Source organism: Primulina eburnea, chromosome 12 (assembly GCF_022965805.1).
Source record: "Primulina eburnea isolate SZY01 chromosome 12, ASM2296580v1, whole genome shotgun sequence".
NCBI classification, from domain to species: Eukaryota; Viridiplantae; Streptophyta; class Magnoliopsida; order Lamiales; family Gesneriaceae; genus Primulina; species Primulina eburnea.
The window spans coordinates 15421328-15493416 of record NC_133112.1 but is presented as its reverse complement, the minus strand read 5'-3'; the positions used below and the strand labels follow the sequence as shown (position 1 = coordinate 15493416).

The 72089-nt window shown below is 39.0% G+C and overlaps 2 protein-coding genes and 1 non-coding gene across 3 annotated transcripts; 1 reads left to right on the top strand and 2 right to left on the bottom strand.

The window, feature by feature from the left end:
- Positions 1-30482: 30482 nt before the first annotated feature.
- Positions 30483-43677, bottom strand: LOC140806687 (uncharacterized). The gene is made up of 10 exons (XM_073163234.1): positions 43575-43677; positions 42849-43100; positions 42121-42755; positions 41837-42081; positions 41218-41663; positions 40512-40797; positions 39888-39941; positions 38736-39509; positions 30840-31224; positions 30483-30569 (listed from the first exon to the last, which is right to left on the bottom strand). Exons 1-10 carry the CDS (start codon positions 43675-43677, stop codon positions 30483-30485), a joined length of 3267 nt encoding a protein of 1088 aa, XP_073019335.1.
- A 2062-nt stretch (positions 43678-45739) lies between these two features.
- Positions 45740-45846, bottom strand: LOC140808528 (small nucleolar RNA R71). The gene has a single exon (XR_012112948.1). It is a non-coding gene; the product is annotated as a small nucleolar RNA R71 (small nucleolar RNA).
- A 21420-nt stretch (positions 45847-67266) lies between these two features.
- LOC140807177 (glyceraldehyde-3-phosphate dehydrogenase A, chloroplastic) lies at positions 67267-69475 on the top strand. Its single transcript, XM_073163913.1, has 5 exons — positions 67267-67470; positions 67607-67726; positions 67806-68107; positions 68199-68443; positions 68881-69475. The coding sequence occupies exons 1-5, from the start codon at positions 67441-67443 to the stop codon at positions 69381-69383; spliced, it is 1200 nt and encodes a 399-aa protein (XP_073020014.1). The 5' UTR covers positions 67267-67440; the 3' UTR covers positions 69384-69475.
- The last annotated feature ends 2614 nt before the right edge of the window (positions 69476-72089 follow it).

Genomic DNA, 72089 nt, shown 5'->3' with positions numbered 1-72089 from the left:
TCTAGATCCCGTTGAGAAGTAAAATAGTTCAATGTGTTGAACGACTTACAAAGGAGTTTATAAGCATAAATAAAAATAGAAGTATGACTTCTGTAAGGAGAATGTAACTTTTAATTCGAAGAAGTGTTCCTAAATTAAAAGTTGGCCAAACGAGTAATGTATTTGAAAATTGTGATTTTCATATACATTATTATGGACTAAATTAAATTAATTCAAGTGTTGAATAAATTAAACACTAGTGGACCTAGTAGAATCCAAATAAATAAATTAATTCAAGTGTTGGATTAAATAAATAACATTTGGGCCTTGTAAAGCCCAATTAGAAATAATTATTAAACTAGTGGGCTTGAGTAAAATCAAGTAAAGGTTAAATGGTCTCAAATGTGTTTGAGGCATTTAAATAAAAGTCCATGGGCTTTATAATTGTTATAAACCCAAATAGAAATACATGCATGGGAGATGAAGAGTTGGGAGGCTACTTTTTCAACATCCAAGGCATGGAATGCACATGCTCACTTTTACTTTTTCATACACCAAGAAAAACACTCCACTCTCTCTCCTCCAAGGCACTTGGATGAAAATTCAAGTAGAATTCTCCTGAACTTTTGTGTTTCAATTGTTGAGGAATTCTTACACTTTTCAAAGAAAAATGCTCTAATTTTTCTAATGCAAAATTTGAGTGGATTTAGCTTGTTGGTGGTGGACCTAATTTTGAAGGAATGATTCAAGAACAAGGGAAGCTTGTAGAGGGTCTTGCCTTAGAAGAGCTTAGATGTTTGACAAACATTTTGTGTTTTTCGTATTTGCTACACATTATAGGATTAGGGTTCTTGGTTTTCTTGTTGAAAAACCATTTCTTAAAAACTTCCGTTGCGCATTAGAGCACCTTAATCGATCCCCTTTCATAGACATGTGGCTAAGGGGCTGGAGTCGAGGTTAGCTTAGGATCGAACCAAGTAGGGGCTAGGGTTTGTGTAGAAATTTTCATTAGCGTGCTAGGCTTTATCGAGGATCTTAATTGGCTTGATTTGGGTTTCATATTGTTTATTTAGGTGTTATTAAGCTTTTATTCAAGTTTGGTTAATTTTGGTTAAGTTTCGAGTTAATACGAATCAAAACCGTGATATACGTATAAGCTTTAAAAACGATTTGGGAAGTTAGTCGAGGAGAATAGGTTTACGTCTAAGAAATATTTATGAGAGTGTTTTAAGATTATATGTTAAGTTTGGAATGATTTGGGGGGTCGTTTCGAGGTATAAGGAAAAATAGAAAAGTTATGTTGTTAGAGGTAAAACGGTCATTTTACACCTGAAAAATGTTAGACGTCTTGGTAGTACTCTGAATGCTTTAAATAATGTTAAAATGTTTATACTAAATGTTTTTGAAATTTTATGATGAAATGTTAACGTTAAAAGACTTGTTGCATGCTTGGTTTAAAAGAAAAATTATATATATATACATATATATAAATATATATATATATGTGTATGAATTTTATGAGTGATGAAAATATGAAACGTTGGAGGAGGTGAAATGATTGAAAGGTGATCGGTTACGGTGCCCGGATGTGGAACAAAAGTTTCAAAACAAAATATTTTACAAAAAAAACCGAGCACCCCAACATATTGTGTGTAGCAAATACCATAAAACACAAAAATGACATTCGTAGTGTCTTTAGAAATGTACCTATAAATCACAAAGATTGATTATTGTCTCCAAATAAGTTTTAGACAATTTAGCTCTTGAAGGTAGACAATCTACAAGCTTCCCTTAAGCACTCTTTGCTCAAAGTCATCTTTCCTTCAAATTAGGTCCACTGCTAAAAAGGTTGATCCACTCTAATTTTGTACTAGAAAAAGTAGAGCATTTTTCTATATGAAGTGTATGCTTTCCTCAACAATTGAAGAAACAAAATTTTAAGAAAATGAATAGAGTGGGAAGAAAGAGGGAGCCTTTTCTTGGTTGTGTAAAAAGTGTTTTTTATTCCAAAGCCGTGCTAGTATATAGGGATAAGTGTAAAAAGTAATAATGGAAATGGAGCAATTGAGGTATGCTCATATAGGGACATGTTTAGTCCCGAATCACATGGAGATGTGAACCCACAGCTAGTTGTATCAATGAACTATTTAGAGCCATACGAGTTCTAACTTTCTAGATCCCGTTTAGAATTTAAAATAGTGCAATGTGTTGAACGGCTTATAAAGGAGTTTATAAGCGTAAAGAAAAATAGAAGTATGACTTCTATAAGGAGAATGTAACTTTTAATTTATAGAAGTGTTCCTAAATTAAAAGTTGGCCAAATAAATAATGTATTTGAAAATTGTGATTTTCATAAACATTTTTATGGACTAAATTAAATTAATTCAAGTGTTGAATTAATTAAACACTAGTGGAACAAGTAGAGTCCAAATAATTAAATTAATTCAAGTTGAATTAATCAAACAACATTGGGCCTTGTAGAGCCCAACTAGAAATAATTATTAAACTAGTGGGCTTGAGTAAAATAAAGTAAAGTTTAAATGGTTTCAAATGGGTTTGAGACATTTAAATAAAAGTTCATGGGCCTTGTAATTGTTAAAAGCCCAAGTAGAAAGCATGCAAGGGAGGTGAAGGGTTGGAAGCTACTTTTTCAATACACAAGGCATGGCGTGAACATGCTCACTAAAACTTTTTCACAACCAAGAAAAACACTCTTCCCTCTCTCCTACACATACTTTGGCCGAAATTTTGGTTGAAAATTCTCGTCCATTTTGATTCTTCAATTGTTGAAGATTGCACTCTCTTCTCAAAGAAAAATCCTCTAATTTTTCTAGTGCAAAATTAGAGGAGATCTTCCTTGTTGGTGGTGGGCTTAATTTTTGAGCAAGGTGTGCTTTTGGAAGATTGAATATTAGTTTGCCATTGAAGAGCTTAGTTGTTTGACAACTAAGTTGGAGCAATCATCAATCTTTTAATATTGATAGGTATATCTCTTAAACACACTATGAATGTCATTTTGTGTTTTATTGTATTTGCTACACACTATAGTGTTTAGGATGCTCGGTTCTTGTATGAAAATATTTTTTAAACTTCCGTTGCGCATTCGGGCACCTTAAACGATCCCCTTTCAGAATCGACTAGGAACTGTTTAGAATATACAGTATTCCATGTATGAGTTTTATGATACTCATCATATGAGCATCTCATATTCTTTCTGTATATTCAAGGACTTTATCTATGCAACAAGCATGGGTATACAGATAAAGATGTGTCAAAACAATAATTTCAAATATTATTAAAATAAATATTTCTTATACATAAAGTTTCAATGTGAACCCTCGGCCAACACTTGGCTCGATGGACACCTACTCGAACAGTGATTGTGAATAATACGATGATATGATTGGAGATAATGTGATGGAAAAGGCCCCAGAGGAAGCCCGCCAATCATATTTCCATCGACATGATATGATGATATGTTGATATCTAAGGTCAAAGCTCAGTTGATGGTTGAGAGTGTCGTTGATGTCCCCGTCGTCTAGTACTGTGATTATACGTAGAGGGATCCATCGACATTTAACCGGTACGTAAGTCACAATTAACGATATGAATTCAATAAAAAGGATATGAATTCAATAAAAAGGAAACTTATACGTATATAATGAAATGGAAAATGTTTATGTTTATGCTACAACCCGAGGACCAATGCTAGGTTTTCCGCACTTACGACTTACGTTTATGACTTATGTTTAAGACTTATGCTAAATGATTTGAGTTATTTTTTAGTTTTTATGACTTATGATGATTTTGAGAGGTTTTGGATAGAATATTAGAGTTAAGTTATTGTGAAAATGTTAAAGATAGGTTTGGTCGACGAATTACGATTTTATTTTTTGAAATAACTTTCTTTGGATTTTTAAATAATAGTCGGTTTATTTATTTTTAAATTGTGAAAAAGTATTTTAAAATATAATTAAATATATGTGTATGGATTTGGCCGAATAGATGCAAAAAATATATTTTTATTACTTTTTAAGAAAAATGAGTAGTGGACGTTTCAAATTAAGTCTCTCGATCGGACCTTATTCTGTCAATCCTAACTGATTTTTAATTTAAGTCTTTTTACAAGTTTAATAAGTTGTGCTGTAGTTTGGTCTTTTGATTTGAGAAAAATAACCCAAGTAAATCTTGAAAAACTATCGACAATCACTATGGTGTATTTCATTCCCCCTAAACTCATGACTGGTATAGGACCAAACAGATCCATATGAATCGGTTCTAAACATCTGGAGGAAAATTTACTTCCCTTGGTTTTAAAAGAAGATCATACTTGTTTACCAAACTGACATGCTGAACATATTTTATCTTTTGAAAATGCAATCTTAGGCAGACCAGTTACAAGATCATGACTACTCAGATGAGCGATGGATTTGAAATTCAAGTGGTTAAAACTTTTATATCATAACTAGTTCTTGGATGAATTAGAAGCTACAAAACAAACTGGTTCATTAGGTTGATCAGTCCAGCTTACTTTGTATGTATTACCACACTGATTTCCTATCATGATGATATTATCTATTGAGTTCTTAACTGGAAAGTGTGCTTGTTGAACTGAACTGAAAAATTATTATCACAAAATTGACTGATTCTAATCAGATTATATTTTAAATTTTCAACAAGTAGAACATCATTAATACTACCATGGATGATCTTACCCTTACCCATGGTTCTACCTTTTGAGTCATCTCCAAAACCTATTTTTGGACCATAATATTTGACTAGTTGAGATAACAAATTAGCATCCTCTGTCATGTGTCTTGCGCATCCGCTGTCCAGGTACTAGATTGGATCGTTAGTTGATGTACCTATCACATGCAGTCACACACTATAAATAATTTCGGTACCCACATCTATATGGGTCCTAAACTGATTAGTCTTTTAGGAACTCAGACTTGGACCAGTATAACTGACTTTCCAGTTGTTGTGTTCCAGATAGTTTTTCTCAGTTTGTGTGTGCTTGATGTGTTGTGTGTAAGGCTGCAAACGAACCGAACATGTTCGCGAGTTTTTCGAGCCGGCTCGATAAATATTCGATTCGTATTCGAACTTATCGAATTTGAGCCGAACTCGAACACGTTCGAACTTTTTTTCGAGCCGAACTCGAGCCCAAATTATTTTGTTCGATAGTTCGCGAGCCTTAATATTTTATTAATATAATATAATTATATATATATATACATTTCGAATATTTCGAGCATTTCGAGCTTTCAAACCTTAATATCCGAGCAATAATTCGAATAGTTCACGAATATATTCGAATATTTCGAGCCGAACTCGAACTTCATTTAGAGCCGAGCTCGAGCCCAAATATTTGAAATTATCGAACTTCAAATCGAGCTCGAACTCGAATATACCTATTTCGAGCCGAATTCGAGCCTGACTTTTTTACTATTATTCGGCTCGATTCGGTTCGTTTGCACCCCTAGTTGTGTGCATATGAGATAATATGCGTTTTAGCTGTGTTCACCTGGTTGTTCATCCGATATCTTTTTTGAACAGGCTTACTATTATAATGAACATTCCTAGTGTTCTTATTTTCATAGCTGAATCGTTTAGGTGACCAGCTTCCTGAATCATTTGAACTCGAATGACTATATCTGATTCCATACCTCTTAGCCTTGTTTTTATTGTCAATCTTTTGTTCAACTGGTTTACTTGGCTCTGATTGTTCATGTACCATAACTAATTTTATAAAGTGAATATACTTCACTTTGCACATGTTTGGTTCTGGCTTGGTACCACTGATTGAAGATTCATCTTGGCTATTAAAGCCTAAACCAGTTTTGTCAGTAATTGATTTTTTAAATCTTGTAGTTCAGTCAATCTGGCTGATGACTTATTTCAAGCTTGAAATCTTGCAGTTCAGTCATTGTGACTGATTACTTATTCCAAGCTTGAATCAAATCAGTTTGTCTTGAATTTTGAAGTTTCAGCTGCTGAATCGCAGATTGGCTCTCACCCATTTCAACTTTCAACTCTGCAATCTCCTTTTTTAGACTCAAGAGTTCAACTGATTCATTAGTTTCAGTTTTGTTGTTTTGAGGACCGGTTTGCTTTGCTTTGGCCTTCTCAAATGAGATAGCAATATTGTGATACTCATTAACCATGTCATGTAATGTGAAAATGAGTTCTTCTCATGTAAAGTCGGTTGAACTACAATAAAATACCTTCTTACTACTTGATATCAGTTCTGTATCATCAGCCATTAGGCACTTTACTTCTTCTTCATCGCTAGAGCTGCTCGATCTCTCAGATTCTGATTCATCACTATCAGTTTATGCATATTTGGACTTTCTTTCTTCAGCTAATAGGACTTCATGCTTCTTTTTGAATAATCTCTTATCATCCTTAGCGCTACTTCTTTTCTCAAATGACTTCTTTCCTTTCTCTGCTGAACGTCGACTATTCTTCTTTGGCTTAGGACAGTCAACAATGAAATTTCCAGTCTTGCCGCAATTGTAACAAGAATTTGGTTCCTCCATGGAGATATTCTTATGGGTGTGTCTTTGGAAGGATCACTGGTTCTTTCTCATAAATATTCCAAATTTCTTTATGAACAATGACATGGCATCATTGCTCAAGTGCTCTACATATTTTTCAGCTGAACCAGTTGGTTCAAGTTTTAAGGCGCTGAGAGAAGTTGTAACTGGTGGAGTTGATGGTTCTCCCTCTTTCGTCTATAGTTCGAACTCGTAAGCTTTGAGATCAGTAAATAAATCATGTAGTTCCACTTTTTCTAGGTCTTTGGATTCTCGTATTGCCATTGTCTTAACGGACCATTCTTTGGGAAGACCACGAACAACCTTCAAAGTAATTTCCTTATTTGAATACAATTTTCCCAGTACATTCAGTTCTTTGATAATGATTCCAACTCGTTCATCAAACTCATTCATTGATTCTCAAGTATTTATCTTGTTATTATCAAACTTTTGTACTATAACTGAGAGTTTGTTTTCCTTTGTTTCCTTTGATAATTTTGCACATCTTGATTTTGCTGAATGTAATTTTGTCCAGTGTTTTATATAGAATATCATTTGCCACATTGTCCAAGTTTTCTTTCCTCTTGTCTTCAGTTGTCCATTCTTCTCGTGGTTTTTCAATGTGGTGAGGTGCTCCATCAGTTATAGCAATATTTGTGTTATCTTTCATGATCTTCATAGGTCCGTCAGTTATAACATAACACATATTATCATCTTGTGCAACTAAGTGATTCTGAATTCTGAATTTTCAGTCAGCAAATTCTTCTCTTGAGAACATAGAGATTTTGTTGAATGAAGACATGATGATCAGTGTGTAGACAGAATATATCAGAAAGTATTCAGAGACAAGATTGAAACCTCTCTGATACCACTTGTTAGGATCGGTTTGATGGGTCTAACGGTTTAGAAGGAGTTTGAATAAACATTTTAAGATTTTTGGCTCTTTTTTGAGATAGTGAATCAGTTTAGTGATAAACTGAATTCAAGAATCTTGTTGTCAATATCAGTCAGTTAACTAGTTTAAGTACAAAAATAAACTCACTGATAGATTGAATACTTAGAGAATAATTGAAATGGTGAACACAAAGATTTATGGATGTTCGGAGACTTCAAATGCTCCTACGTCACCCCTTCTATCACAAGGATATGTTTTCACTAAAAGACACAGAAACTGTAATAACCCACTTCAATTTGAACTTGAACATTGCCAAATAGAAACTATTAGTGTCTTACAACTTATCATTACACGACTGATTTTCTTTTATAGCACAACTGATCTAAGAAGATCGAATATACCAATGTAATGCCCTAGTAATTTTTTCTCAAATGATAGCCTGAATGCTATGAATATATCAATGAAGTGTTACCTTTTATATATGAATATCGCAAATAATCGTGTATAAATAGTCTTTCAAATGTTCTCAAATCAGTAAATGTACAACATCTTCTTACTGAACTTCTGAACTATTTAAAAGCTTTGATTCCAACGGTAACATTAAATGCATTAATATATACTTATCCTTGATTTTTCCTTTCTGAATGTGTCAACATTCTTATGATAATAGTACGATGTTGCAGTCTGCTAATGCGGCGCTCCTTGTATTAGTTGCAGTCTGCTGCATACTCTCTGTCGGTTGATAGCTGAACTAAATGATGATGTGTCAAACTGATTACCAGTTCGACTATTTGACTGATCAGTGGAACTGACTCTATGAATGATCAGTTAAGCTGACTTAAGGCGTCCTGTTCAGTTCTAACTTATAGTTCAGTTGACTTTATATATACATTAAACTTTGTTTACTGAGTTTGGATCCGATCTTTTAACTCATTAATCTTCAGTTATGATGACCTCAGTTTAAACAACTCCATATTGAATAGCTTCAGTTTAGCTAATCAGTTATGAAAAATTCGATACTCTATTTGTCAAACTTCGAAACCTTTAATTCTAACATCGTGAAACTTAAAAGTTACTTTGTAATGTTTGAAAAATATTATTGTATATTGATATCATAAATATTTCATTGTGCAATATTAATTTTTTGAAATTGAATTGCTAAATAATTTTTTATTTTGTGGAGTAATTACTAGTTAAGACATTTAGAATCTTAAATTTAAATATTTTAGACCATGAAACATAATCATGTATTTAGACGGTGTTTTGTTATTATATGTTTCTATTAACATATTATTATTATTATTATTTTGTGTTTTGAAATAACTATTTTGTTAAAGAATAAAAAAATAATGTTGCATAGTAAAAAATAAAGTGGGTTGGTTTATATTAAAGGTTTATAATTTTAAGGTTAGTTCGGTTACGGGGTTGAGAAATATTTTTAATGTCTTGCCTCAATACAACCCAAACTTACTCAAATTGACAACTCTTACGTTTTGAATTATCTTCACGGGCAACACTCCTCCCTGGATCATTGGAATGCTAAATAGGCCGGAATACGACTCAACCTCAAGTCTTTTTCAAGCGCCAATGAGATTTTGTTAACAGATCCGCCCATCAAATCAATACACAAACCGTACGTAATTTATATGCCCTCACATATATCGTGCATCATAAAAGATTTCCACGTGGAAATTCCAATGAGGCGTTGATACCCTTGTAAGAGCAGGGTCATGGATGACCCGGAATATCAAATGGATTCCCAAATCCGAGTAAGTCTGCAGGTGGATTCTTCTGGAGCCGGGCAGGTGCAAGCCCATGCTCGACTCTCCGGGCAGTCATAGGCCCGGGCTCTTGTATAAATCTCCAGGGAGGCATTTTACCCGGCCACCTCGATATGAGCACCGCACTCGAGTATACTAGCAGAATAGGATGTGGGCGACTGTCCCATCTCTGACACCGTGCCGATGAGTTGACATGTCAGAATATAGGGTGTGCTCAGCCGTCCTACTATAATTAGTAGCTAGGTAGCACGGAGAACGAGGTCATCATTACTTTTTCTACTATAAATATCAGGTTCTCTCTTTACATTCATTCATTCATTCACACCAATATCACAGCCATCACTTGGCTACATTGGTTTTCTTGCTTGAGTACCCTGCTGACTTAAGCATCGGAGTGGTCACGCCGGACACCCCTCCGGCGCCCATTCACGAGTTCCTTTCATTGTGTGCAGGTTACAGCTGAAGCCATATTACGGAGATATATCTCATTGCTCTTATTCCCATCATTATATTGATAGCAGATCCGGTGGAGCTCCCGACCCGGCTCGTCCATTTCACCCGGATCGCATCATTGGCGCCGTCTGTGGGAACTTGAGCTCAAGACGTAGATATGGTTTCCATTCGAAGCAAGTCCGACCTTGCTCAGCACCACAGTAAGCCCAACTCTGCTTGGCAAACATAGAAGTCCGACCAGCTCGGCATTCAGATCTTATATGTGAATTTTATATGAGCTCGAAGCTCAGCAGCTATTCTGGATTGGCGTGGAAGAGCATTTGCAATGCACTCAGTAGCATACAGCTATGAGAAGCAGATTATCTTAAGTCCGGGAGATACGAGGCCCCGGCACATTCTCTTAAGTCCGGGAGATACGAGGCCCCGGCATATTCTCTTAAGTCTCGGAGGTACGAAGGCCAGGGCTCCGCACCCTGGTTATCTATTAAGTCCAGGGATCCGTACCCTGGCTCGGGGCTCCGTACCCCGACCATCCATGAAGGCCCAGGCTCCGCGCCTTGGTTATTTATAAGCCCAGGGTTCTCAAACCTGGCTCGGGGCTTCGTACCTCGACCATTGATGAAGGCCAGGGCTCCGCACCCTGGTTATCTATTAAGTCCAGGGCACTACACCCTGGCTCGGGGCTCCGTACCCCGACCATTCATGAAGGCCCAGGCTCCGCGCCTTGGTATTTATAAGCCCAGGGTTCTCAAACCTGGCTCGGGGCTTCGTACATCGACCATTGATGAAGGCCAGGGCTCCGCACCCTGGTTATCTATTAAGTCCAGGGCACTACACCCTGGCTCGGGGCTCCGCACCTCGACCATTCCAAGTCCCGGGACCTGCTCCCCGGCCCAAGGCTCCGCACCTTGGTTATTGATAAGCCCAGGGCACTACACCCTGGCTCGGGGCTCCGCACCTCGACTATTCCAAGTCCCGGGACCTGCTCCCCGGCCCAAGGCTCCGCACCTTGGTTATTGATAAGCCCAGGGCACTACACCCTGGCTCGGGGCTCCGCACCTCGACCATTCCAAGTCCCGGGACCTGCTCCCCGGCTCAAGGCTCCGCACCTTGGTTATTGATAAGCCCAGGGCACTACACCCTGGCTCGGGGCTCCGCACCTCGACCATTCCAAGTCCCGGGACCTGCTCCCCGGCCCAAGGCTCCGCACCTTGGTTATTGATAAGCCCAGGGCACTACACCCTGGCTCGGGGCTCCGCACCTCGACCATTCCAAGTCCCGGGACCTGCTCCCCGGCCCAAGGCTCCGCACCTTGGTTATTGATAAGCCCAGGGCACTACACCCTGGCTCGGGGCTCCGTACCCCGACCATTGATGAAGGCCAGGGCTCCGCACCCTGGTTATCTATTAAGTCCAGGGATCCGTACCCTGGCTCGGGGCTCCGTACCTCGACCATTTATGAAGGCCAGGGCACCACACCTTGGTTATCTATTAAGTCCAGGGATCCGTACCCTGGCTCGGGGCTCCGTACCTCGACCATTGATGAAGGCCAGGGCTCCGCACCCTGGTTATCTATTAAGTCCAGGGATCCGTACCCTGGCTCGAGGCTCCGTACCTCGACCATTTATGAAGGCCAGGGCTCCGCACCCTGGTTATCTATTAAGTCCAGGGATCCGTACCCTGGCTCGGGGCTCCGTACCTCGACCATTGATGAAGGCCAGGGCTCCGCACCCTGGTTATCTATTAAGTCCAGGGATCCGTACCCTGGCTCGAGGCTCCGTACCTCGACCATTTATGAAGGCCAGGGCTCCGCACCCTGGTTATCTATTAAGTCCAGGGATCCGTACCCTGGCTCGGGGCTCCGTACCTCGACCATTTATGAAGGCCAGGGCACCACACCCTGGTTATCTATTAAGTCCAGGGATCCGTACCCTGGCTCGAGGCTCCGTACCTCGACCATTTATGAAGGCCAGGGCTCCGCACCCTGGTTATCTATTAAGTCCAGGGATCCGTACCCTGGCTCGGGGCTCCGTACCCCGACCATTTATGAAGGCCAGGGCTCCGCACCCTGGTTATCTATTAAGTCCAGGGATCCGTACCCTGGCTCGGGGCTCCGTACCTCGACCATTGATGAAGGCCAGGGCTCCGCACCCTGGTTATCTATTAAGTCCAGGGATCCGTACCCTGGCTCGAGGCTCCGTACCTCGACCATTTATGAAGGCCAGGGCTCCGCACCCTGGTTATCTATTAAGTCCAGGGATCCGTACCCTGGCTCGGGGCTCCGTACCTCGACCATTTATGAAGGCCAGGGCACCACACCCTGGTTATCTATTAAGTCCAGGGATCCGTACCCTGGCTCGAGGCTCCGTACCTCGACCATTTATGAAGGCCAGGGTTCCGCACCCTGGTTATCTATTAAGTCCAGGGATCCGTACCCTGGCTCGGGGCTCCGCACCTCGACCATTCCAAGTCCCGGGACCTGCTCCCCGGCCCAAGGCTCCGCACCTTGGTTATTGATAAGCCCAGGGCACTACACCCTGGCTCGGGGCTCCGCACCTCGACCATTCCAAGTCCCGGGACCTGCTCCCCGGCCCAAGGCTCCGCACCTTGGTTATTGATAAGCCCAGGGCACTACACCCTGGCTCGGGGCTCCGCACCTCGACCATTCCAAGTCCCGGGACCTGCTCCCCGGCCCAAGGCTCCGTACCTCGACCATTTATGAAGGCCAGGGCACCACACCCTGGTTATCTATTAAGTCCAGGGATCCGTACCCTGGCTCGAGGCTCCGTACCTCGACCATTTATGAAGGCCAGGGCTCCGCACCCTGGTTATCTATTAAGTCCAGGGATCCGTACCCTGGCTCGGGGCTCCGCACCTCGACCATTCCAAGTCCCGGGACCTGCTCCCCGGCCCAAGGCTCCGCACCTTGGTTATTGATAAGCCCAGGGCACTACACCCTGGCTCGGGGCTCCGCACCTCGACCATTCCAAGTCCCGGGACCTGCTCCCCGGCCCAAGGCTCCGCACCTTGGTTATTGATAAGCCCAGGGCACTACACCCTGGCTCGGGGCTCCGTACCCCGACCATTGATGAAGGCCAGGGCTCCGCACCCTGGTTATCTATTAAGTCCAGGGATCCGTACCCTGGCTCGGGGCTCCGTACCTCGACCATTTATGAAGGCCAGGGCACCACACCTTGGTTATCTATTAAGTCCAGGGATCCGTACCCTGGCTCGGGGCTCCGTACCTCGACCATTGATGAAGGCCAGGGCTCCGCACCCTGGTTATCTATTAAGTCCAGGGATCCGTACCCTGGCTCGAGGCTCCGTACCTCGACCATTTATGAAGGCCAGGGCTCCGCACCCTGGTTATCTATTAAGTCCAGGGATCCGTACCCTGGCTCGGGGCTCCGTACCTCGACCATTGATGAAGGCCAGGGCTCCGCACCCTGGTTATCTATTAAGTCAAGGGATCCGTACCCTGGCTCGAGGCTCCGTACCTCGACCATTTATGAAGGCCAGGGCTCCGCACCCTGGTTATCTATTAAGTCCAGGGATCCGTACCCTGGCTCGGGGCTCCGTACCTCGACCATTTATGAAGGCCAGGGCACCACACCCTGGTTATCTATTAAGTCCAGGGATCCGTACCCTGGCTCGAGGCTCCGTACCTCGACCATTTATGAAGGCCAGGGCTCCGCAGCCTGGTTATCTATTAAGTCCAGGGATCCGTACCCTGGCTCGGGGCTCCGCACCTTGACCATTCCAAGTCCCGGGACCTGCTCCCCGGCCCAAGGCTCCGCACCTTGGTTATTGATAAGCCCAGGGCACTACACCCTGGCTCGGGGCTCCGCACCTCGACCATTCCAAGTCCCGGGACCTGCTCCCTGGCCCAAGGCTCCGCACCTTGGTTATTGATAAGCCCAGGGCACTACACCCTGGCTCGGGGCTCCGCACCTCGACCATTCCAAGTCCCGGGACCTGCTCCCCGGCCCAAGGCTCCGTACCTCGACCATTTATGAAGGCCAGGGCACCACACCCTGGTTATCTATTAAGTCCAGGGATCCGTACCCTGGCTCGAGGCTCCGTACCTCGACCATTTATGAAGGCCAGGGCTCCGCACCCTGGTTATCTATTAAGTCCAGGGATCCGTACCCTGGCTCGGGGCTCCGCACCTCGACCATTCCAAGTCCCGGGACCTGCTCCCCGGCCCAAGGCTCCGCACCTTGGTTATTGATAAGCCCAGGGCACTACACCCTGGCTCGGGGCTCCGCACCTCGACCATTCCAAGTCCCGGGACCTGCTCCCCGGCCCAAGGCTCCGCACCTTGGTTATTGATAAGCCCAGGGCACTACACCCTGGCTCGGGGCTCCGCACCTCGACCATTCCAAGTCCCGGGACCTGCTCCCCGGCCCAAGGCTCCGCACCTTGGTTATTGATAAGCCCAGGGCACTACACCCTGGCTCGGGGCTCCGCACCTCGACCATTCCAAGTCCCGGGACCTGCTCCCCGGCCCAAGGCTCCGCACCTTGGTTATTGATAAGCCCAGGGCACTACACCCTGGCTCGGGGCTCCGCACCTCGACCATTCCAAGTCCCGGGACCTGCTCCCCGGCCCAAGGCTCCGCACCTTGGTTATTGATAAGCCCAGGGCACTACACCCTGGCTCGGGGCTCTGCACCTCGACCATTCCAAGTCCCGGGACCTGCTCCCCGGCCCAAGGCTCCGCACCTTGGTTATTCAGTAAGTCCGAGAGACAAAAGGCCCCGGCATCTTATCTCAAGTCCATGAGACACGAGACTCCGGCATTTCATCTCATTTCTGGGAGACATGAAGCCCCCGATGCTTTTATAGAACAAAATCGATTGTCTCTTTGGGAATCCAAGCATGACTGATCGGGACAGCGAGTATGACTCTAGCCCGACTATTTAAGGGATGTGTGATGATACCCTTGTAAGAGCCGGGTCATGGATGACCCGGAATATCAAATGGATTCCCAAATCCGAGTAAGTCTGCAGGTGGATTCTTCTGGAGCCGGGCAGGTGCAAGCCCATGCTCGACTCTCCGGGCAGTCATAGGCCCGGGCTCTTGTATAAATCTCCAGGGAGGCATTTTACCCGGCCACCTCGATATGAGCACCGCACTCGAGTATACTAGCAGAATAGGATGTGGGCGACTGTCCCATCTCTGACACCGTGCCGATGAGTTGACATGTCAGAATATAGGGTGTGCTCAGCCGTCCTACTATAATTAGTAGCTAGGTAGCACGGAGAACGAGGTCATCATTACTTTTTCTACTATAAATATCAGGTTCTCTCTTTACATTCATTCATTCATTCACACCAATATCACAGCCATCACTTGGCTACATTGGTTTTCTTGCTTGAGTACCCTGCTGACTTAAGCATCGGAGTGGTCACGCCGGACACCCCTCCGGCGCCCATTCACGAGTTCCTTTCATTGTGTGCAGGTTACAGCTGAAGCCATATTACGGAGATATATCTCATTGCTCTTATTCCCATCATTATATTGATAGCAGATCCGGTGGAGCTCCCGACCCGGCTCGTCCATTTCACCCGGATCGCATCAGGCGTCCTTTTTTTTTTGAGGCTACAATATATGTGTATGTATATATACATACATACACATACCGAATAGACGATTTCGGTTCCAACAGAAAGTATATACCGATTACAAATTGTAAAGCCCGAGATTTTATTACCGTAATCTGAGATTAATCCGAAATGATTTGACGATAATTTTTATAATCTATTGGTGATAATCGATATGATTATAGACGGAACAGATTGGGTCGGGAAAGACGAAAGAAAATTAAAAGAGGTGCAAAAAGGAAGTCCCCGCGCACATGCGCGATAGGTTTGGGCGCACATGCGCGAGGAGGACAGAAGCCATGGCGCACATGCGTGGCTGGGGGCGCGCACATGCGCAGAGAAGACACGCGCATATGCTCGAGAAGACACGCGCATATGCGCGACATGGCCAGAAGCTTCGGCGCATATGCGCGAGTAAATGCGCGCATATGCGCGAGATGCAGAAAATGCCGGACAGAACTACCGGCGCATATGCGCGGCTTTGTGCGCGCATATGCGCGCGGCATGCAGATTCTCAAATCGCCACTTGGTCTATTGAAGGCAACGTGTGTGTATATATATATACACATATGTATCTCAATTATTCAGAAATGGAAAAGAAGAAGGAAACGAGGGAGCGCAAGTTTGATTTCTGATTTGGGTTGCGAGTGCTATGGTTATCAGAATCTAAATCCAAGTACGACACCGAGTTCCTATCAACACAGGCTACAACTGGACACCGGGTATGGACAGATCAGAATATGAGACTTCGTCTTCGTCAGACCGGGAAGACAAAGGTATAAATTAATGTTGTGTTTGGATTGCACAACTCGAGTGAGGTTTGACTCGAGTTTCCCTAAATCACATACTTAGTTTATTACATTGATATTTGTAATTGATGAGATTGATGTTTGTAGGCTATTGATTCATAGCCACTGCATGTATTGATTACTGAGTCGTTGAGTCATGGGCTGATTCGCCTAGTCACTGACTGATTCGTCTAAACTTAAGCTGATTCGATTAAGTACCGACTGATTCGTCTGGTCATTGACTGATTCGTCTAAACCTAAGCTGATTCGCTTAATTACAGGCTGATTCGTCTGGTTATTGGCTGATTCGCCTAATTCTTGACTGATTCGTCAATTCTGCGGCTGATTCGCCCAGACACTGGATATATGAATTATATCGATGCCGTTTAGGGATTGATTCATTCCTATCGACTGAGATTTGGTATATTTATCATTATCCAGACATCGGGATCCCTAGGTTAGAGTTGAGTCGAGTCTGAGACGACGCGTCAGTGGAGTCGAGTCTGAGACGACGCGTCGGTTGAGTTGAGTCTGATATGACATGTTGATTTACAGTTTTATATCATTCATGTTTATTGAATGCTTGATATTGATTTATGTTTCTGAATTGAGACATGTTATGAATAATTCTTATATGCTTTCGTATATGCTTTTATATAATTGCATGTATACATTGTTTATACTGGGATATTTATATCTCACCGGAGTTATCCGGCTGTTGTCTTGTTTTGTATGTGTGCATGACAACAGGTGGGACTGGATCAGGGTCAAGAAGAGGATGAGAGAAGATTAGATAGCGTGGAGATCCGGGCTTCGAAGCAACATAGGATTCAGCACTGATATGTAGTTGAACCTAGTTGAATTCTTGTAGATAACACAAGATTGTATGTTCATGTTTAATATGTAATTTGAGTAAATTACATTACGTTTCCGCTTTGTATTTTAAAAAAAAAAATTAGACCCTGTTTTATAATTGATTAATTAGTCCCAATGATGATTAAGAACATGATTAGCGTCCGGGTCCCCACACAAATCGAAATGGAAAGTGAACTTAAAACTAAATTATTTCACACAATTTAAATTTCATTGTGATTAAAGTTTGAACTAAGTCGAAAATAATAATGTGCTCCTAAGATAATTAAACTATCTAAATTTAATATTTAAATTACAAAATATCATATGTATAGAATTTTTAAATTAAGATAAAAAATTGGATCAAAATTTACTATATATAAATCATTTGGTTTAAATTAGATAAAGTAAATTATTTACGTCACGCATAACCTGTAAGGTCTAGGAAATTTGAACTACGTAACCTGACTACATACAATCCATGGTTTTATTTAAAATATGTGTTTAAGGATTTTTATTCATTGAATGCATGATCATTGCATGGATAGGTGTTTATTTTATTATTTGTTAAAGTTTTATGCATTAGAGCTTTAAGTTGTATTTCACGCTCGAACGAGCAACAAAGACCGGGGATAATAAGGAAAATGTTTTTATTTACTAATTAATTTTAATTATTTAATATATGGTGTATTTAAGTGTAATTTTTGAAAATGGGCCTTGGTGGGATATTTTTACCCGCCGAGTCATATTTTAAACGGGTACGCAAGTTTTAACGATTCAGAGGACTTTTTGAGGGTGCGGACAATATTTACAAAAACGTACTTAAACGAAATATTTTTCGACAGTGTTATTGAGATTAATGGGTTTGTTTTTTTGCTTAATCAGCCTAAAACCTTTTTTAACTCATTTATTTGTTATTAAGAGCTCATTCCTGTATTATATTATTTATTTAAACTCTTTTGTCACACCTAACCCTACACACTAAGCACAACCGCCCCTCCCCTTCAGTAGCTGTGGGGACCCGGACGCTAATCAAGTTCTTAATCATCATTGGGACTAATTAATCAATTATAAAACAGGGCCTAATTTTTTTTTTAAGTGCGGAACGTAGTGAAATTAAAACATATATACATATCAGTATATAAAATACAAGTCCTGTATTACAACACATTTATTCAAACTAGGGTTTGACAACTACTATCAAGTGTTCAACCCTATCTCTAGTCCAAGTCCGGTGCCACCACTCTAATCACGATCTCTCTTTTCATCTCCTGGACCCTGATCCTGTCCCACCTGTTGTCAAGTACACATACAGACAAGACAACAGCCGGATAAACCGGTGATAATATACTCCCAGTATAAATCAACGAAACATGCAATCATATAAACAATATAAAGCATGTAATCAGGTAACAGATATATGTAACAAAGTCTGAAACATAATCAATATCCAACTGTCGACAATGCTCGTGATTCCAAGACTCAGACTAGAATCAATCCTAGCCTAGGGATCCCGATTCCAGAAGTTGGCATGCATGTATCGACTAACAGTAATAGAAAAGACTCCAGTTCTATCCACGCCGATACGATATCGATCAACAGTAATACAAAAGACTCCAGTTCTATTCACATCGATATGGTATCGATTACCAGTAATAGAGGAAGCTATTATTCTATCCACATCAATATAGTACCGATTAACAGTAATAGAAGCAACTCTAATTCTATCCACATCGATATGACATCGATTAACAGTAATAGAAGAGCTACTAATCTATCCACATCGATACAATACTGATTAACAGTAATAGAAAAGCCACCATCCTATCCACATCGATAGCCAACATCCAGTGACAGTCTTTGGCACATCCGCCAATACACAATCTTATGACATCGTGCAATGTGCCCGTGGTGATCCAACCACTAACGGCACTTCTGTCATAAGACTACTCGTCTAATACCTGCTGTCTAAAATCAATAGAACAAGTATATCAATCAACTCAATGCAAATAAAGTAAAGTTTGTGATTTAGGGAAACCCAAGTCTAAACCGACTCAAGTCCATCTCCCAATACCACATTGACTTATACCTTTCTTTCGTCGGTTTCTGGCTCAGTCGAAGTCCTGAACTCACAATCTGTATGGTACTGACAATATCAATAATCTCATATCAATATACCAGTCAATTCCATAACACTCTGATCAATCTTGATTTAATTCAAAATCAACGGCATAACGGTACAATTTTAATATCCCCGTCAATACCAATTCACCAGATAACAGTTACAATCTATAACTCATATTCCATACAATCCGTAATCCCGCCACAATTCAAATCTGTCCGGTATCAACCGATTATAATCAGGAATTCATAACAATTCCATAATCAGTCTGTTTCTTAATCTGACTTCGATTCTACGATGTCTAACATATCAAAAACATCATATATGAATCCTATTCAATTCTGACAATAGCATAATTTCAAAGCATGTCAAAACGTAGCAAAACTTACGTCAAGTTGTAGCCTACGTTGCTAGGAACTCGGTACCGAAGTCGGATTCAAAATCAGACGGACGGATTTTACACAATCACGAGTCTAAGATTCAAAACCAATTTTGACCAAAGTTTCTCTCGGTTTCTATTTCTGAATGTTTAAACGTATATGTATATATATATATATACACACACTTGACATGCATCAAGCCACCCGGCACAATTTTTATTTGCATGTCTCGCGCTCGGGCGGTGATAATTTACCGCTCGAGCGCGACATCTTCTGTCCAACGCTCGGCGTATCACCTTTTGGCGCTCGGGCGGTTAAAAACTACCGCCCGGGCGCCACACATTCTGCCCGAACATTTCCTTGTTAAACATTGGCGCTCGGGCGGTCATTTCCTACCGCTCGGGCGCCAACGTTTCTGCCCAAAACGTACACAATCCATATGAAATCTCATTTTGTGTCCCGGTTAATCCTCTCGTAATCATATCAAATTATAAATCAATAACTACAGATTATTAGGATTAACTTTCCGGGCATTACATTTCTCCCCCCCCCTAAGATACGATTTCGTCCTCGAAATCACAGGCAATCAATCATATCATTAAGGAGTATATATACCTATCTGTATAAGAAATGTAATAGGAATCTACATCAGTAAAATAATGCTGGGAATTCTTGTCTCATATCAGATTCAGTCTCCCACGTAGCTTCTTCAGTGCCATGACGAGTCCATTGAACTTTCACCAAAGGAATCGTCTTTGTTCTGAGTTGTTTCTCTTTACGATCGATAATCCGGATCGGTTTCTCGACATAACTCAATGTCTCATCCAGCTCAGTCTCGTCTGGCTGAATAACGTGAGAATCATCAGGGAGATACTTCCGCAGCATCGATACATGAAAGACATCATGTATCTCAGACAATGAAGGCGGCAATGCTAATCGATAGGCACGATCTCCTATCTTTTCAAGAATTTCATAGGGTCCGACATATCGTGGAGACAATTTTCCTTTCTTGCCAAATCTGACAACTCCTCTGAAAGGTGAAATTTTCAAAAATACTCGGTTTCCAGCCTCAAATACCAACGGTCGTCGTCTGAGGTTGGCATATTTGGCTTGTCTGTCCTGAGCTGCCTTCATTTTCTTCTGAATCAACTTTACTTTCTCAGTCATATCTCTGATCATATCGGGTCCAATCTCAGGAACTTCAGAGATATCATCCCAATACAGAGGGGATCGACATTTCTTTCCGTACAACGCTTCAATTGGTGCCATCTCAATACTCGTTTGATAGCTATTGTTGTACGAAAATTCACAAAGAGGCAATGCATCTTGCCATCCAGTGCTACAATCAAGTACTACAGCTCTCAGCATATCTTCCAATGTCTGTATCGTACGCTCTGACTGTCCGTCAGTCTGTGGATGATATGCGGTACTAAGATGTAACTTCGTACCAAGAGGTTGTTGCAGGCTCTGCCAGAAGTGCGATGTAAATCGAGGATCACGATCTGAAACAATCGACTTCGGCACTCCATGCAATCTAACCACTTCCTTAACATAAATATCGGCCATCTGATCATATCGGTATGTCATCTTGTATGGAATAAAACATGCAGATTTGGTCAATCGATCAATCACGACCCAAATTGCATCAGAGCCTCGGGAGGATCTCGGTAATTGTGTCACAAAATCCATGGAAATGTGATCCCATTTCCATTCAGGAATGGACAAACTCCGTAACAATCCTCCTGGTTTCTTCCTTTCAACTTTCACCTGTTGGCAATTCAGACACTTGGCTATAAATTTAGTCACATCAGACTTCATTTGTTTCCACCAATACTGTGTCTTTAAATTATTGTACATTTTTCTGCCACCAGGATGAATGCTAAAACGACTGTTGTGCGCTTCTGTCAGTATTCGCTGTCTCAATTCTGAAACATTCGGCACAACCAGACGATTATTCACATACAAAATGCCATTTCTCACCTGATATTCCGATTGATGACCAGTTCTGACTATTGCAATCGACTTCTGTATATTCTGATCACTTTTCTGTGCCGCTTTAATTTTCACAATCAGCTATGGTTCTGCTTGAATGGTATACAATCTCATTGGTCTTTTATCTGTCTCAAATACTAGTCCAGACAAACAGCAGTCCTCAATCAAATTAGAGACTCCCATAGTCGATAAGGATATAGAACATACATTTCGACTTAATGCATCTGCTGCTGCATTAGATTTCCCCGGATAGTATTTGATTTCACAATCAAAATCTTTCAATAAATCCAGCCATCTCCGCTGTCTCATATTCAATTCTGACTGTGAAAAGAGATATTTCAAGCTTTTATGATCAGAATAGATTTCGAATTTCTCACCGTAGAGGTAATGTCGCCATATTTTCAACGCAAAGACTATGGCTGCCAATTCAAGATCATGAATTGGATAACGAGATTCGTGGGATTTCAGCTGTCTCGAGGCATAAGCAATCACATGCCCCCGCTGCATCAAAACACAACCTAATTCGCGGTGAGATGCATCACAGTAGACGACAAATCCACCAGTGCCTGAAGTAATCGTCAACACAGGCGCACTGGTCAATCTCTTTTTCAATTCGAGGAAACTGATCTCACATTCCTCAGACCAAACAAATGGAGCATTTTTCTGAGTCAATTGTGTAATCGGTTTGGCAATGCTCGAGAAATCTTTAATAAATCGGCGATAATATCCTGCCAAACCCATAAAGCTGCGTATTTCTAGTACAGATGTCAGTCTCGGCCAAGAAATCACTGCCTCAACCTTACTGGGATCAACTGATATCCCGTCTCCGGATATGATATGCCCCAGAAACACCACCTGTTTCAACCAGAACTCGCATTTCGACAGTTTAGCATACAGTTTCTCCGTCCTCAAAGTTTGCAACACAATCCTCAGATGATTAGCATGTTCAATCATATTCTTTGAATAAATCAATATATCATCAATGAATATGATAACAAAATCATCCAAATATTTCTGGAATACGCGGTTCATCAATCCCATAAATACCGCTGGTGCATTCGTCAAACCAAATGGCATGACAATAAATTCATAGTGTCCATACCTGGTTCTGAATGCAGTCTTGGAGATATCAGAGTCCCTGACTCTCAGTTGATGGTATCCAGATCTCAGATCAATCTTGGAATACACTGAAGAACCCTGCAACTGATCAAATAAATCATCAATACGAGGCAATGGGTATTTATTCTTTACCGTTGCCTTGTTCAGTTGCCTGTAGTCGATACAAAGTCTCATCGACCCGTCCTTCTTTCTCACGAACAGTACTGGAGCACCCCAAGGAGATACACTCGGTCTAATATATCCCTTGGCCAGTAAATCCTCCAACTGTTCTTTCAACTCTTTCAGTTCGATCGGTGCCATCCGGTATGGAGCTCTCGAAATCGGAATTGTTCCTGGCATTAATTCAATGCTGAAGTCTATCCCTCGAATCGGAGGCAATCCAGGAATCTCATCTGGAAAGACATCAGCAAACTCACACACCACTGGCAAGTCCGCCAATGATGGGCTCGATTTCAGTAAATCAACTGAATATACCAGGAATCCATCCGCTCCTTTCTGCAATAATCGAGTCATATTCATTGCAGATATCAAAGGAATTCTGGCTCAAGAACCCTTACCGTAAAATTTCCACTCCTCAGCCATCTCAGGTCTGAATCGTACAATCTTGTGGAAACAATCAACTGTAGCTCTGTACTTGGTTAATGTATCAATACCAATAATATAATCAAAGTCAGATATCCCAAGTACAATACAGTCTAATTCGATCTTACATCCATCGTACTTCAGTATACACGATTTAACAGATTTCACTGACATCAGCCCTGTCCCTAACGGAGAAGAGACAGACACTACCGCAGGCAATGACTCAATAGGTAACGCATAACTCAATGCAAACCTCTCAGAAATAAAAGTATGTGATGCACCAGTATCTATTAACACATATGCAGGATAACCAGAAATAAAACAGTTACCTGCCACGACATCATCAGGTGCATCCTGTGCTTGCTCCTCAGTCAAAGCAAACAATCGGGCCTGCCGTCTAGGAGGCTGGCTCGTTGTCTGGCCCCCTCCTGGCCTCTGCTGTGACAGAGTAGACGGTGCTGGCTGAAAGGAATGAACGGCAGAAGATCGTCTTCCTGTCTGAGCCGCTGATCCAGATGACTCAGCCGCTTGAGATCCCTGGGCACCTCGCTGTGGACACACTCGAGCGAAGTGTCCATGCTGCTTACAGATGCGGCAGTTTCCGAACACTCCTCTGCACTGTTCAGTGGAATGCTTCCCTCCGCAAGTGCTACAGTATGGTCCTGTATAACTCTGGCCCTGACTAGTCTGTCTAGAGACACTCGAACTAGAGGAGCTACTCCCAGCTTTCTTGAATTTCTTCCCCTTAGCCTTCAGGAAGTCTTTCTTCCCACTTCCACCGCCGCTCTCAAATCGAGGAAATTGTGGAGGCATCTGTGAACTCGGTGCTGAAGGCACAAACAAAGCTTCTCTCTGTCTCATCAGACCGGCTTCGGCTCCCTTAGCTCGGTTCAAGGCATCGGTAAAATTGTTTGTCCTTCCGGTATTCACCAGGGTAAAGATTTCAGGATTTAGACCATTTATGAACTGGTCTGCAACAGCCTCATCACTCCCAGCCACATGAGGGGAAAATTGGAGCAGAGTAGAGAACTTAGCCACATAATCCTCAATGTTTAACTGGCCCTGTCTCAAGTTTGCAAACTCGGCTCCCTTGTCCTTCCTATATGAAACTGGAAAGAACCGTAGATAAAATCCAGTCTTAAACACATTCCAGGTAATGGTCGTACCTCGTAATTCCAAAGCCCGTTTTGTCGTGTTCCACCAGTGTTTAGCAACGTCATACAACTGGTGTCCGATCAGTTTCACCCTCTTTTCCTCAGTATATTCCAAAGATTCGAACAACGATTCAATATCGTCCAACCAACTCTCACATTCTACGGAATTCTCCGTTCCTTTCAAAGTCGGTGGATGGAATGACTGAAATCTTTTCAACAATTGCTCCATTGGAGTAGGGGTCACATCCATAGGAGGATTCGATGTACTTCCCTGTTCTGGTATCCTTCTCGGAGGCATATCTGATAATCGAAGAGGTTAGTAATTCCAAATACCACTTACCAGTTTCAATCCTCCTCGGATCATCTTACAGCTGATCCATTTCAATAATATACAATACCATATCAATATCAGATAATTCAGGTAGCATATATTAAAACAGAAATCATGCTAGCAATCAAAACCAGGAAAGAAAATCAATCTACCCCGCTCACTAGCTTCTATCTCAGTCTAAGGGATCTATCGCTCTGATACCACCTGTTGTGGCGACCCGGACGCTAATCAAGTTCTTAATCATCATTGGGACTAATTAATCAATTATAAAACAGGGTCTAATTTTTTTTTTAAGTGCGGAACGTAGTGAAATTAAAACATATATACATATCAGTATACAAAATACAAGTCCTGTATTACAACACATTTATTCAAACTAGGGTTTGACAACTACTATCAAGTGTTCAACCCTATCTCTAGTCCAAGTCCGGGACCCTGATCCTGTCCCACATGTTGTCAAGTACACATACAGACAAGACAACAGCCGGATAAACCGGTGAGAATATAATCTCAGTATAAATCAACGAAACATGCAATCATATAAACAATATAAAGCATGTAATCAGGTAACAGATATATGTAACAAAGTCTGAAACATAATCAATATCCAACTGTCGACAATGCTCGTGATTCCACGACTCAGACTAGACTCAATCCTAGCCTAGGGATCCCGATTCCAGAAGTTGGCATGCATGTATCGACTAACAGTAATAGAAAAGACTCCAGTTCTATCCACGCCGATACGCTATCGATCAACAGTAATAGAAAAGACTCCAGTTCTATTCACATCGATATGATATCGATTACCAGTAATAGAGGAAGCTATTATTCTATCCACATCAATATAGTACCGATTAACAGTAATAGAAGCAACTCTAATTCTATCCACATCGATATGACATCGATTAACGGTAATAGAAGAGCTACTAATCTATCCACATCGATACAATACTGATTAACAGTAATAGAAAAGCCACCATCCTATCCACATCGATAGCCAACATCCAGTGACAGTCTTTGGCACATCCGCCAATACACAATCTTATGACATCGTGCAATGTGCCCGTGGTGATCCCACCACTAACGGCACTTCTGTCATAAGACTACTCGTCTAATACCTGCTGTCTAAAATCAAGAGAACAAGTATATCAATAAACTCAATGCAAATAAAGTAAAGTATGTGATTTAGGGAAACCCAAGTCTAAACCGACTCAAGTCCATCTCCCAATACCACATTGACTTATACCTTTCTTTCGTCGATTTCTGGCTCAGTCGAAGTCCTGAACTCACAATCTGTCTGGTACTGACAATATCAATAATCTCATATCAATATACCAGTCAATTCCATAACACTCTGATCAATCTTGATTTAATTCAAAATCAACGGCATAACGGTACAATTTTAATATCCCCGTCAATACCAATTCACCAGATAACAGTTACAATCTATAACTCATATTCCATACAATCCGTAATCCCGCCACAATTCAAATATGTCCGGTATCAACCGATTATAATCAGGAATTCATAACAATTCCATAATCAGTCTGTTTCTTAATCTGACATTCGATTCTACGATGTCTAACATATCAAGAACATCATATATGAATCCTATTCAATTCTGACAATAGCATAATTTCAAAGCATGTCAAAACGTAGCAAAACTTACGTCAAGTTGTAGCCTACGTTGCTAGGAACTCGGTACCGAAGTCGGATTCAAAATCAGACGGACGGATTTTACACAATCACGAGTCTAAGATTCAAAACCAATTTTGACCAAAGTTTCTCTCGGTTTCTATTTCTGAATGTTTAAACGTATATGTATATATATATATATACACACTTGACATGCATCAAGCCACCCGGCACAATTTCTATTTGCATGTCTCGCGCTCGGGCGGTGATAATTTACCGCTCGAGCGCGACATCTTCTGTCCAACGCTCGGCGTATCACCTTTTGGCGCTCGGGCGGTTAAAAACTACCGCCCGGGCGCCACACATTCTGCCCGAACATTTCCTTGTTAAACATTGGCGCTCGGGCGGTCATTTCCTACCGCTCGGGCGCCAACGTTTCTGCCCAAAACGTACACAATCCATATGAAATTTCATTTCGTGTCCCGGTTAATCCTCTCGTAATCATATCAAATTATAAATCAATAACTACAGATTATTAGGATTAACTTTCCGGGCATTACAGCAGCGGCCACATTTCCGTAGGTTTCTTCAGCAGCCACTCGATTTCCTCTCAAAGTTTCAAGAAACCTCCTTCCCCGCCTCTCCGGTGCAAGTCCTACGTGCATATCTTAAGTTTTCGAGCACATAATCACTAAGGCACGCCATGTTTCTCTTTTTCTCATCATTCACGCTATTTATATGTTGTTGTTGTGTGTGTTTGCATGAGAAATTATTTGATTTAACATGTAGTATCATTTTTGCAAAGTTTTTGATATGAACATGCATATATCTTTTGTAAAACTCACGTTTTTCATATTCTTGTGAAAGGGGCTGCCGAAACGTGATGTTAGGGGACTGCTTAGGATGAGAGTGAAGGGGACACGTACACGATTCTGGATTCGAGTCTTGGTCGGTTTAGGTGAGATCCGATCGGCTTTATATGAGGAATCTAGCGTCCATGTGGCTAGATCGGAAGATTAGGGTGATGCAGTCGTGCATGGCTCGATACCAGCCAGGAAGCTGACCCTCTCAGGTCCAAGACAGGGCTGGGAGAGGGCCGTGAAGAGCTGGTTGTGGTCTTGAAGCTGATCGAAGGGTTTTTGTTGAGGGGTGGCTCGATTGGCTCACGTGAGGGGCTATCAGGTTGTTGTGCTCCACAACATGCATGGGGATGAGGGTTTGGGTTAGGTCAGTCCAGAATGGTCCAGAGATGGGCTAGGGAGACTTGGTTCAGGTCTGGTCCTCGATTGTTAGGTCTAGGATCGAATAAACGCGGGTTGGTGCAACTAGGGTTACGACTTGTGTGTGCTGGAAATTTATAGAAACTTTCATGCATGGTTAGTAGGTCCTAAGGGGTCTAGAACAAGTGGTTTAGATTTTGGTTGGGTAGGTTCAAGTCATGGTTTAAGTTGAAAAAAATTTGGTTAAGTTCGGGTGGATTCGAGTTAAAACCGAGACCCCAGTCAAAGTTCTAAAATGAATCATGCATATAAGTTTTGGAACGGCTCGATTTTACCTCTAAGAAACACTTATTAATACGTTTTGGGATGTTCTATGGAGTTTGGTAGGATGTGCATCGAAATTTTGAGGTCCGGGGTAAAAATGTCAGTTAGGGTTTCTAGGGGCAAAATTGTCATTTTGCACCCGGTTTGAGTTAGCTGTCTTGGAAACGTGCTTTGACATGTTTTAAATGTTTATGTTATCGGGAATATGTCTTTTTAGGTAAATATTAAAAATACGTTGCATGTTTGATTTAAAGAAAAATTACGTATATGCATGATTTTTATAAGTGGTGAATATGATAACATGTTTTGAAGGAAGGGAGTTGGTTATGACTAATACGATGACATGATAATCCGATGACATGTAAGCCCAAGGCTCAGTGAATTGGTAATACCGTCGCTGATGTCCCTGTCGCCGGTACCGCGATTATACGTAGATGGATCCATCGCCTAATACGATAATACGAAAGTGACAACTAATGAACGAAATTCGAATTAAGAAACCGAACACGTATATGTTTATATGGTGAGATATGTTATAAACATGTTTATGCTTCGACAGGTCATGAATATGCATACAAATTTTTAAGATCATGAAATATATTTTTATTGCGGTACTTTTCCCTGTTGCCTGTTGTCTATATGTACTTGCTATAAAGTTACAGGCGTGTTGAGTATCTAAACTCACTAGGTGTGAATGATGCAGGTGTGCGTATTGATCAGGAGATTGGAGGTATTGAAGACTAAGTAGGCAGAGTTGGATGTTCGCACGCGAACCCGAGGACGTATTTCCCGCACATTATGTTTGAGTTAGAGCGGATGGATATTTTCATAATCATTCATTTTATTATGTTGATAGATGTCAGGATTTTTACCGTTTCGTATTCACATTATTTTAAAATGTAAGGCTAAGGTTGATGATTTGCTTTTTTTAAAACTGCACTATTTTCATCTATCAGTTGATTGCTATTATGTAAAAATGTGTAATTTACAGCAGTATCGCATGCATGCATAAGATGGTAGTTTTCGAAAATTAGTTTAAAAAAATATAAAATTAACAGGATTGGAGTATTCTTGACATCTCCCCTAGCATAAACTTTCATATTTAAAATAAATGTTTTAACATATTAAATCATAGAAACATCCATAAACACAACATTGTAACATATTAAAATTCCATAAACATTAAAAATAAACATATTAACATTACAAAAATTCATAAACATCCATAACCATTGAAAATTATCATATTAGAATATAAAACAGCATTCAGGACACTGTCATGACGTTTACTAATTTTCGGGTCAAAATTACAGTTTTACCCCTAGACGTAAAATTTCACGTTTTGAAATTTTCTTATTTTCATTGACTCTAACATGTACCAAATAATTATTTAAGCTTACATGAATTTTCTCATATTTTTATTTAGTTTAAATCGATGACTTTTAAATTAATCTTTAAATATAACTTATTAATGCGTTTTAATCCCGAATTAAACAAAACCTTAATATAAAATTCCCAACTTAAACTAGACTTTTAATATTTATTTGAGCTAAAATATAATTTTCCATAATTTTATTCCACTTAAAGCTAAGCGTTCAAATTAATTCTTTAATTAATGTTTCGTGAGGCGATTAAATCACGAATAAATCCAAAACTCATTATTTTGATCCCAAATTTTAAGCATAAAATTTTTATTATTTATTCTACCCTTGTGAGCCATGAATCACACTGTCACGCCCCTGGACGGGGGTTGGTTGACACCGGCATTGCTCTCCAATTTACATTCGAAAACAACAAGCCTCAGAAGTACGAAATTCAGAAACCAGTCTTTTATTCATAAATACTGAATATTCAATGTCTGATACAAACTCAAATAATTAATGTTTTACGGCGGAAATGTAAAACAAACCAGACTTCACAATGTCTTACAGACGCAGCGGAAAACAACATAAATAAAATTGAGAATTAACAATCTTCTTCACCAGCCCCAGAACTGGATTTGCTCCTCTTCTTCTAGCTTCTCTTCATCGTTCTTATCTGAGAAGTTTTGGTGGGTGAGTGATATGGTTGTCACTCAGTAAGCGGGGGTGGGAATAACTCCCAGTTTTCGAAATCATTTTCATACAAAACAGTAATACGAAAATATACAAAAATTCTTATTTACATAACAGAAATCAGTGTTCAGTGTTCAGAAATCAGTAATCGGTATTCAGTAGTCGGAAATCAGAAGTTTAGCAAATAAGCACTGAGCACATTCGTGAATTTCATGTCTAAACTGATATCAGTCCCCTATATGTTCTCTCCTCTAAGGGGTGAGACCAGTAATCAGTAATCAGTAATGTTCAGAATATATATTCCTACCATTAGTTCACTAAGTTTCAGTGCTTCAAAATTCAGATATCAGAAATCGATCATACAAAACTTTGCTTTAAAACATAAATTAACAAACTGGATTTCAAGATACTATACATAAGCCCACTTACAGTAATTTGCTGGAGAGTTCCGGTTGAATTCTGGAAATAGGCTTGCTCTCGCTACTGCTTTCTACTGCCCGAAAATAAGCACTCTCTTATCTCAAATATTTCAAGTGATAATTCAAGATTTATGTAACACCAATTCAGAGGTTGAAGGTGCTATTTATAGGCAAATATTCTGACTGTTAGCTTCCCATTTAATGGCCATAATCTGCCATTAACAACCTTTATTCCGTGATAAATGCTTCAGTTACAAGTCTAAGCTGAATCAGTAATTGTCTGCTGGAATTCGCTCTTCTGTTGCTGGATTTTGTCTGCTGGATTCGGTCTGCTGGATTTTGTCTGCTGGAAAATGTCATCTTGTGAAATATGAGTTGATGCTGGAATTGTTGGCTTCTGCTGAAATTGGCTAGCTGCTGCTACTGCTGGAATTTCAGGTTCTCACATCCCTCCCTCCTTATAAGAAGTTTCGTCCTCGAAACTTGGCTAAACATGATTTTCAAAGAGATAAGGATATTGTGCTCGCATCTTTTCTTCCAACTCCCAAGTGGCTTCTCTTTCGGTGTGGTTGGACCATTGTACTTTGACATATGGAATAGTTCGTCGTCTCAGTACTTGGTCTTTGAAATCCACAATTCGAATCGGAATTTCTTCATACTTCAGTTCTTCATTTAGATTGCTCTCAAGCAGAAGTGGTCCAGCTTCCAGAATGTGACTTGGATCAGAAATATATTTCCTCAGCTGCGAGACGTGGAATACATTGTGAATTCTTGACATGTCGGGTGGAAGTGCTAATCTGTAAGCTAGTGTTCCCACTTTCTCGAGGATTTCAAATGGTCCGACGTATCTGAGATTCAGTTTCCCAGCCTTATTGAATCGGATAACGCCTTTCATGGGTGATACTTTGACATATGCCTTCTCTCCAACTTCAAATTCCACGGGTCTTCTTTTCATGTCAGCCCAACTTTTCTGTCGATCTTGTGCATCCTTTAATCGCTCCCTGATCATAGCAACTTTATCCACTGTTTCTTGGATCAGTTCGGGTCCAACGATGGCTTTTTCCCCTACTTCATCCCAATACAGTGGTGATCGACATTTTCGTCCATACAGAGCTTCGTATGGTGCCATTCCAATACTACTGTGGTAACTATTATTGTATGCGAACTCGATTAATGGCAGATGTTCGCTCCAATTACCACTGAAGTCTAGAGTACAAGCTCTCAGCATATCCTCAATAGTTTGAATTGTTCTCTCTGTTTGGCCATTGGTCTGAGGATGGTAGGCCGTACTAAGAGTAACCTTTTTCCCCATAGCTTGTTGAAAGATCTTCCAAAATCGAGATGTAAACCTAGGGTCTTTGTCTGATAGTATGCTAGCCGGTACTCCATGTAATCGCACGATCTCATTCATGTACAAGGTGGCTAGCTTGTCCAAATTATAATTCATGCGGACAGGTAAGAAATACGCCGATTTCGTGAGTCTATCTACGATTACCCAGATGCCGTCATGACTTTGTCTCGACTTGGGTAAGCCTACTACAAAATCCATGGAAATATGTTCCCATTTCCATTCCGGGATTTCTAATGGTTGAAGAAGTCCACCAGGTCTTTGGTGCTCTGCCTTGACTTGCTGGCACATGTGACACTTGTAAACATACATTGCCACGTCTTTCTTCATTCCACTCCACCAAAAATTTCTCTTCAAATCTCTGTACATCTTGGTACTGCCAGGATGTACTGAAAATTTTGAATTATGTGCTTCAGACATTACTTCTTGTCGAAGGTCATCAATGTCTGGTATGCACAATCTTCCTTTCATCCACAAGATTCCTTTGTTGTCTATCTCGAAATCTTGTGATTTCCCTTCTTTAACTTGCTCTTTTAGTTTCACCAAAGCGGGATCTCTATCTTGACTCATCTTGATTGTCTCTCGAAGAAATGGTTGTGCTGAAAGTGATGTCAGGATCACCTTACTCATATTCTTTCGACTTAAAGCATCTGCTACTTTGTTGGCTTTGCCTGGATGGTAGCTTATTGTCAAGTCGTAATCCTTCATGAGTTCGATCCATCGTCTTTGTCTCATATTTAGTTCCTTTTGAGTGAACAAATATTTGAGACTTTGGTGATTGATAGGACTCGTTTTTACGTGTTTTTAGTGTTGGTTTTGAGTCGCATTGATGCATCATATTAGTTTTTTTTAGTTTAATTTAGCATTATTTAGCATATGGCTGATCTCGTGTATTTTGTGGTTGTTTTGTAGGAATTGGACCGAAAAGTGGGATTTTATTTAGCAAAGCAGCGAAGAGATCTCGCTAGGGCGGTCAAAATTGACCGCCCCAGCGAGCATTTTAATTTGGTCGAGTAGTTGTTGCGCGAGTGTCTCGCTAGGGCGGTCAAAAGTGACCGCCCCAGCGAGAATGTTGGTCTAGCCGAGGAGTTTTTGCGTGAACCTCTCGCTAGGGCGGTCAAAAGTGACCGCCCCAGCGAGACCATGGACATAGCCGATGATTTTAATTCGAGAACTACTCGCCCCAGCGGTCAAAAGTGATCGCCCTAGCGAGCGACGAGATCCAAGAAGATTTGTTTCCAAGTTTTGTGGACTCTATCTTACACCATATACCTAACACACGAGAGAGGCGGCGTTTTGGGCGATTTTTCATCACTTTCATCAGATTTTCTTGGAGGAAAGGCTAGGAGCAAAGGAGATTTCGAAGACTTCGAGATTTCCACGCGTCGTGGCCGTCATCCGTCGTCATCTTTAGTATTTTCATTATTCAGTTTTTAATTCTTAGATTGTTGTTGGTTTTTATTATGAATTTTAGTAGCTAAACTCTAGATTTGTTGGAATTTGAGGGGATCCTACTCCGTACTCGTTGTTTAACATTATTTCTCGACGTTTTTATTAGTGATTTGTTTATGCTATTGTTCTTTCTTGTTTCAATCGAAGCTTAGCTAACTTCCTTTGATTATTTCATGTTGTTAATGATGTCGAGAGAATAATTAACAATAAGATCACATAGTATAAACCACGGATTTACAATTTTAGTAGATATACGGAATTGGGTACGTGTCGATAGTGATAGTTCACCCGGATGAAAGCTAGTGGATTCCATAGAACGTAATGCAATCGTGAACTGTTAAATAATTGAGGATACTTGATTACTGCATGTTTATGATTAGTATTAATATAGCTCGACAGAGGATATTAATTAGTCTAGGGAATTCCGTCGAATGCACGAGTAAAAGTCGAGTATAATTATTTGAACACGAGCGGTAGGTGAACTGATAATTCCCAACAAATTCGTTTCTCATTTGATTTTAATCCAATTTAATCATTGATTTCTTGATTACTTTTTCTTGCACTTTAATTATTTTAGTTATTAAATTCACTTTAGTTTAATCACCAACTCAATCTATCGTTGCTAAAGAAATTTACTTAAAAATAAAGATATTGTAACGCAGTCCTTGTGGAACGATACTCGTATTCACTTACGTTTATTATAACTTGACTATCGTGCACTTGCGATATTTAAATCGAGCTTTTAATTATACAACAAATTTTGGGACCATTCACTGTGCAAGTTTTGCTCGATCAAGTTTTTGGCGCCGTTGCCGGGGACTGTTGATTCACGATTTTTTTTTATTTCTCATTTAAATTCTTTAGTATTACTTATTTTATTGCTATTTGATACTCTCCTTGTGTTGCAGATTTTTCTGGTGGTGCATGCGAAGATCACTCGAATTTAAGCTTGAGCCTTTTGACCCCGAGATTGAACGCACAGCTAGACGTCGAAGACAACAACAAAGACTCAAAGAACAGATGGAAAGACACGAGCAAGAACGTGGAGAGGAACAGCGTGACAATAGACAAGTTGAGATACCACGTCGCATTCCAATGTTGGATTATGCACAGCCGTCTCTTGATGGAGCACGTCCGAGCATCGTAAGACCAGTCATCTGTTACGACTTTGATTGTTGCACTCCCAAGAGCAGGTTGTCCACAAGTAATATAATTCGGTGAGTCCGAATATCGTATCCACAGGGAAGCAAAGGTAATTACAAGTCCACTACAATGTCTTTTTGTTTTTGTTTTTGTTTCTTTTTAATTTTAATTGAATCTTTAATGGGTAAATTTTAATTGTTCAAATTTTAATTTAAGTAGTTGAGATTAAAGGATCCACTCTTGGTATTTTAATAAAGTTAACATTAATGAAAAATATTGAAATCCACTTAATAAAATGGTTCCAATATATTAAATAATCATATTTATATTATGTTATAAATTATTATCTCATAAATATATAATATATACCAAAACTTATAAATGTGGTCAAGTATTTATTGTGCTATATATATATTTGTAAACACTAAATCAAGGTTCTCACTTTAAATGGTTGGTAAAACCAAACTAACATTTAAATGGTTCCAAGAATTTAATATTATAATATATTTATATATAATAACTCAAGGCATCCACTTTAAATGGTTGGTAATACCAAACTAACATTTAAATGGTTCCAAGAATTTAGTGTAACATATAGCAACAATAAATCAAAACTCCCACTTATAAGTAGGGTATAAAAATACTTAAAGAAATAAATATAACATAAACAATAAATAATGATTAAATAATATAAAACATAGATTCTTACCTTATAATAACCTTATTTTCATGCCAAGAGCTTCACTTTATCATCTCAACTTTAGGAAGTTAGCTATTCATTATTCAAAGTGTAAAACTTTGAATATGAAATTAACATGCTAATTATATTTAAATGAAGAAATAAAAGAAAAATATAGAGAGAAATATTATGAACTCAAAGATTTGTTCATAGAATGAGGGATATCTCAATACATTACAATGCACCCCTATTTATAGCCAAATTTGGGGAGACAATCACAAATAAAATATTATTTTTTACACATAAGTCTTCATTGGTGTTCCAAGAAATTAATATTATATTACACATCACTTTTGAAAATCTTCTTCTCCGAATTTGCTTCTTCACATAAAATGAAACATGTGGATAATTGAGTTGTCTAGTTGTGGTATTTTTTTCAGAATATTTGACCAAGTAATTTGAGAGATATGGTCAAAATACTAGAGCATGGTAAAACTGCCACTTCTTTGGTAACTTTAATTGTTGCTTAATTTGATCCCACTTATGAGAGGATTTTTATCTCATGCTTGGCAACAATATTGTAGATCTTATAATCAACTTTCTACAGGTCCAAGAATCATCTTAATCCCATTTGCAACGCCAAGGTTATTCTTGTTTTATCGAACCTGTAAAAAAATAGTAAAAACTTATAACTACACAACAACTTATATTTTATACAATTTATTATAAAACATATAATATTTAAACATTTAATAAAACAAAAACTATATATTTATATTATAAAACATTTAATTAATGTACAATTTTTATGTTTATCACACCTCCCAACCAGCTTATTGCTAGTCCCTAGCAATTTAAGCGTTAATAGCAATACAAAACATATTGATTAATTTAAATAGAAATGTAATCAGAACTATCTAAGTGTTTAAATTAAATTTGAAAACTGTCAAAGTTATATCAAGATCATCATAATTTTAATTTATGAAATAATTTGAGATGATTAATTCAAAGCTTATTTCAGGTAGTTAAATGTACACGGCCTTCAGAAATTCCTAGTAAGAGTCTCAACTCCATATCCTCGCAGGTTAATAAATGTTTCAATTTATGGCAACGATTTCTCTCATGGAGTTGGAATACAGATAAATGCTCAGGAAAATGGTTTACAGAATGCAGACAGACAAACGAGCCAAACTAATCAAAAGATAGGAAATCCATTGATTTAAAATCCAGTTGTTCTTATTATATATATTTTTTTTTCCTGATTTTTTTTTTAATCATGGAATCAAACTAAGTTTATGCTTCTTGACCACATATTTATTTAATTTTTACAATGTATTTCTCTCTCTCTTTCTTTTTTTTTATTTGTATTTTTAAGAGAGAAAAATGGGTCGCAGCATAACTTAAATTACATAAATCTTCAACATCTTTTTTTTCTTTTTTTTTCTTAGCTTTTTTTTTCAGGAAATATCAATTTATTTTTTTTTTCAAAATAAGAACTCAAGATCTAAACAATTGATAGCCTCTCCGATGATCAATAAAGGCTCGCAAGCTGTTTTCTCAATCCTCTCCACTCACTCACAAAATATGTGTGAGTTCAAAAATTTTAGGCACTCTTATAAGGTATATCTTGGGCCATATACTTTAATACCTAATTTTATCACAATGGTTAATCACTCAAAAAGATTTCATAAATCATATTTTTATATTGATCAGAATATTAAAAATGACCTTTTTTCAAATAAAAATTTAAACATTCTTAAATAGATTAATGCATGTTCTAATTTAAATCTTTCAAATATGTAATGTATGACATTTTTGAAAAAATTACTAAGGTACTATCAATAAACATGGTTTTATTTTAAATTTTTTTTTTTAAATGTGTTCTCCCCCTAATCAGAATATGACATTGTCCCTAATGTCAAAATAGCTATTAATATAGAGTACATAATGAAAGAGATATCACCTGGAATTTTATTGAAGATAACAAACTGAAACAAACGCAAACCAATCAACGACTTTTGAATCAATGATCCAACTTCATTTTCTTACTGCTTGATTGCGACCAATTGATCTTTGTTATCATCGGATCAGGCTTATGAACAAAAGCTTCCAAATCATCAATTAATTGATCGGCAGTCGAAGCACAGATGAGCATCCGTCGTGAATTTTCTGAAATGAAATTCTGTTCCACAGCTTTATCAAGAAATGTCAACAAACTGTCATAATAATTATTGATATTCAACAAACCCACAGGTTTATTATGGATATTAAGTTGTGCCCAAGAAACAGTGTGAAAAATTTCTTCTAATGTACCAAAACCACCTGGTAATGCGATAAAAGCATCAGAATTTTCAATCATTTGAGTGATTCTTTCACACATAGAAGAAACTTTTAATTCCTCCCCAATCGTAACACCTGTAATACTTCCTTCAGCTAAAGCTATAGGAATAATACCCAAAACCTGACTACCTCCAAGATGAGCAGATGTTGAAACAGATCCCATTAACCCAATATTACCTCCCCCATATACCAAGTGAATTTTTCTCTCAGCCAATATCTTTCCAAGATTATTCGCTGCTTCTACAAACACTTCATTTTTTCCAGGACTCGACCCACAAAATACACAAATATTTTTCAATGTTTGTGCAGAGGATCCAGCCATGTTTTTACTTTCTTTTTTTTTCTGTGAAAATAGAGAGAAAGATGAGAGATTTTATAGGGGTAATATGTTATCATGACAAAACTATGGGTCACAGCTGTAAACAGAATAAATAGTAAAAACAATAATGACACACATGCATATAAACAGTAGTGTGATTGTGGCTCACAATTTTCCTCTGGTTTTACGTCCAGAAACGGCTTCAACGCCTTCTATGAGTCGAGGATATGCTTCCCATCCAATTTTCTTATAAATTGGCAAACAGGGTCTTTTTTAGTCAGATTCCCAAGACTATGAAGCTCATCTTGGAATTGTTTCCATAAACGGAGAAGTTCAATATGCACATGTCCACTAGAATGCGTCTCAAGAGTCAATAAGATGTTATCCAAAGACTCCTTACTCAGCCCATTCTTAATGAAACCAATTTTATCTTCTCTGTTATCGGAAACACATCCTAAAGATCTGCATCGTTTGTCACAAGTCCATCTTGCACACTTATGACAAACCCCTAAACTGTTTGCCCTTCGTTTTTTCGCATAAGTGCTTTTTCCTAATCCAGGCAAATACCGAATGAGCAATGATTGTGGAACTTCTCCTCCTAATCGGACCTTAGCTTCAATTACAAGACGAATATCTTCTGGAATTCCTTTTTGCATTAGCAATCTCAATCTTTCACACCTTCCTGCATAAATTTTTCTTAGAACATTTTCAGAAACAGAGGGAAAATATTTACAAATTTTTGAGAGAATTTCATCCATTTTGAAAAGAAAAGAAATGATTTTTGTTTTATTTTTGTATCAGCAATTGTGGGAAACTGATTTAACCGACTATGAGAGTCACGGAGTACCGTTATCCGCCATTTAACCGGGAAAAAAAAATTAAGGAAACCTGAAATAAAAACAAACAAAATAAAATCAACATAAAAATTTAAGGATCAGAAAGGGAAATAAACTCTTCTTGAAAGATTTCATTTTCCAAAAATGGTTTAAGCCTTTGTCCATTCACTTTAAAAACATCACCATTTTTAGGATTTTCAATATCCACAGCTCCATAAGGATACACATGTTTTACAACATATGGGCATGTCCATCTTGATCGTAATTTTCCTGGGAATATGTGAAGTCGAGAATTATAAAGCAAAACTTTTTTACCAATCTCAAAAGATTTTCTAAGAATTGTTTTATCATGAAATGATTTGATTTTTGCTTTATAAATCCTTGAATTCTCATACGCATCATTTCTGAGTTCATCAAGTTCATTAAGTTGCAATTTACGCAATTTGTTGGCATCATCCATGCTTGAATTTAAAGTTTTGATCGCCCAATAAGCTTTATGTTCCAATTCTACAGGCAAATGACAATGTTTTCCATAAACCAACCTATAGGGAGACATATTCAATGATGTTTTAAAAGCTGTTCGATATGCCCAAAGTGCATCATTAAGTCGCAGAGACCAATCTTTTCTATTTGAGTTAACAGTTTTTTCCAAAATTTGCTTTATCTCCCTATTAGCTAATTCAACTTGTCCATTTGTTTGAGGATGATAAGGAGTTGTTACTTTGTGAGTAATACCATATTTTTTCATTAATGAAGCAAATGGTTTATTAACAAAGTGAGTTCCCCCATCACTTATCATAGCTCGAGGAATTCCGAATCTACTAAAAATATTTTCTTTCAAAAATTTGATGACGATTTTATGATCATTTGTTCGACATGGAATTGCCTCTATCCATTTGGAAACATAATCAACTGCAACTAAAATATACAAGTATCCAAACGACGGTGGAAAAGGTCCCATAAAATCAATTCCCCAACAGTCAAAGATTTCAATTTCAATGATAGGATTCAAAGGCATCATGTTTCTTTTTGAAATTGCACCCAATTTTTGACAATTTTCACAGATCTTGCAGATTTCGTGGGTGTCTTTAAACAAAGTGGGCCAATAAAATCCACACTGCAAAATTTTTGCAGCCGTTTTCTTTGAAGAAAAATTTCCTCCGCATGCTTCTGAATGACAAAATTTAATGACACTACTTACCTCATTGTCGGGTATGCAACGTCGAAAAATTTGATCTGGACAGTACTTGAACAGATACGGATCATCCCAATAAAAGTTTTTTACCTCATTCAAAAATTTTCTCTTATCTTGGGAACTCCATTGCGGTGGCATTTTTCCTGTCACAAGAAAATTTACTATGTTAGCAAACCAAGGTGTAGTAGTAACTGAAAATAGATGTTCATCAGGAAAATTATCGTTAATTGGTGTCATTTCAAAAGATGATCCTGTTACTAGTCTCGATAAATGATCGGCTACGACATTCTCGGTTCCTTTTTTATCTTTGATCACAATGTCAAATTCTTGGAGCAACAAAATCCATCGTATCAGTCGTGGCTTTGCATCCTGTTTCGTCAACAAATATCTAATAGCAGAATGATCAGTAAACACAATAGTCGTTGATCCAATCAAATAAGAACGAAATTTATCTAATGCAAATATTACAACAAGTAGTTCTTTTTCAGTTGTGGAGTAATTCATTTGAGCATTGTTTAAAGTTCTACTTGCATAATATATCACATAAGGCTTACCGTTTCTTCTTTGACCCAGTACTGCACCGACTGCATAATCACTCGCGTCGCACATGATTTCAAATGGTAAAGACCAATCAGGAGGTTGCATGATAGGAGCTGATGTTAAATGTCGAATGATTTTATCAAAAGCATTTTGACATTCTTGAGTCCACTCAAATGCAGTGTCTTTTGTTAAGAGGTTACAAATGGGTTTAGAGATTAAACTAAAGTCCTTTATAAACCTCCTATAAAATCCAGCATGTCCCAAAAATGAGCGAATTTCTTTAATGGTTTTTGGAGGGGGTAAATTGGCAATGACATCAACTTTTGCTTTATCAACTTCAATTCCATGAGATGACACGACATGTCCCAAAACAATTCCAGAAGTAATCATGTAATGACATTTTTCTCAATTTAAAATAAGACCTTTTTCCTCGCATCTTTTTAAAACTTTTTCCAAATTTTCAAGACAATTATCAAATGTATTCCCAAAGACAGTTAAATCATCCATGAAAATTTCCAAACAATTTTCAACCATGTCGCAAAAAATGCTTAGCATACATCTTTGAAATGTTGCTGGGGCATTGCATAATCCAAATGGCATCCTTCTAAATGCAAATGTTCCAAAAGGACATGTGAATGTAGTTTTATCTTGATCTTCGAGTGCAATGGGAATTTGATAATAGCCTGAATATCCGTCAAGAAAACAGTAGTAGGGATGACCAGCTACTCTTTCTAAAATTTGATCCAAAAATGGTAATGGAAAATGATCTTTTCTAGTGGCATCATTTAATTTTCTATAGTCAATACACATCCGCCAACTAGATGGGACTCGACTTGTTAACAATTCACCTTTTTCATTTTTTATCACTGTGATGCCAGATTTTTTTGGAACTACTTGTGTTGGGCTTACCCACTTACTATCAGAAATAGGGTAGATAATCCCAACATCAAGTAGTTTGAGAACTTCAGTTTTCACAACATCTTTCATGTGTGGATTTAATCTCCTTTGTGGTTGTTGAGATGTTTTTGCATTTTCTTCTAAGTGAATTTTGTGTGTGCAAATTAGTGGATTAATGCCCTTGAGATCTTTTAGTGTCCAACCAATTGCATTTTTATGTCTTTTAAGCATATCAACTAATTTACCTTCTTGATCACTTTCTAGTTTGGAAGAAATTACCACTGGATATGTTTCATCTTCTCCAAGAAATGCATACTTCAATTCTTCTGGCAAGGGTTTTAACTCCAATATTGGTGGTTCGTCTTTGTTCTCATATTTTGCATCAAATTCTTTCTCTGATCCTGTTAACGAGTGATACCTGATAAAATCATCAAGATCAATTTCAATATTTTCTTTAACAGTTTCAATTGAACAAATATCTAATTGATCACGAGTACTCCCTTCTTGAATGTTTTCTTCCACAAGAGTTTCAATAAGATTTTCATCTTCACTTTCATCTCCTTTGTCATGTGGTTGCTTACAAAGATTAAAAACATTGAGCCCCAAGGTCATGTTACCAAATGACAACTTCATTATTCCATTCCAGCAATTTATAAGAGCATTAGAAGTTGCTAAAAATGGACGACCCAAAATTACAGGAATTGCATTACAAGCTTCGATAGGTTGTGTATCTAAAACTATGAAATCGACAGGATATACAAAGTTATCAACTTGGACCAACACGTCTTCTACCATACCTCTTGGCACTTTAACAGATCTATCGGCAAGTAAAAGTGTTACCGAAGTAGGTTTTAACTCGCTAGATTGAGTTCTTGATAAACTGAATATGGAAGTAAATTCACACTAGCTCCAAGATCAAGCAAGGCTTTTTTAATCTTTCGTTCTCCAATAATACATGAAATAGTAGGACAACCAGGGTCTTTGTATTTCAAATTATTATTATTTTGAATGATTGCACTTACTTGTTCGGCTAAAAATGCTTTCTTTTTCACATTCAATTTTCTTTTCACAGTGCACAAGTCTTTCAAAAATTTAGCATATGATGGTACCTGTTTTATTGCATCTAATAAAGGAATATTAACTTTTACTTGTTTAAAAATATCATATATATCAGAATTAAAATTTGATTTTTTTGTATTTTTCAATGCATGAGGGAATGGTGGTGACACTGTCTGTTGAACCTCCTCTTCGCAAGTTATGGGTTCCACTTCCTTACCCTTTGGAGTTGATTTATCATCATCTTCACAAGGTTCAAGAATGGATTTTTCCACAACCTTACCACTTCGAAGGGTAATAACAGATTTTACCTGATCCATCGGTTGAGTTCCAGAAGTTCCAGTTTGTGAATGATGATCCTTGGGATTAGGCAGAGGTTGTGAAGGAAATTTACCTTTCTCATGAACATTAAGTGCAGATGCAAATTTAGCAAGAGTATCTTTCAAATCTGTCATGGTTTGAGCAGTTTGAGTATTGATAGACTCTTGCTTTGCAATGAAAGAATTCAATGTATCTTTCAAATTTCTTTTCGGCGGAGGAACATAAGGTGCATAATTTTGAAAATTTTGTTGATTTTGAAAATGTGGTTGCGGAAATTGTGCAGCATTATCATTCATCCAACTAAAATTTGGATGGTTTCGCCAACCTGGATTGTAATTTTCAGAAAATGGTTCAAAATTTGGCCTTTTGTAATTGTTCAAAACATTGGCTTGTTCATGGAGACATTCTTTAAAAGAGGGCAAAGTGGGACAATCTTTTGTAAAATGATCACTTGTATCACAGATGTGACACGCAATTTCTTGAACAGATTTTAATTGACCATTCTTTTTCAATTCAAGTGCTTCAACTTTTCTTGCCAAAGAGGTAAATCTAGCTTGAAGATCATGTTCATCTTTGAGAGTGTACATACCTCCACCAGATGTAGGAGATTGAATCTTGTTTGATGGTTCGATTGTACCTATAGTGTCCCAATTTTGAGCATTTTCAGCTAATGAATCGAGATACTCAATTGCCTCGTTTGGATCTTTATCTTCAAATGTTCCATTACACATAAATTCAACCATTTGCCTATCTTTAGGTGTTAAGCCTTCATAAAATTGAGAAACAACTCTCCAAATTTCAAAACCATGATGTGGACAAAGATTAAGCAATTCTTTGTATCTATCCCAACACTGATAAAAAGTTTCTCCTTGTTTTTGAGTGAAAGTGATGATTTGCCTTTTGAAAGAATTTGTTCTATGAGATGGAAAAAACTTTTTCAAAAATTGTTGTTGCAATTCATCCCAAGTTCGAATGGATCCCGATCTAAGATTTTGTAGTCAAGTTTTAGCTTTATCTTTTAAAGAAAAAGGAAAAAGCTTAAGTCGAATGGTGTTCATGCTACAATTTAGATCATTATATGTGTTGCACACTTCTTCAAACTCTCGTAAATGCATGTATGGATTTTCAGAATCTAAGCCATGAAAGTTGGGTAAAAGTTGGATAATACCAGGCTTAAAATTAAAATGAGATGCATCAGGGGGAAAAACTAGACATGAAGGTGCACTAGTACGTGTAGGATTCATGTGATCTCTAAGAGTTCTTCGTCTATCATGATCATGTTGAGATTGAATTTCATCTTCATTTTCTTGGATGGGTTCTTCCGCCATGTTTTGTAAAAATAAAGGGTTGTTTCGAATGAGTCGACCACTAAGTGTACGTGACCAAATGCTCATGCAAATGCAAAAGAAAAAGAAAAAAAACACACAAAAGCAATAAAAAGAAAAATAAACTATAAAAAATATTAAATAGACTTGAAATTAAATTATACTTCCCCGGCAACGGCGCCAAAAACTTGTTGCGACTTTGATTGTTGCACTCCCAAGAGCAGGTTGTCCACAAGTAATATAATTCGGTGAGTCCGAATATCGTATCCACAGGGAAGCAAAGGTAATTACAAGTCCACTACAATGTCTTTTTGTTTTTGTTTTTGTTTCTTTTTAATTTTAATTGAATCTTTAATGGGTAAATTTTAATTGTTCAAATTTTAATTTAAGTAGTTGAGATTAAATGATCCACTCTTGGTATTTTAATAAAGTTAACATTAATGAACAATATTGAAATCCACTTAATAAAATGGTTCCAATATATTAAATAATCATATTTATATTATGTTATAAATTATTATCTCATAAATATATAATATATACCAAAACTTATAAATGTGGTCAACTATTTATTGTGCTATATATATATTTGTAAACACTAAATCAAGGTTCTCACTTTAAATGGTTGGTAAAACCAAACTAACATTTAAATGGTACCAAGAAAATATTATTATGATATATTTATATATAGTAAATCAAGGAATCCAAGTTAAATGGTTGGTAAAACCAAACTAACATTTAAATGGTTCCAAGAATTTAATATTATAATATATTTATATATAATAACTCAAGACATCCACTTTAAATGGTTGGTAATACCAAACTAACATTTAAATGGTTCCAAAAATTTAATGTAACATATAGCAACAATAAATCAAAACTCCCACTTATAAGTAGGGTGTAAAAATACTTAAAGAAATAAATATAACATAAACAATAAATAATGATTAAATAATATAAAACATAGATTCTTACCTTATAATAACCTTATTATCATGCCAAGAGCTTCACCTTATCATCTCAACTTTTGGAAGTTAGCTATTCATTATTCAAAGTGTAAAACTTTGAATATGAAATTAACATGCTAATTATATTTAAATGAAGAAATAAAAGAAAAATATAGAGAGAAATATTATGAACTCAAAGATTTGTTCATAGAATGAGGGATATCTCAATACATTACAATGCACCCCTATTTATAGCCAAATTTGGGGAGACAACCACAAATAAAATATTATTTTTTACACATAAGTCTTCATTGGTGTTCCAAGAAATTAATATTATATTACACATCACTTTTGAAAATCTTCTTCTCCGAATTTGCTTCTTCACATAAAATGAAACATGTGGATAATTGAGTTGTCTAGTTGTGGTATTTTTTTCAGAATATTTGACCAAGTAATTTGAGAGATATGGTCAAAATACTAGAGCATGGTAAAACTGCCACTCCTTTGGTAACTTTAATTGTTGCTTAATTTGATCCCACTTATGAGAGGATTTTTATCTCATGCTTGGCAACAATATTGTAGATCTTATAATCAACTTTCTACAGGTCCAAGAATCATCTTAATCCCATTTGCAACGCCAAGGTTATTCTTGTTTTATCGAACCTGTAAAAAAATAGTAAAAACTTATAACTACACAACAACTTATATTTTATACAATTTATTATAAAACATATAATATTTAAACATTTAATAAAACAAAAACTATATATTTATATTATAAAACATTTAATTAATGTACAATTTTTATGTTTATCATCATCCGAGCTAATCAGTTTGAGATCAAGCCAGCTATCATCCAGATGATTCAGAACACTGTTCAATTTGGGGGAAGTGCACTTGACGACCCTAATTCTCATATAGCTGACTTTCTTGAAATTTGTGATACTTTTAAGTTTAATGGCGTGTCTGATGATGCTGTTCGTTTGCGCTTATTTCCATTTTCACTGAAAGATAAAGCTAAGTCGTGGTTAAACTGTTTACCTGTAGGGTCTATCACTACATGGGAGGATATGGCAAAGGCATTCATGATCAAGTACTTTCCTCCGTCGAAGACTATGAAGCTTAGAGCCGACATTACTACGTTTGCTCAATATGAGAACGAGTCACTTTACGAGGCATGGGAGCGCTACAAGGACTTGTTGAGGAGATGTCCACACCATGAGCTACCGCTTGGGTTAGTTGTTCAAACTTTCTACTATGGTCTGATTACTCCTAACCGTACTATGATAGATGCTGCTGCATGTGGTAACTTACTGAGAAAGACGGCTGAGGAAGGATATGAGTTGTTGGAGGAGATGGCTGCTAGTAGCTATCATCCTCAGTCTGATAGGCAGAGACGAGGTGCAGGGGTCAATCAAGTTAATGATTTATCGGCGGTTTCAGCACAGTTAGAGGCTTTGAATAGAAAGATTGATGGGATGAGCATGAGTGGGTCGGCTATGCGTCTGCAAGAAATTTTATGTGATAAGTGTGGGGGTGAGCATGACGTGCAGGATTGCCAAGATGGCAATCCATTTTATGTGCCTGAGGGAGCACCGGTGAAACAAGTGGGTTTCCAGAACCGTCCTAGAAATGACCCTTATTCGAATACATACAATCCGGGATGGAGGAATCACCCAAACTTTTCGTGGGGAGGCCAAAACAGCCAAAATCGCCAACAAAGAGGTCCACCATATGGGATGCACCAAGGATTCAAGCCAGAGCCGCCTCGGGAGGAGAAGTCCAATTTAGAGCAAATGATGACTAAATTTATTTCTGCAACAGAGACGAGATTTCAGAATCAAGATGCATCCATAAAGGGGTTAGAGAATCAGATTGGACAATTGGCGAAGTTGATTGCTAATAGGGAGCAAGGAGCTTTGCCAAGCAACACGGAAACTAACCCAAGAGAGCATGTGAAGGCTGTGGAATTGCGGAGTGGAAAAGCACTCGAGTCTCATGAGGAAAAGACCAAGCATGGCGAGGATGAGGTGGAAAATCGAGGAGGTAAGTCTTCTAACTCTACATTTACACCTATTGCACAAAACAAAATTGTTATCCCTCCACCTTTCCCTGCCGCATTGAAGAAAGCTAAATTAGATGCACAATTTGGTAAATTTCTTGAGATATTTAAGAAATTGCATATTAACATTCCTTTTGCTGATGCTTTATTGAATATGCCAAGTTATGCAAAATTCTTGAAAGATATCTTAGCAAATAAGCGGAAGCTAGAAGATCACATGATGGTAAATTTGACTGAAAATTGCTCCGCTTTAGTTCAAAACAAGATGCCTCCTAAGCAAAAAGATCCAGGGAGTTTCTCTAAACCTTGCATTATTGGCGACATTAATTTTCATAGAGCTCTATGTGATCTGGGTGCGAGTATTAATCTGATGCCTTTTTCTGTGTTTAGGAGACTGGGCTTAGGTGAACCCAAGCCAACTAGGATGTCGCTGCAGCTGGCTGACAGATCTGTCAAGTATCCCCGTGGGATTATCGAAGATGTTTTGGTGAAAGTGGATAAGTTCATTTTCCCTGCAGATTTTGTGATACTTGACATGGATGAAGATGTAGAGATGCCTTTGATCCTAGGGAGACCATTCCTGGCTACAGAGAAAGCACTAATTGATGTTGAAGAGGGGAAGTTGAGACTGAGAGTTGGAGAAGAAGAAATTATTTTTGATGCTTTCAATACTCTCAAGCACACAATGCACAATGATAGTTGCTTTCGTATTGATGTCTTGGATTCTCTTGTTTGTGATTTTGTGCAGGAGGGATTGAAAGAACCATTGGAGGCCACTCTCCCTACTGAAAAGCAGGAGGACGAGCTAGACGAGGAAAAGATGGAGATGGTAGCTCACTTGAATGTCATTCCACCTTGGAGAAAGCAAGTGAGGCTTAGACTAGAGGAATTGGGAGACAGAAAAGATTTAATGCCTCAGAAGTCAAGCCTAGAGGAGCCACCTACTTTGGAGCTCAAACCACTACCTCCACATCTCAAGTACGTATATTTAGGAGAAGATAATAAATTGCCTGTTATTATTTCCTCTTCTTTGACAGATGATATGGAGAGTAAGCTCATGGGGGTCCTTAAGGAGCATAAAGGAGCATTCGCTTGGAAGGTTTCAGACATAAAAGGGATAAGTCCTTCGATCTGCATGCATAAAATTCTGATGGAAGATAAGTACTCACCTCTAGCACAACCACAAAGGAGACTCAATCCAAAGATGCAAGAGGTAGTAAAAGCTGAAACAATTAAACTTCTGGATGCAGGTATTATCTATCCTATCTCTGATAGTGCGTGGGTAAGTCCTGTACAATGTGTGCCTAAAAAGGGTAGGATTACTGTTATTACCAATGAAAAAATTGAGTTGATTCCCACTAGAACTGTTACGGGTTGGCGTGTGTGCATAGATTATAGGAAACTGAATGATGCAACCCGTAAAGATCACTTTCCCTTGCCATTTATCGATCAAATGATTGAACGATTAGCAGGTCATGAATTCTATTGCTTTTTAGATGGATATTCGGGATACAATCAAATCACAATTGCACCTGAGGACCAAGAGAAAACTACTTTCACTTGTCCTTATGGTACTTTTGCGTTTAGGCGTATGCCCTTCGGTTTATGCAATGCACCTGCCACATTTCAAAGATGCATGACCGCTATCTTTCATGACATGACTGAGAATTTCCTTGAAATTTTTATGGATGACTTCTCTATTTTTGGCTCCTCATTTAATGAATGTCTAGAAAATTTGAACTTGGTGTTAGTTAGATGTGAGGAGAGCAATTTGGTGTTGAATTGGGAGAAGTGTCATTTTATGGTTCAAGAGGGGATTGTGTTAGGACACAAGGTATCGGAGAATGGAATTGAGGTCGACAAAGCCAAGGTGGAGGTAATCAAAAACTTACCCCCACCTTCATCAATAAAAGAGTTAGAAGTTTCCTCGGGCATGCTGGTTTTTATAGGCGCTTCATCAAAGATTTTTCAAAAATTGCTAAACCTTTATCCTCTTTGTTGATGAAAGATGCTGAATTTAATTTTGATTCTACTTGTCTGCAGGCATTCGAGATACTCAAGGAGAGCTTGGTGACAGCACCTGTTCTGACTTTCCCTGATTGGGAGTTACCGTTTGAGGTGATGTGCGATGCGAGTGATACAGCTGTGGGTGCGGTGCTGGGTCAAAGAAAGAACAAGGTATTTCATACCATCTACTATGCAAGTAAGACTTTAAATGATGCTCAATTGAATTACGCTACTACTGAAAAGGAATTGCTTGCTATAGTATTTGCTTTCGACAAATTTCATTCATACCTTGTTCTGTCTAAAGTAACTGTGTATACCGATCATTCTGCCCTGAAATACTTGCTTGCTAAGAAGGATGCGAAACCTAGGTTAATTAGGTGGATTTTATTACTGCAAGAATTTGATCTCCAGATTCGAGATAAAAAGGGTGTGGAAAATGTAGTTGATGACCACCTATCTAGGCTTGAGCATGTTAGAATTAAGGGCAATGACGATGATATAGATGACTGGTTTCCTGATGAACAATTGCTTGAGGTAAATGCATGCCCTTGGTATGCCGATTTTGCAAATTTTCTTGTCACTGGCACACCTCCACCTAATTTATTATTTCACCAAAGAAAGAAATTCTTTTCAGACGTGAAATATTATTTTTGGGAGGAACCGTTTTTGTTTAAGATCTGTGCAGATTCTATGATAAGAAGATGTGTGGCGGAGGAGGAAACCAATCAAATTCTGAACCATTGTCATGACCGTGAGGTAGGTGGTCACTTTGGACCCATACGGACGGCGTCTAAGGTACTTGAATGTGGCTTCTATTGGCCAACTCTTTTTAAGGATGCTCGTTTGTATGTTTTCAATTGTGATAGATGCCAACGCACAGGTAATATTTCCAACCGTCATGAGATGCCTTTAAATAATATTATTGAGTGTGAAATATCTGATGTGTGGGGGATTGATTTTATGGGTCCTTTTCCTGCGTCTTTTGCGAATAAATTTATTTTAGTGGCAGTGAAGTATGTTTCGAAATGGGTGGAGGCGGAGGCTTGTGCCACTAATGATGCACAAGTGGTGTTAAAATTTTTGAAGAAACACATTTTTAATCGATTTGGTGCACCACGTGCAATCATAAGTGATGGTGGCACCCATTTTTGCAACAAAATTTTTGATAAACTGCTGGGCAAATATGGTGTCACCCACAAGGTTTCCACTCCATACCATCCCCAAACTAGTGGACAAGTTGAAGTGTCCAATCGAGAGATTAAGAGGATTCTAGAGAAGACGGTCAATGTGAATAGGAAGGACTGGTCCGTTCGGTTAGATGATGCTTTGTGGGCTTATCATACGGCTTTTAAAACACCTATAGGCACTACACCATATAGGTTGCTTTTTGGTAAAGCATGTCATCTACCAGTAGAATTAGAGCATAGAGCATATTGGGCGAACAAAGCACTAAACTTTGATTTTGCTCTTGCAGGTGAGAAACGATTGCTGCAGTTGAATCAGTTGGATGAGTTTCGAGGAAAAGCTTATGATCTGGCACTATCTTACAAGGAACGCACCAAACGAGCCCATGATAAACACATCGTACGAAGGGAATTTCAAGTGGGTGAGGCGGTGTTGTTATACAATTCTCGCTTACGCCTCTTTCTGGGCAAGCTAAAGTCAAGGTGGTCAGGACCTTTCACTATAGCCCAGGTGTTCCCATCAGGTGCAGTGGTATTGCATGATGGCAAGGAGGGGACGTTCACTGTGAACGCTCAAAGACTGAAGCATTATATCGGTGGCACATTTGAGCCACAAATTGGAGTCACTCGGCTCCATGACAGTCATTAAGGACATGGGTGACAAGTCGAGCTCTAGACTGTAAATTGAGAACTGCTTCTTCTCCTTTTTATTCTGTTTCTTTGTTAATTAATTGAATCATTTGCATTTAGGTAGTTGCATAGCATGGCATTCATTGTTTTTACTTTTATCTCAGTTTTTTTTCCGACAATGTCTCGCTAGGGCGGTCACAACTGACCGCCCCAGCGAGCCATCGCTTTTTAAAATCTTCATAATCGCCGCAAACGCCTCGCTAGGGCGGTCACTTTTGACCGCCCCAGCGAGCGTTTCTTTTTTTAAAACATTTTTTTTATCGAGATCCTCTCGCTAGGGCGGCCACAAGTAACCGCCCCAGCGAGGACTCGTAAGTTTCAAAAAATTTTTCGCCGAAAATCACTCGCTAGGGCGGACTCCTTTGACCGCCCTAGCGAGTCGCGACCGGTATAAAATTCTTTTTCTTTCTCTTCCCCAACTCCAACCCTACTCCTCCTCCACCAAACAAAAAAAATTCGGCGGCCTCCTTTCCTCTTTGGTGCTAAATCTCCTTCTTGTGTGATTTTTTCAGGGAAAAGTCTCCTACTTGGATGCTACACTCCACCGGGACGCGTTTACACTACAATTTCTTCTACTCCGGTCATCTTCCAAGGATTCCGGCGAGCTTCTCCGGCGAACTTCAAACATTTTCCGGCGACTTCAGACTCTTTGCACTCCCATCTCGACATGGCACCTAAACGGTCTAAGGTAACTCACGGTGCCTCTAGTTCTCGTTCGACTCCGTCTAATTTTGTTAATGAGAAAGCTCGGGAGCGGTTTGAGCATGCTAAACTACATAGAAAACCAATCCCTGAGCGAGGGTTTACTACATCTGCTATTCGTCATTTTCCGGAAGTCTTAGTAGAGGGACGAGGGTGGAGTAATTTTTTAGCACAACCGAATGCCGCGGTGGTTCCGGTTGTGCGTGAATTCTATGCCAATGCTCCGGAGGGGAGTGAGCATAAGGCATCTGTGCGGGGGCGTCTAGTCCCATATGATTCGAGAACTATCAATGACTTGCTGGGTTTACCGTCGGTGGATGACTCTGAGTTTCAGGCGTGGGTACTTAACCCGGATTATGATTTGATTATTCACACACTTTGTTATCCGGGCACCACGTGGAAACAACCGGGGACGTATACGGTTTTTCTTGAAAAATTTTTGAGAGTTGACGCGGCAATGTGGTATGCGTTTCTATCTAAGAGATTGATGCCGGTCGGGCATACGAGTGATGTCCAGCGTGAGCGGGCGGTTGTTCTGTATGCCATCCAGACTGGGATGGTGATTGATGTGGGCAGACTCATCTTTGGACAGCTCAACATGTGCATAAACAGCAGCAATTTGGCGTTTTATTTTCCGACGATCGTGACTGAGCTATGTGCCCGAGCGGGGGTGATATTTGCCGATGATGATGAGTGGCTACCACCGATGAGAGCTATTGATGACGCTCTTTATCGATCCAAGAGGGAGAAGAGACAGGCAGAGCTGCCCGAGGATGTATTTTTCGAGTATGGGGGAGCAGCTCAACCACCTCCGGCTTTAGGACATGCACAGCCACCTCCGCAGCCACGCCGCCGTGCCATGCGAGATCGCATCAACGAATTGGGCGCTTGGGCCACTTATCAGACTGAGTATCAGGCCGTTCATCAAGCTCATATTCAGAACGTCGAGTACTTGGTACAGGGGATCTCCACTTATTTAGGCATCGACACATCCGGACGGCCACCTGTACCCGCATACCCGCCACCCTTCCAGTTTCAGTATCATTATCCTATACCCCCAGCTGCTGACGAGGGAGTTGCACCGCCTGAGCATGACGAGGAGGAGGATTTCTGACCAGGGGAGTTTACTGTTTCCCCTTTCTTTTTATTTATTCTGTCGTTGCATTTGCATTCCTGAGTTTTTAGTTTTTAGTGTTTGTTTCGTTTTGTGCATTGAAGACATTGCACAACTCTAGTATGAGGGGGTGGGTAGATTGTTTTGGTTGTTTAGTTAATTGGTTATTGTTTTGGTTGTTTGGTTAATTGGTTTAGTTTCGTTGCATTTCTTTTGTTCAGTGTCGTTTATGTTGATTTCTTTTGTTCGGTGTCATTTATGTTGATTTCTTTTGTTGGGTGTCGTTTATGGTGAGAAGACATCGTTCATGAGCCAATGATGATGTGAATTGATAGTTTACAAAATTGTTGATTGGGTCACGTCGTGAATGATACTCTTGATTGTTAAAGCATGAATTTTGGGACAAAATTTGAACCTTTTGAGCACACATGTGTGGGAACTAGAACTTTGTAGGAATAATGGTGAAATTTGAAAGTTTTGTGTGGTTAACTTGAAAGGCACCATTTATGAGTTGATTTGGCATGTAAACCCGTGAAAATAAGTCGCTAATTGGGACCTTGAATGAAAAAATTTGATTTGCCTTGAACTTTACATTTACCTCTTTTCCATTGCACTGAATTAAAATGTCATACTCCTAACCAGCCGTGATCCAAAGTATTATATTCTTAGCCTAGGGAGTACATGTGTGAAAATTGTGCAATTAAAAAAAAACAGAAACAGAAAAAAAAAGAAAAGAAGGAGATGTAAGGTGAGGGGGAGCCGAAATAAAAGGAATGAAATTCTATTCCTAGGCTAAGAGTTGGAGATGTAAGGAGACGAGGAAAGTCAGACGAAAAGTCTTGACGATTGCACAATGAAAATGATCGGTGTACTCCCAACTTTTAGCCACTTGAGCTTATTTTCCTCCTTTTCGACACCCTTATCTGTACTTAAAAGTTGAATAAAGTTCAATTTATGGCTAGTGATGAATGGACACGGGGATGCATGCTAGTGAGACTTGTATTGAAGTGTTAATTGAGTGACTCGCATGATTTGATAATTGATCTATTTGAAGTATGAATGACTAGACCCATCATGACTCACACACACACGTCAAATTAGTGTCGGGATTTATGTGTAGATGAGAATGAGTATTCGGTTGCGATTTGACTTGATTGGTAATGGGAAAGTAAACTGAGGCATGAACATAAACGTTGTTAACTCACCATTGACATTTACTCGTGTTAGTTTTTTTTCTTGGTTGAGTTTTCTTTTTGTGTTTGTTGAGTTTGTTAGAATCTCGTGCTTTAACCTATTTTACTCGAGGGCGAGCAAAAAGTTAGTGTGAGGGGGTTGATAGGACTCGTTTTTACGTGTTTTTAGTGTTGGTTTTGAGTCGCATTCATGCATCATATTAGTTTGTTTTAGTTTAATTTAGCATTATTTAGCATATGGCTGATCTCGTGTATTTTGTGGTTGTTTTGTAGGAATTGGACCGAAAAGTGGGATTTTATTTAGCAAAGCAGCGAAGAGATCTCGCTCTAACCGCCCCAGCGAGCATTTTAATTTGGTCGAGTAGTTGTTGCGCGAGTGTCTCGCTAGGGCGGTCAAAAGTGACCGCCCCAGCGAGAATGTTGGTCTAGACGAGGAGTTTTTGCGTGAACCTCTCGCTAGGGCGGTCAAAAGTGACCGCCCCAGCGAGACCATGGACATAGCCGATGATTTTAATTCGAGAACTACTCGCCCCAGCGGTCAAAAGTGATCGCCCTAGCGAGCGACGAGATCCAAGAAGATTTGTTTCCAAGTTTTGTGGACTCTATCTTACACCATATACCTAACACACGAGAGAGGCGGCGTTTTGGGCGATTTTTCATCACTTTCATCAGATTTTCTTGGAGGAAAGGCTAGGAGCAAAGGAGATTTCGAAGACTTCGAGATTTCCACGCGTCGTGGCCGTCATCCGTCGTCATCTTTAGTATTTTCATTATTCAGTTTTTAATTCTTAGATTGTTGTTGGTTTTTATTATGAATTTTAGTAGCTAAACTCTAGATTTGTTGGGATTTGAGGGGATCCTACCCCGTACTCGTTGTTTAACATTATTTCTCGACGTTTTTATTAGTGATTTGTTTATGCTATTGTTCTTTCTTGTTTCAATCGAAGCTTAGCTAACTTCCTTTGATTATTTCATGTTGTTAATGATGTCGAGAGAATAATTAACAATAAGATCACATAGTATAAACCACGGATTTACAATTTTAGTATATATACGGAATTGGGTACGTGTCGATAGTGATAGTTCACCCGGATGAAAGCTAGTGGATTCCATAGAACGTAATGCATTCGTGAACTGTTAAATAATTGAGGATACATGATTACTGCATGTTTATGATTAGTATTAATATAGCTCGACAGAGGATATTAATTAGTCTAGGGAATTCCGTCGAATGCACAAGTAAAAGTCGAGTATAATTATTTGAACACGAGCGGTAGGTGAACTGATAATTCCCAAAAAATTCGTTTCTCATTTGATTTTAATCCAATTTAATCATTGATTTCTTGATTACTTTTTCTTGCACTTTAATTATTTTAGTTATTAAATTCACTTTAGTTTAATCACCAACTCAATCTATCGTTGCTAAAGAAATTTACTTGAAAATAAAGATATTGTAACGCAGTCCTTGTGGAACGATACTCGTATTCACTTACATTTATTATAACTTGACTATCGTGCACTTGCGATATTTAAATCGAGCTTTTAATTATACAACAAATTTTGGGACCATTCACTGTGCAAGTTTTGCTCGATCAGTGATCGGTGAAAATCTCACACTTGGCTCCATAAAGATAGTGTCTCCAAATCTTTAGTGCGAACACCACTGCAGCTAATTCAAGGTCATGTGTTGGGTAATTCTGTTCATACGGCTTCAACTGTCTGGACGCGTATGCAATCACCCTTCCCTCTTGCATGAGTACACATCCTAAACCTTCTTTGGATGCATCACTATAGACGGTGTAGTCCTTACCTTCCATAGGTAATAAAAGCACTGGTGTGGATGTAAGCTTCTTCTTCAAAGTCTCGAAGCTTTGCTCACATTTTTCACTCCATTGAAACTTAGAGTTCTTCTGTGTGAGCTTGGTGAGAAGTATGGCTATTGAGGAAAATCCTTCAACAAATTTTCGGTAATAGCCTGCTAGTCCCAAGAAGCTTCGTACCTGTGTCACATTCTTTGGTGTAGGCCAATCCGAGATTGCCTCCGCTTTCTTAGGGTCCACAGATACTCCTGCTGCTGATATTATGTGTTCCAAGAATGCGACGCTCTCTAGCAAGAATTCGCATTTCTTGAACTTGACGTATAGTTCCTTTTCTCTCAACTTCTGTAGGGTGAGACGAAGATGTTCTTTGTGGTCTTCTTCACTTGACGAATATACTACAATATCGTCGATGAATACCACAACAAACTTGTCTAGAAATGGTTTAAACACTTTGTTCATGAGATCCATGAATACTGCCGGAGCGTTTGTTAATCCGAACGACATCACTGTGAACTCATAGTGTCCGTACCTTGTCCTGAAGGCTGTCTTTGAGATATCGTCTGATTTGACCTTCAATTGGTGGTAGCCTGACCTTAAGTCGAGCTTGGAAAAGACTGAAGCTCCTTTGAGTTGGTCAAACAAATCATCAATCCTTGGAAGCGGATACTTGTTTTTGATTGTGATCTTGTTCAGCTCTCTGTAATCGATACACATCCTCATACTTCCGTCCTTCTTCTTTACAAATAGGACAGGAGCTCCCCATGGAGATGCGCTTGGTCGGATTAGCTTCTTGTCCAACAACTCTTGAAGTTGCTCTTTGAGTTCTTTCAACTCTGCTGGAGCCATTCGGTATGGTGCTTTTGAGATTGGTGTAGCATTGGGCACTAAGTTAATCTCAAATTCCACTTCGCGATCAGGAAGTTTGACCGGGAGTTCTTCAGGAATGACATCCGGAAACTCTTGTACTACCGGAATCTCTTCTAGTGTCAGTGTGGTTCCTTCTTTTACCTCGCTTAACATAGCTAGGTAAACTTCTTCTCCACTTTTCATGGCCTTCCAAGTTTGAGAAGCAGAAAGAAGAGTCTTTCGTTCTTTGGTCTTGCCACGAAATAATAGTTTCTCTTGGTGTGGAGCTTGGATAGTTACCGTCTTTCCATGACATTCTACTAAATCATGATTCTTGGCTAACCAATCCATTCCAAGAATTAAGTCGAACTCCATCATGTTTAGTTGAATCAGGTTTGCCTTGAAATTCTGATCTTCTATGAGAACATTAATATCCCGATATAGAGTGCGAGTTTCTAAAATTCGATTAGCAGGAGTTGCTACTCTATATGGTTCTTCTAAGTTATCAGGCTTAGCTCCTAACTTCTTGGCAAATCTCTTAGACATGAATGAATGCGTAGCACCACAATCAAATAACACATAAGCAGGTGTATTATCGATTAGAATGGTACCAGCTACGACATCATTCGAGTTGTCAGCCTCTTCTTGAGTGATAGCATAGACTCGAGCATTTGACTTGTTCTGGAAGAGGACATTGAGCAATGCGATGGTCCATATTTCCACAACGGAAACAAGCTCTAGAATTCCTACAACATTCACCCGTGTGTGTGAATCCGCAAGTTTGGCACTTGACTCCTTCTTTGTTTGATTGAGAAGAAGTGGTTCCTTTGGATGGAGCACTGGTAAATTGGTTGTTTGCAAACCTAGGCCTCTTGAATTGCTGGCCCGATTGGTACTGGCTTGGCTGAGGACGTTTGAGTTTGTTCTCGTCTTCACGCCTCTTGATGTCATTCTCAGCCCTGATGGCGGCTCCCATCAATTCCTCAAAACTTTTGGGTTCTATAACGGCAAGGGCAGATTGAATACGGCTGTTCAATCCCTTCTTGAAGCGATGCATCTTCAAAGCTTCGTCTCCCATGATGGTTGGGGAGTAAGTTCCCAATGAGTGGAACTTGGATGAGTACTCTACCACTGTCATGTTTGGTTCTTGCACCAAGCTTTCGAATTCTGACAGCTTCTGCACTCGAACTGCTGTTGGAAAGTACTGCCTCAGAAATGCCTCTCGGAACCTTTGTCAAATGATAGGTCCCGCCTCTAACATAGCTGGTGAGACTCCTTCCCACCATTTGACAGCTTTATCGACAAGAAAAGGTGTAATCACCTCTACTCTGATCCTTTGGGGAACCTCAAGTAGTCGAAGATGATTTTCCACCTTTTTCATCCAATTTTGTCCGACCTCTGGATCGGTGCTTCCATCGAAGTTAGGGACTCTTGCTCTTCGGAGAGCCTCATAGTGCTGCTTAGTCCCATTCTGAGCTGGAGGTGGTGGCGGTGGCTGGTTAGCATTAGGGTTCACTAACCCTTGTAACGTGGTTGCCACAATCGTGGCTATAGCCATTAAATCCACTTGGCTGAGGCCAACTGCTGGTGGCTGTTTTTGTTGTTGTTGTTGTTCGTTCTCATCGTTGCGGTTGTTGTTACGGTTGTTGTAGCGAGGGTTGCGGTTGTTTCTCACTGGTCTTCCGTCCATTTCCTACAATTATGAAAGTTCTAAGGTTGATGACAGAATAGAGACTAAACAAAAGAATCACAATGATCGAGTAATTGCTCCAAAATTAAATATGAACCAATGGATAGAAATAATCTTTTATTGATTCCTCAAGAAAGTGCAATTACAAATGAACTTTGAAAATGAAACAGAAATGTAAATGGGACAAGTGTCACAGGACTACTACTAATGTTCTAATCTATCACTTCTCCCAAATCTAAATCCATATGATCCTCTTCAACTTCCTCTTCTTCTTCTTCGGGATCCTCCTCGGGTTCATCTTCATGGTTGGCTATTACTGCTTCGAGATGTTCAATATGCCCATGCAGAACCGCATTCTGGTCGCTAAGAACTTCAACAGTATCTTGCAACTCTTGAATCTGAGCATTAGTCTGTGTACTATACTGATTATGCTGGTGCACGAGTTGGTGATTTTGATCCTTAAGCACTTGGATCTTCTCAGCCAAGGTGTCACGTAACCCAATGAATTCGGCAACAGTCTCTTGCGAGGTCTCAAACTCTTCTTGAGTCTTCCTATTCCTCTCTTCTGCTTCATGCAGATAGTGAGCATATCGTTGAACATCATTTCTCAAGTGTTCTGCTCGATGCTCTAATTCATCTTTGTCCAGCTCTAGACAATATTTATGTTGCTTGAGTTTCTCTAGCTTCCTTTCTAGGCTCTTAATGTAGCTACTCTGGTCAGCCATATCCTACATCCAAAAACATGAGATTCAAGTTTCAGAAATTATCTCAAGAATATAGGTCGAGTTATAGACAAATACTGGAATGAACAGAATCAGTACTGCCCATACAATTAACAGAAGAAATAGCTCAAAAATTTTCGGTCTCAGAATGGTGTGAAAATTTTACTAAAAATCCTTCACATCAAGAACATGAATGGTACCAAGTTTGGTGCAAAAATACTAAGTCAATTGAAAATGAAAATTCCTCAAAGTTTCAAAATTTTGGAAAATTTTACGGAAATGATGATATCACTATCTAAACGATGGATTTTGGGGTTCGTCGGCGGTGCTAGAATGAAAGTGGTTCTAGGTTAGGTTCTCCTCGTCGAGAGATTTCCAACGCCTACTTTTAATAGTAAAAATTCCTCCTGGATCAAAAGTTATGGCCGTTTGAAGTTTGCGCGAAAAACACCTCAACTTCCATGCCATTTTGCGAAGTCTACTGCATGCGTCTACTGGAATTCACTTGCTACTGCAGTTCTGATGCTACTACATTCAGTCTGCTACTTTTCAAGCATTGTCTGCTGCATTCCGAGTCTACTGACCCAGTCTTCTGCATTCAGATCTATTGGTTTCCTTCTACTGGTTCTGGTTTCAGACTACTGGTCTTATCCGACTGTTTTTCGTCTACAGGTTTTGGCCTACTGAATTTTTATTTATTTTTTTAAACTCGTTTCAGTAGTCTATTACAGTAGCTTATTTTCAGTAGTCTATTTCAGTAACCTTCAGAATTTATTCTCAGAAGTCTATAAGAACTTATTATTTCAAGTTCCTCCTCCCCAGATTATGAAACCTGGTTCTGCTCTGATACCACTTTAATGTCACGCCCCGGGACGGGGGTTGGTTGACACCGGCGTTGCTCTCCAATTTACATTCGAAAACAACAAGCCTCAGAAGTACGAAATTCAGAAACCAGTCTTTTATTCATAAATACTGAATATTCAATGTCTGATACAAACTCGAATAATTAATGTTTTACATCGGAAATGTAAAACAAACCAGACTTCACAATGTCTTACAGACGCAGCGGAAAACAACATAAATAAAATTGAGAATTGACAATCTTCTTCACCAGCCCCAGAACTGGATTTGATCCTCTTCTTCTAGCTTCTCTTCATCGTTCTTATCTGAGAAGTTTTGGTGGGTGAGTGATATGGTTGTCACTCAGTAAGCGGGGGCGGGAATAACTCCCAGTTTTCGAAATCATTTTCATACAGAACAGTAATACGAAAATATAAAGAAATTCTTATTTTCATAACAGAAATCAGTGTTCAGTGTTCAGAAATCAGTAATCGGTATTCAGTAGTCGGAAATCAGAAGTTTAGCAAATAAGCACTGAGCACATTCGTGAATTTCATGGCTAAACTGATATCAGTCCCCTATATGTTCTCTCCTCTAAGGGGTGAGGCCAGTAATCAGTAATCAGTAATCAGTAATGTTCAGAATATATATTCCTACCATTAGTTCACTAAGTTTCAGTGATTCAAAATTCACATATCAGAAATCGATCATACAAAACTTTGCTTTAAAACATAAATTAACAAACTGGATTTCAAGATACTATACATAAGCCCACTTACAGTAATTTGCTGGAGAGTTTCGGTTGAATTCTGGAAATAGGCTTGCTCTCGCTACTGCTTTCTACTGCCCGAAAATAAGCACTCTCTTATCTCAAATATTTCAAGTGATAATTCAAGATTTGTGTAACACCAATTCAGAGGTTGAAGGTGCTATTTATAGGCAAATATTCTGACTGTTAGCTTCTCATTTAATGGCCATAATCTGCCATTAACAACCTTTATTCCGTGATAAATGTTTCAGTTACAAGTCTAAGCTGAATCAGTAACTGTCTGCTGGAATTCGCTTTTCTGTTGCTGGATTTTGTCTGCTGGATTCGGTCTGCTGGATTTTGTCTGCTGGAAAATGTCATCTTCTGAAATATGAGTTGCTGCTGGAATTGTAGGCTTCTGCTGAAATTGGCCAGCTGCTGCTACTGCTGGAATTTCAGGTTCTCACACACACCCATGGACCCATGGTTCCATTTTTTCTTCTTAAAATCTCGAAATTGACACATTATCGAACCACACGAGCCATCTCACAATTTACTCGAGCCATGGTCGAGCCACCTTGAGCCAAACCCAAGCCAACCCACCTAGGCACCCTCTTGACAAAGCCCAAGCCCCTGAACCTAGCCCTAGCTCACTAAAACTCACTTGGACAGAAGCATACAATTGGACATGGAAGGGAACTCACGACTATGGAGTCCTAGCCCACTAGGACATTTCCAGCCGAGCCACCACCGAGCCTACCTAAGCCTAACCAACCTTGGACCATGACCAGACCCAACCCACACCAGCCCAGACCCTGGACCCCACGCACGAGCCACCTGAAACCAAGACAACAGCTTGCGCGTTACCTTGGAGCTCTCTCGAGCCAGCGGCCAGCCCAGCCACTCCAGCCCCAGGCTCAGCCCTTGCCCATCATCCTTAGACACTATAGGACCCACCTGGACCCCTAGGACCTAGCCCTAAGCCACGCCGAAGCTTCCTGCAACCAGGTGTGTGCTGCGGCCGAGAAACTTCTCACGCGAGGACTCTTCGTGCCCCCAACCAGGTCCCTTGCCCTTGTGCCAACACCAAGCCCAGCCCCTTATGAACCCTCTCAGGACTCTAACCAACATATCCTGGACCCCTGACCCCAACCATGAAGCCCCCACGCTGCTGCTCTCTTCTCGGGTAACTTGGGGAAGAGTCCTTGTACGCTTGGACTCTTGCCTAGCCATCTAACTCGAGTCCTAGCGTGGCTAGGACTCCTCCTGACCCGACCACGTCCTAGCCCAGCTTTGGTTGAGAAAAAGCCAAGCCTTGCAGTGGTTTACCCCATAAACCGAACCTTGGTCTTTAAATCATGCAACTTCAGTTCCAGCTTTTGTTCTCTACGTGGGCAGTCTGTGGTGGTGTTCTAGGACTCTTTTAAACGTATAAAAAAATGCACCCAAAAAGTCCTAATCATGGCTTCCCCTTTAACCACAAAATAATCATGTTTTTGGAACGGATATCAAGCTTTAAAAATCCCTTTTGATGCATAAACGAAAATAAAACAAAGTGTCCCTTGTTTTTCATGCAAAACATGGTTAAAAAAATACTATGGTGTGATGGATGAGTAAAAGAAAGATTATGGCGTGCCTTTGCGTTTTAAACGCACGATTTTACGTTGACAAATCAAAAAATGACGACGAGGAGACGACAGCATGTACCATTGCAAACTTTCGAATTTATCTCTTAATTTAACGGTGTGTGTGTGTCGTGTATTTGAGTGGAGTGGAGAGTTTTGAGCTTGTAGGGGAGGTGGGCATGTGAATGGTATGGGTTAAGGGGTAGGATATTGGGTTTAAATAATAATTAAAAAACTAAAAAAGATTTAGGCCCAATAGGCCATTAGTGCAAAATCATTCGTATTTTTGTTGAAAAACCAGCACCGATAAAATTTACGTCCCGACGTATAAAATCACTTCAAAACTCCTTATTTTTAAAAATAAGAAAAAGCATCAATCATATTTTAAATAATTAAAAACAATTATTTAATAAAAGCATTTTCGATTTTTCAGCCATCGGTCTCCGTTCCTTGACCGCAACTCGAATAACATTTAAAATACATTTTAATGCAACAATGCAGAAAAGTATTTTGAACATGTCAATATGCACAACATAATGAATTTATGTAATTAAAAAAATTAATTGAAATACATAAGGAATTTAATAACTTGTATGCATGTGGTTTGCGTAGACCTTCAAATTTTCAGGGCGTTACATTTTAGAACTTTGACTGTATTCAGATATCATGTCTCTCAGACGCGCCCATAGCACTGACCGACAGGATGATACTACTAGAGGCGATAGAGGCCTCCCATCACCACCGCCACCGCCAGGGGACGCAGCTACTCGAGTCCTCGAGGGCATTGCTAGAATGATGGAGCAGGCGCAAAAGGCTCCCAGACCCTAGACGGACATATATGAGCAGTTCAGAGGGCTCAACCGGAAGGAGTTCTAGGGTACCACTGGCCCTTTCGCGGCAGAGGGTTGGATTCGGTTATTGGAGCTACATTTTCAGTATCTGCAGATGAGAGATGACGACCGGGTCAGGTGCACCACTTACATGTTGAGAGATGACGCATCACTTTGGTGGGAGGGAGCCGCTCATGGGGTGGATTTGGCTACTCTCACATTGCAACGTCTGCTACTCGTTTTCTTAAAAAGTGATAATTTTTTTTTTCCAAACCTCACATAGCATTCGGCCGAATCATAAAATATTTTGGAACCATTTTAAAAGTAAAACAACCAACTATTTTATCAACCCAAAAACATTATTTGAAAAGTATAGCACAGATTATAACATCTCAAAAACCACTCATAAATAAATCGTCGTAAAAATATCTTTCACATAACTTAAAATAATAAAACATAACTAGTGCAGAAAACTAGTATCGGTCCTCGGGCTATGTGAACCTTCAGTCCAGCAAAGTCAAACATCAAGACCTCCATTAACATTATTATCATAACCACCTGCATCAATCACACCTAGTGAGTCTAAAGACTCAACACACCATAATATTGATAACAACATAATACATATACAGATAACATACAACAGTGAAAAATACTTGTAATTAAAATATCGTTTTCATGAAGATGCATAAACTTTAAACATAACCATTTTCATAAACATTTTCATGATGCATAAACCTTAAAAACATTTTCATAATCCTTTTTCATAAACATATAAATGTCATCCTCAACATATTTTTATTCATATTATCATCAACATATACATATTCCTTTTTCCTTTCTTTGAATTCAGATCGTTAATTGTGACTTTCGTGTTCGTCTACGTCTACGTGTTGGGCGATGGATCCATCTACATGTAACCACAGTACTGGGCGGCAGGGACAACAACAACACTCTCACCGGTCAACTTGGCATTGGCCTTACGTATTTACATATAATCTTATACATCTACATATCCGTATCTAAGAAAACACGATCGTCGGGCTCCCACTGGGACCATAACCCTCACGATATCTCCAACATATCATCGTATTAGTCACAATTACTTCACTTCCTTCAACGTTTCATATTATTATTACTTTATAAAATTTAAACATGCATGTAACGTTTTCTTTTAAACCAAGTATGCAACATGTCTTTTAAATGTCTATAATTAAACCATAAAATCCATAAACGTTTTAAAAATAACATTTTAACATATACATATCCATGAACATTTAAAATAACTTTTGAACATATAAAAATTCATAAACATTCCAAATATCATATTAGCATATAAAACAGAATTCAGGACACTGCCATTACGTTTACTAATTTCTAGGTGTAAAATGACCGTTTTACCCCTAGACGTAAAATTTCACATTTTAGACTTTTTCTTAATTCCAATGACTCTCACATGTCCAAAATAATTATTTAAGTTTACATGAATTTTCTCATATTTTTATTTAGCTTAAATCGAGGACTTTTAAATTAAATTTTAAATAAGACGTATTACTACGTTTTAATCCCGAATTAAACCAAACCTTAGTATAAAATTCCCAAATTAAACAATTAGACTTTTAATAATTATTTGAGCTTAAATAAAATTTTCAATAATTTTATAAATCTTAAAACTACGCGTTTCAATTAATTCGTTAATTAGCATTTCGTGAGACGATTAAATCCCGAATAAATCCAAACTCATTATTTTGATCCCAAATTTTAAACATAACATTTTAAAGATTTATTCTACCCTTCCAAGTCATGAGCCAATCCCATGGACCCATTGATCAAATTTTCCTTCTTTAATTTTTGTTTTTGAAACAGTAACAAACACACCGAGCCATCTCTCAATTTACTTGAGCCACGCCCGAGCCACCTTGAGCCAAAACCTAGCCAACTCACCTAGGGATCCTACTGACCAAGCCCAGCCCAAAAACAAGCCTTGGCCTGCTCAAAAGCCTCCTGGAAACCGATCCAAATTCTGCCCCTTGTGTGTGTGACTCCTTTCTCTTCCCCAAGACTCTTAGCCAACTAGGACACCTCAAGCCCTTAACCACCTGACCCCTCATGACCCTCACCTTACCCGGACCACGCCTATACCCAGCCCAGACCTAGCCCAGCCCCTGAACCCCCACATCGAGCCACCAAAACAGTACATCAGTCCTCGCGCGTAGCTTGATTCTCTTACGTTTCATCAAGTTCTTTCGAGCCACAGCGCACCCACTTGCACCGACTCCTGGCCCGACCCCTACCCATCACCCTAGGACCCTGACAGACCACCTAGCTCGCGCCCAGACCAAGCCTTGGCCCCTAGAACTCTCGGCCCCCTTCCCAGAATCCTGCAGCGTGAAGTCTCCCCTCACGCTAGGACTCTTCCAGCACACCTAGCGCGACCCCTAGCCACCCTAGGACCCAACTCAGCCCTAGACTGAGACCAATCCTAACCCTGGATGAGCCTTGGTCGAGCCCCATCAACCCATGAAACAGTAGCCGCACCCATGAAGGCACATACTCTCACGGTTCTTGTTCGGTTAAATTCCTACAGTTACATCTTTATTCTACCCATGTTTGCAGCGTTTTGGGGGTGATTAGGACTCTTTAAACTTGTGTAACACATACCCCTAACCCTTCCTAATCATAGCAGCACCTTAGATACATGAATTTCATGAATTTTGGATCAAATTACATGTTTTTAAAACCATATAATATGAATATTCGAAATTAATAAGTTGTGTGCCTTGTTTTTCATGCAAAACAATTTTAAATAATTACTATGGTGTGAAAGATTAGAAAAGAAAGAAATATGGCGTGTCTTTGCGTTTTAAACGCACGATTAATCGTTGACAATTGACGAAGAATGGAGCAAGAACCTTGGCTTGAATTTCCTTGAGCTATCCTCGATTTTCTCCAAATTTTGGTGGTGTGTGGTGTCGTGTATTTGGGGTGAGAAATTCAGAAAGTGGGGCGTGTGATTTGCATAGAAAGTGTAGGGTTTTGGTAAGGGTTTACATATTATATATTAATCAATTCACTAATTAAGGCTATAGGCCTATTAAGCATAAGTTTAGGCCCATTAATGCTTGATTAGGATTTAATTAAAATATAAAAATAGTTTTGGTAAAAATAATTTTGTGAATTTAATAGCCGGGTTGCCAAAACGTTTGTATTTTTGTTGAAAACCCAACACCGATAAAAATTACGTCCCGACGTATAAAATCACTCAAAACCTCCTTATTTTTAAAAATAAGAACAAGTATCACCCATATTTTAAATAATTAAATATAATTAACCAATAAAAAATTTCTATTTTTCAGCCTTTGGTCTCCGTTCCTCGATCGTAACTCGAATATCCTTTAAAAATACATTTTAATTCAACCATGTAGAAAAGTATATTTTAAACATGTAAATATGCACAACATAATTAATTCATGCAGTTAAAACATTTAATTAAAATACAAGAGAATTTAATAATTACATGCTTGTGGTTTGCGTAGACCTTTAAATTTCCGGGGTGTTACACACATGGAGTCAGTTCAAAGAGATTTTCTAAAGAAAAATTTACGTAAGCATGATTTTTATAAGTTGTGAATATAATAACACGTTTTGAAGGAAGGGAGTTGGTTGTGACTAATACGATGACATGTAAGGCCAAGACTCAGTGGATTGGTAATACCGTCGCCGGTATTATACGTAGATGGATCCATCGCCTAATACGATGATACTAAAGTTACAACTAATGAACGAAATTCAAATTAAGAAACCGAGCACGTATATATTATGAACATGTTTATGCTTCAACAGGTCATGATTATGCATACGACCTTTTAAGATCATGAAATGTATTTTTATTACGATATTTTTCACTGTTGCCTGTTATGTATATGTATTTGCTATAACATTACAGGTGTATTGAGTCTTTAGACTCACTAGGTGTGAATGATGCAGGTGAGCATATTGATAAGGAGATTGGAGGTGCCGAAGATTGAGTAGACAGAGTTGGATGTGCGCCCGCGAACTCGAGAACCGTATTTTCCGCACATTACGCTTGAATTAGAGCGGATGGATATTTTCATATTCATTCATTTTATTATGTTGATGGGTGTCAGGATTTTTACCAGTTTCATGTTCGCATTATTTTAAAATGAAGGCTATGGTTGATGATTTCCTTTTTTTAAAACTGCAGTATTTTAATGTGTTAGTTGATTTCTGTTATTTAAAAACCTGTAATTTCCAGCGATATCACAGGTATGTATAAGATGGTAATTTTCGAAAACGAGTTTACAAAATAAAAATAAAAATTCTAGCGGTATCTTTTAGATATAGGCGTTACATGACCAATTGCTCATTAATTCAAGTCATACTGAAGTCTGAATACATGTATTTTTTTTAATTTAAAAAACTCGATTAATTATTTTTGTGGTGCCATTCATATGTTTATTTATTTCCAAGAAACCAAGACTGGAAAAAGGAACCAAAAAATATAAAAAAATGAAGCACAGCCATACAATGAGTGTGAGGCTAAATCCATCACAAAAATCTCATCCAATCCACTCTCTTTCTCCAATCCACATTCATACGATCCCCTTACTCCACCACAAAAAAAAAACCCCATATCTCAACTCATTTTGCCACTCCAAAAAAACCATAGACAAAAGCAGAAACAGCAGCAGCAACACTGCTAGCTAGCTGCACCAGCTCAAGAAAATGGCCACAGCTGTTATTTCATCTCTGCAGGTCGACTACTAGCTACTTCACACTCTCTACATCTTTCATATTCATTTACTTCAACAAGTTTACCATTTCACTCTATATGCGCGTGTATGTGTGTGTGTGTACATGTATATGATGCAAGAAAAGATGCATACTGCAGGTGGGCTGCAGCAAAGGCCTCTCAGAGTTTTCTGGCCTCCGTAGCTCATCATCAGCACTTCCACTTACCCGGAGACTCAAGGACGACTTCGTATCCGTCATCTCCTTCCAGACATCAGTTGTAAGTTCGTACTTCTCTCAGATTCTCATCTGCATGGTGATCTAAACACGCCCACCTATGCCTCATGAATAAATGACAGATTGGCGGAAACAAGAACAAGAAAGCAGTTGTGGAGGCCAAACTGAAGGTGGCAATAAATGGATTTGGAAGGATCGGAAGGAACTTCTTGAGGTGTTGGCATGGAAGAAAGGACTCCCCACTGGACGTGATCGTCGTTAACGACAGTGGAGGTGTTAAACAGGCCTCTCACCTTCTGAAATATGATTCTACACTTGGTACATTTGAGGCAGATGTTAAGGCCGTCGGTGCCGATGCCATCTCCGTCGATGGAAAGATCATTAAAGTCGTGTCGGATCGTAATCCAGTCAATCTCCCTTGGGGGTAAACAGAAATATATAACCAACCAGTATAAGTGTATAACAACTTTTGTTTTGTTTTGTTTTTATTTCATATCTCGTGGGCTGTGTGACAGGGAAATGGGGATTGATTTGGTAATTGAGGGAACTGGAGTGTTTGTTGATCGAGATGGTGCGGGGAAACACATTCAAGCCGGAGCAAAGAAGGTTCTTATTACAGCACCTGGAAAGGGAGACATTCCTACTTATGTTGTTGGTGTGAATGCCGATGATTACAACCACAACGAGTCCATCATTAGCAATGCTTCCTGCACAACCAACTGCCTCGCACCTTTTGTTAAAGTGCTCGATCAAAAGTTCGGTAAGCACTTGTTATAAACCGCTTGATCTATAAGCTGAAGTCGAGCGCATGAGACATTAAACTCATGAGCTAGTTTCATACTTTAAGATATACAAGTCGAAATCCAAAACATATGCGCCTAAAATTAATATGCATGCAAACAAGTGATTGTGGACCATATCAACACAGGCTCGCGGTTAAAATCTCAGGACATATCTAACCAAATATGAAGGGATTACATCTCTTGGATTTTGAATGTGTAAACTAATGAATCTGATTCTGTTTCCGAAAATCATTTGTTCCAAAAATAACAATAAATTTTGAATTTAAAAGGGATTAAAAATTCTAACTTCACACACTCCCCAGTTTTCCGGGTCTTTTGAGAGTATAATATAACTTATAGTCAGGATATTTTTATTCAATCAGACTGAGGTAAGAGTACATTATGTCCCATGTAGGTATCATAAAGGGAACAATGACCACGACACACTCCTACACAGGAGACCAGAGGCTTCTTGATGCAAGCCACCGTGATCTGAGACGAGCAAGAGCCGCAGCACTGAACATAGTGCCTACATCTACTGGTGCAGCAAAGGCCGTCGCCCTTGTTCTTCCCCAACTCAAAGGGAAGCTCAATGGCATTGCCCTTCGTGTCCCCACCCCTAATGTCTCAGTGGTGGACCTTGTCGTCCAGGTCCAGAAGAAGACATTTGCAGAGGAAGTGAATGCGGCATTTAGAGAGGCAGCGGATAAAGAGCTCAATGGGATCTTATCGGTTTGTGATGAACCACTTGTTTCAGTGGACTTCCGTTGCAGTGACGTATCATCCACTGTGGATTCATCCCTGACAATGGTCATGGGAGATGATATGGTTAAGGTTATTGCTTGGTACGATAACGAATGGGGCTACTCACAGAGGGTTGTTGATCTTGCTGACATTGTTGCCAACAATTGGAAATGATATTATTAAAGGCGAGATCGTATATATTTATTTGATATATTGTAGGTATTCATTTCGTTTTGGAATTGTAACGAGGAAGAAAACTGTTGGAATATCGTGTATTTCTCGTGTCCAAATCGCAGCGAAAGTTTTGAAATTTTTATTTTGACAATAAAATAATTTGGACACTCGTATTGTTTAAATTGAATAAACATTCATAATAAGTTTAGTAAATATCTTTAGTGAACAATTTTCACTTGGATCCAACTACTCCGGTATAAGCGGACATAGCTCTTGTTGTAAATCCCTACGAACTTTAATCAAAATCCATTCTTTGATATTCGAATCAGGTCCACGACTAGAACAAAGGTTCCTTTCTTTGCGTTGGAGATTAAAAATCAAGAGGCGGCTTGTAGCGCCTTTACCCGAGCCACTACTAAACAGACTAACAAACATGAAACATTAAAACTTAATAACAACAATTAAACAGCGGAAACCAAATAACTTAATCATCTTACAACCCAAACGAAAACAGAACAAATAACAACAGTCTTAAACATTAATACAACCATATCGAAAATATAATTTTGAACGAGAAAACGATAAACCAAATAAAACCTCCAATGGATCACCATAAAAAACCCAAGTACTCTAGCCAATGCCTTGGTCGTCCGAACCATCCAACCTAAGACCTGTCACGTGGAATGGGGTGCCCATTATGAAAACAAAGACGTGAGCAACAATCGCCCAATACGAGACTATACGAGTATACAAATTGATATGATACATGCGAAAATGTAATATGCTTGGATATCAAAGATCAAGTCAAGAATCTCATACTCAGTCTAAGGCACCTGAGTGTGTAGTCTCTGATCTGCCCTTCGCATGTTTTGGCTCTGAAACGTCTGCTTATTCGTTTTCTTAAAACGTGCTAGAATTTTTTTTTTTAAACCTCACTTAGTATCAGCCGAACCATAAAATATTTTTGAAATCATTTTAAAAATAAACATCCAACTGCCATTTAAAAATCCAAATGAAAATATTTTAAAGCATAAATCGTGAAACATTTTACCAACTTAAAAACATTATTTGAAAAGTATAGCACATACTATAACCACTCAAAAATCTCGCATAACATAAATAAAAGAAGTAAAAATATTTTTAACATAACTTGAAATCATAAATCATAACTAGTGCGGAAAACTAGCGTCGGTCCTCGGGTTATGTGCACTTCCAGTCCAGTCAGATCAACCATCAACACCTCCATTAACATTATCATAATCACCTGCATCAATCACACCTAGTGAGTCTAAAAACTCAACACGTCATATCCTTGATAACAAGTAATACGTAATACAGTTAACATATAACAGTGAAAAATACTTGTACTTAAAATATCATTTTCATGAATATGCATAAAAATAAACTTAAGCATTTTCGTAAACATTTTCATGATGCATAAAAACATAAACATATTCATATTCATATGTATATCCATATTCGTATCCATATTCATATTCGTATTCATGTTCATGTTCGTGTTTGTTGAATTCAGATCGTGATTGTGACTCGTATTCTTAAACGTATTGGGCGATGGATCCATCTACATGTAACCACAGTACTGGGCGGCGGGGAAACCAGCGACACTCTCACCTGTCAACTGGGCCTTGGCCAACGTATTAACATATTTGTATTCGTATCACGTATTCGTATTCGTATCACGTATTCGTATTCGTATCCAAGGAAACACGATCGTCGGGCTCTCACTGGGACCATAACCCTCACGATATTTCCAACATGTAGTAGTCACAATCCTTCACATCCTTCAACATGTAGTATTTCCATCACTTAATAAAAACATGCATATAATATCATTTTATTTTGAAACCAAGCATGCAACATATCTTTTAAATGTCCAATTTAAATCATAAAAATCCATAAACATCATAATTTAACATATTAAAATCATACATATCCATAAACATTTTAAACCGATTAAAAATCCGTAAACATTTAAAATAAACGTTTTAACATATTAAATCATAAAACATTAAACATATTAACGTCTTAAAAATCCATAAACATTTAAAATTGACATATTAACATATAAGCATCCATAATCATTGAAAATAACCATATTAACATATAAAACAGCATTCAGGACACTGCCATGACGTTTACTAATTTCAAGGTGTAAAAAGACCGTTTTACCCCTGGATGTAAAATTTCCCGTTTTAGACTTTTTCTTAATTTCATTGACTCTAACGTGTCCCAAATAATTATTTAAGCTTACATAAAATTTCTCATATTTTTATTTATCATAATTCGATGACTTATAAATTAATCTTTAAATGTGACGTATTAATGCGTTTTAATCCCGAATTAAAACAAACCTTATTATAAAATTCCCAAATTAAAAACTTAGACTTATAATAATTATTTAAGCTTAAACCTAATTTTTCATAATTTTATAAAGGTTAAAACTAGGTGTTTCCCCATTCGTTTTTAAACTTAGACGTACTTCCTAGTTTTGACTCGTATGGACTCGAAACTTAACAAAACTTTACAAAACTCGAACCAAAGCCTAATAACACCTAACTAACCCTTATACAACCAAATTCCAGCCTATTAAGTCCTTTGAATATGCCTAGGAAGCTACTGAATTTTTCTGCACAAGAGTCCTAGTCCTAGTCCTAATATGATTCGAACCTAGGCTAGCTTTGCCTC

What these genes read in the sequence shown, in the direction of transcription:
- LOC140807177 (XM_073163913.1), top strand. Translation starts at nt 67,441, where the DNA reads ATGGCCACAGCTGTTATTTCATCTCTGCAG. An exon ending in CTGTTATTTCATCTCTGCAG is followed by an intron (nt 67,471 to 67,606) that starts GTCGACTACTAG and finishes TGCATACTGCAG; the next exon opens with GTGGGCTGCAGCAAAGGCCT. An exon ending in AGTGCTCGATCAAAAGTTCG is followed by an intron (nt 68,444 to 68,880) that starts GTAAGCACTTGT and finishes TGTCCCATGTAG; the next exon opens with GTATCATAAAGGGAACAATG.
- LOC140806687 (XM_073163234.1), bottom strand. Translation starts at nt 43,677, where the DNA reads ATGGCGGAAGAACCCATCCAAGAAAATGAAGATGAAATTCAATCTCAA. An exon ending in ACTTGAATTGAAAAAGAATG is followed by an intron (nt 42,756 to 42,848) that starts GTCAATTAAAAT and finishes CCTCTTTTAAAG; the next exon opens with AATGTCTCCATGAACAAGCC. An exon ending in GATGAACTCAGAAATGATGC is followed by an intron (nt 31,225 to 38,735) that starts GTATGAGAATTC and finishes TGCTATGATCAG; the next exon opens with GGAGCGATTAAAGGATGCAC.